The sequence below is a fragment of the Syzygium oleosum genome, unplaced genomic scaffold (assembly GCF_021117445.2).
Source record: "Syzygium oleosum isolate NSW1041296 unplaced genomic scaffold, Sole_v2.1 Sole_v2.11, whole genome shotgun sequence".
In the NCBI taxonomy this organism is placed as follows: domain Eukaryota; kingdom Viridiplantae; phylum Streptophyta; class Magnoliopsida; order Myrtales; family Myrtaceae; genus Syzygium; species Syzygium oleosum.
Genome location: NW_026607495.1, coordinates 10,213,419 through 10,284,920, shown reverse-complemented (window position 1 = coordinate 10,284,920; position 71,502 = coordinate 10,213,419). Strand labels below are relative to the sequence as shown.

Below are 71,502 nucleotides of genomic sequence, written 5' to 3'. Positions count from 1 at the left end.
TAAATTAACCAAAGCAACAAATGATTAAAAGCACAAAGTGAACCACACATCCTTGCAGGCAGAAAGCTCAGCCACGAAAGGAAGCATTCAGCAGATGAGCAGAAAGTCACATCAGAAGTTGCAGGGCCAAAATAAACTAAAGTGAAATAATTCTTCAGCATCCTCTCAATCTCGATCGTAATCCTTAACACATACTCTTGTCACACTTAGACGTTAAGATACGTAAATCTTGAACCTTGGATCACACGAACCTCAGTAAATTCAGCAGACACAAGCATAAGACTAACATATTGTGGAAAAAAATTTACTACGTTTGAAAGAGTGATTGTAGGATAACACTTCAACTTACATGGAGCATATTGTCAACATAAAAGCTTACTGCAGAACAAGTTAAGGAGGAAGCACCTCTGGCAAGCTTGTGCCATCTCCAACATTTAGGTTTTGATCATTTGGCTCTGCCTTGGGTGGAGTTAATGCACTAGTTGCATCATCTTCTTCCTCACAGAGTTGCAGCAATCTACATATATCTGATGAGAAGGAGGCAAGACTACCGCCCTATAGCCATCAAATAAAGGAGAAAACTTCTCAACATAACTTCAAAATGAAGGCAACAACTTGCAGTAAGCAATCAAAATACAATTATTCAGCATAACTTACCAGACGGCCCATCAAGACACAGTTTTAAAACCCACTTCCATTTGCAAAATTAATCGTGCACCAAAGATACAGGTTTGATGACTCTCTGGTTTTATACCAAAAGGAAATAAAAAGGGCCCCTACCAGGACTCAACCCTTGGCAGGATCATGCACAAAACTGTTTTCTCTCTCAATTAGACTGCATGTCCTCAAACGAAAGTTAAAAGCAACTTAACAATAATCCAAATTCTTTTAACTTTGATTTTGAAATCTCTCGACACAAATGCATCAATCAATAGAATTTTCAACATGAAAAGTTAAATGGACAAGTTCAGGAAGGTGACATATGAAGTAAAAAAGGGCGATGCAGATGAGAAGCTAACTTGTTGCAAAGACGATGCAGGAGAGGGCTCGTTGAGCTCGGCCTTCCATTCACGAAGCATTTGATGGACTTGCTCCTCAAGGACCGCGACGTCGACGTTGCGGCTCTCCTTCCTAGCAAATTGCAGATCCATGAACATCCCCTGGAGATCGTCCACTCGGTTCTTCGCCTTGTCCTTGAACAGCCTGTGGGAGGCCGACTTGCAATAGTTCTTCGAGCCCTTCCCCATCATAACAGTCCCCCACCTCAACTCCTGCCGGAACCCAAAAATTTTCAGAACCCTTCAATCAGATTGCCGCCAAAAAGAGGCACAATTCAGCAACCAGAGCAAACAAGATTCTAATCACAAGCTTTTGCGAATGCCACCGCATCGCGCCACACAACTCCGGATACACTAAACCATCAGTCAAGAATCTAACTTCACAAGCACGGCTTAAATCACTGAAGCACCCGACCAAGGTTTCAAGCGAGATTCGCCCAAAATCGAGACAACAAAAGCAGACAGAGCACAACCCAGAAATGCCCACAACAAGCAAGCAAGTACAGCACATAAAACCCAAGTACCCACTAACACCCACGAGCTAAATCACCCACACAGAGGTCCGAACTGGAGTGCCGAGAACCCTAACCCTCGAAGTGATTCTTGGACTTACCAGAGAACCAAGAAAATCTGGGGGCGGAGATGAGGGAGAGAGATGGAGGCGGTGGAGATAGATGGGGGGCGAAGGAAGAAGAAAGTGGGAGGAGAATGCGGGAGGGGGAAAGGAGTAAAAGCGAAATATATTCTGAGAGGACGAGATTGATCGAGTAAAGGGAGATGCCTTCTTACCGCAAAGCGTTTTCCTTTTGATGCCTTGCCGGTCTTCTTTTCTTCTTCTTACCAATAGGAAAACGTCACTCCTTTTGTGACCAAGATTTTCTTCTCCTCCTTTCCATTTTTTTTTTTTTGCCTTTTTTCTTCGGTTTGGGGGCTAAGTAAATGGGGGAGGAACTTCACACAGAAGTTAGGAAGACCGACTCCTCCTGGAAGGCACGCGGCCCTACTGATAGACCTGTTAAATGGATTTTAAAATTCATTTAAAAAATAAATAGATCATAAATGGGTCAATATAATTTTGAAGAGCCCATCTTAAATGGGTCTTAAAGTTTTAAGCCTATCATAAATGGGTCTTAATATGTTAAGGGTGGAACCCATTTCCAATCCACCCATTAAGCCCACCTCCTTTTTATAAATTTTTTTTAAATCGAGATTATTTTTATTTTTATTCATTTCTTTCTTTTTTCTTTATTTTCGGCCGGTGGCCGGCCATTGGCCACAGCGGAGGAACGACCTCATCGGAGGCCGGCAAGGCCTCGAGCGAGCTTGAGCTCGCCGATCTAGTGAGGCCTCGACCTCGCCGGCCTCAAGTGAGGTTGGTGAGCTCGAGTCTCGCCAGATCGGCGAGGCCGGAGCCTTGCCACAGGTCGGCGAGGCCAAGCTCGCTCGATTCCAGCGAGCCCGAGGCCTCACCGACCTGTGGCGAGGCATGGCTTGCCGGAATTGGGCAAGCTCGAGGCTCGCCAGATTGACGAGCTTGTCCTCGCCTATGGCCGGTGGCTGGTCGCCGGCCTTCGCCGTGGCCGGCCACCGGCCAAAAATAAAGGAAACAGAAAAAAATAATTAAAAATTCGATTTTAAAAAAATAAAATAAAAAATTATTAAAATTATTAAAATGCATGCATGAAGTGAAATCAAATCATATTTTGTATACCAAATGTCGGAAAATATTTTCTAAATAGCCAAACATTGAAAAAAAAAATTTCCTCGAAAAATGACTTCAAGAAAAATATTTTATAAAAATGTTGCATTTTTTAAGAAACAAACAGAACCTCAATTTTTTAAAAAATTTATAAAAATTCTTCACTAGCTTTGTATTGTATGAAAATGTTTTAGTAGTATAATTTTTAAAAATAGTCATAAGAAAAAAGTTTTCCTATATTTAGTTAAATATAGAAGTGTTTTACTAATATGGATCGGGTCAGGTATGGATTGGGTACGGATCAGGTCGGATATGGATCGGGATATTTATACTACAAATAAATGGGTCATAAATGAGTTAATGGGTCAATTTGGGTCGGGCCATTTATGACTCGACCCAAACCCGACCTTACCCACCTGTTTAACATGTATACCTGCTGATAAAGGGATTTAGGGGTTGAAGACACTAGTATCACATGTGTGGGGTTCGACTCCCTCGCTCTGCAATAGGCAGAGTAAAAGTCAGAGAGTGAGGAGGGTTAGAGATAAGACAGACAAAACAAAAAAAAAACTCTCCTGGAAAAAACTTTACCAACCCAAAAAGAAAAAAAAAATGAAAACTCCCAAGGGACAAAAACTAAACAATAAAAAGCACAAGTTCTAACGATGCCTACTGGTTCTTAATTCGTATCTTTCGTTTGGATTCGATTGAAAGATTAGTATTGTGGATTTATTAGGTGAACGTAAGAAGTACTGAACCGTACGAGCCAATTCATCGTTGAATTCGAGAATAGAAGCTCCTTTTTATGGCCATATGATTAACATAAATTTAAGTCACTAATTAGTGTCGAGATTAGATTTAGGTACTTCTTTTTGTTGGATATGCATAGACTGATCACCAGATTAGCATGAGCTAGCTTGGGGTGGACCCATTAAGCTCACAAATATGGAGTTGGCCGAGTTGAAGGGGGGAATCGCATCTAGGACGAGTTCGGGTTCAAGAGCCATTAATCATATAGTCAAGAAGCAAAAGACTAGACGGCATGGGACATGGAAAAATCGCCAACCTCTTATGAGCCGATAATCTAAGGGAAGGATTTGATCAGGCAAGTGAAAGACTCCGAATCGATAGCGCCGCGGGCGTCACTCAATGGGTGTGGGAGAACATCATACATCGGAGGTTTTAAAGGCACAATAGGCCTAGGATGTGGCCAAGTTGACTAGGCATGTCTTGAAACTTCTATAAATATGGGGTTTCATGAGTATTCTAGGATGTTGTCAAAGGTATTTTGGGTAATGTACACTTGTATTTTAGTGAATTCTAGTGATTAATAAAGTAGTTGGTAGATAGGGAAATTGAATTTCCATCATTAGATCAAGCGGCGATTTAGGGTGTAATTAGAGGAACACATGTATAAATAAGGTTCATCTCCCTCCTCTGCATCATCCCATTTTCAACGCAATAAAAAGCAATAGTGGATTCTCTCCCATGCACTTCTTTTTCTGCATGGTCGCGATCTCAAGTGTCCACTCGCGACACACGCACGAGAGCTTGCAAACATAAAAAGTTATGTTTTATCTTAATGACGGTTCGATTTGTCGCGCTTTACTTGTTTAGCTTTCGGAAGGATAAGATAGGAGGATAGGCTTTTATATTAAGATGCTCACCACTCTCTTTCTGGGATCTAATTAAGGGTTCGTTTGTACGAAGAAAAACTGTTTCCGAAAAATTATTTATGACTTTCCATAGTTTGATTAACAGAAAACTAATCAATCTACGGAAATGGACTAAAAATAACAAGCTTAGATTAGGGGAAAACAACTTCTCCTTCTAGCAAGAAGGAAATGCATTTTCCTAAACCACCAAACAAATGAAAACTCAACTATTTTCTATGAAAATGATTTACATAGAAAATATTTTTCCTTGTCATGAAATTTTCAGTGAAACAAACGCGCCCTACCTCTCTATTCATTTTCTAGTCCGCATTAATGTCACGGTGCCTTCTATATGGTCTCCCGAAATCAAATTTGAATGTGCCGTAGCTGGTATGGGACTTTTATGGTGACGTCCAAAGGAGGCCGCTCATGCTTATTCCCACCCTATATCTATCGAAAAAAGAAAAACAGAAAAGCAAAACTCCGTTTTTCATTTTGTAAGTGTCATGGACTTCTAAAGAATGTCAATTCCAATCTTTGAATACTCTTGAGTATGGATGAGCAAGGTGTGACTAAAGATTTAATTGGAATAGACAGAGATTTGCGAGAGATGACATGAAAACTAGGTGCAAATAGTCAGGGTGGACAAGTTGTCGAAGGACAAGAGATGATGGGGAGATATGTGGTCGCATTGTGCGGTCTGCCTGGGGCTGGTAAAACCATTTTCGCAAAGGTAGTATACAAAAATATCAGTCACCTCTTTGATGGATGTGAATTTCTTAATCATTCTTTGAATGAGATGAATTAGAAAAGAGTGGTATCTCCACAGAAAAAAAATTAATTTGAGATCTCAAGAGGAAGATTGCCCAAAGGTGGAATCCTCCGATGCAGGAATCAAATTGGTAATATTTCTATTCCAAACAAAATGAGTTTTCATTGTCCGAGAAGTACGATCATCCTAACAATCAGAAGAAAAGATGTCATTGAACATTCAATGTTGAAAAATTCAAGGGAACATGAGGCTATGAACGAAGATCATGCTCTTGAACTATTCAATAAGCTTGCTTTTGTCTATGCATAGTTTTTTGGTGGTTGTGCTGATCGGATCGCACCCCACAATCGATTGCCAATTGTTACTCATGCAATAATTGCAACTACAGATAAACTTGACATTTGTGGGAATTCAGACCTTTATGACATACTTGAACTTCACATATCATACAACAAGTTCAATCTACACAGACGAATTTTTGTGGCAACTATTTCTCCTCCAACTCATCCATAAAAGCATGTATAAAAGATCTTAAACAATTTCTACTCTATTTTTCTGTCCAGCTGTTTCATCCCTCTTTGTTCTCTTCTTCTCGTTTTTCCAGTTTATTAGCAGCACATACTCTATTTTTCCATACAAAAATTAGGTGAACGAAGAAACACCAAATCGTACAAGCCAATTTGTAGTTGAATTGGAGAACATAAGCTCTTTTTATGTCCATATGATTAACATAAATTCAAATCACTAATTTAGTATCTATATTAGATCTAAGTACTTATTTTTGTTTGATAAGCAAAGACCGATTTCCGGGTAGGCATGGGCTAACTTGAGGCGGACCTGATTCTAGGGGCCTTGCTAAGCCCACATGAATTATGATGAGTATATTTCATTTTCAAATTTCCAGCTAAGAATAAGTAAAAACGGGAAATAAGGATGGTGAATATAAGGCTGCTTCAGAAAATTTACAATTGATGAAATGAATGGGAAACAGGAAAAGATGAATTTATGACAAGAAGAAATCTTCACTACGAAGAGTGAAGACTTAGGAAGGAAGAAAAGAAGAGATTCTGCAACTGGCGTAGGGAGATTGAGGAGAGAGAAAAAGTAAATTATTGAGAAATTAAGGGGCATTTTGGTAATAAAAAGAGGTGTATTTAGCAAAAAAAGAGAAGTGTGGTAATAGTCCCACCCAAGTTATTTACTACATAAAAATTAAGATATGTACAAAAGAAATCATAAAACTTGTCGTGAAAATGAAATTTAATTCCAAGAATTTTAAATAGTATATTTTAGCATTAAAATTTGTCAAATTAATGCAATGGAATAATAAATACAAAAGCCCCCTCAAATTGGTGTCTCACCACAAAGTCAATTCAAAGAAAAACTAATGCAAAAAAGCATGAAGTTTGGCACCGCCCTTTTGGAATCTACCAATGAAGTCCAAATGGCCATGAATATTTGGCTGAAGTCCAAATGGCCATGAAAATTTGACTCATTATGCATTCATATCAATATCTGGAACCAAAATTTGTCAAATCCAAGAACCAAATATATTCTCAACCATCACATTACAAGAAAGCGTGATGAGCAGGAGAAGAAAGATTTTATGAGAGACGTGTTTTTATGCTAATTTTATGGGAAATTCAACTTGATTTATGAACATCCAACGCACTTTCCAGATTGATTCCCCACTCCCCGGCATAAAAAGAGCTCAAATACTAGTATTCACAACCAAGGGAGACTCAAATGTCAGTTATGGGTATTATGGGTAATATATGCTTGTATTCTAGAATTCGTGTAACCAATTGGGGTGGTTGGTAGATTGGAGGTCGGATTTTCACCTTTAGATTAAGAGGAGATGCACGGTTATAATTAGAGAGACTTATATATAAATAAGGGTCTTATTTGTATCATACCATTTCCAACACAATATGAAGCAATAGAGCATTTTCATGCTCTCTTGAACGATCGTGGCAAGAAGTCGACGTAAATGGGCATGAGAGGAAAAAGGGTGAGCGATGCCAATCCGAGGGGGTTCTATATTGTTCATGCTAAATTGCTGACGAGAGGGAATTTGTTTTCTCTTTCCAATTAGCTGACTCAGATAGCTTTCAGTTGTTCCTGTAATATTCGAGTATTTGAAAAAAAAAAAAAAGTCAAAAAGTCAGAAAGTCAAAAGTTGTACAGTGACACTCTGTTTTTCTCTTTTAAGCTGAGAGCTTGCTCGGCCGAGACAGAGAGAAAGGAGAAGAAAGAAAAAGAGAGAAAGGGAAAGGAAAGGAAAAAGAAGAAAAAGGAAAGGTTCATATCATCGGAGCCTCGCCAGCTCGGATCAACTTCGTATTGCAACGTCCGGTAAGCATTCGCGCCCCTCGTTTATCCGATCGGAGAAGTTTTCAAAGTTAGGGTTTAAATTCGAAATTTTGCGAAATTCAAGCCGCGAAGTCCAATTTTTGAGTCGTTAAGCTACGAATATTTATAGAATTGGTAGTTTAGGGTGTCGTGGAGCCGTGAGATTTTACGGATCTTGATTTGGACTTGTGGTTTGCCTAATATGAATTTTTGAAGTTGGCCGCGCAAGATAAACAGTGCGTGACCAGCAGCTTTTAGGCTGATTTTTGTCGGTTTTCGGCTCGATTTTGGGACGGCCAAGTTGGGGTTCTTGTAGTGCTTTGAGTGGGCTTTCTATTGACTATAAGCTCGCTTGAAACGGGATTCGGTTGAGAAATTTATGGTGCGATCAAGTTTCGCGTTCAAACTCCGCGTTGCGAACGGTTTGGATAATCGCTTTGGAGAAGCTATTTGTGGGCGCCTTTGAGTTGTCTTGTTAGCGTTTAAACGTTGTTTAGCCTTTTCGTAGTTTTTTTACTTGGTTTTAATGTCGATTCTCGTTTAATTATTAGGATTACGAGATCGTCGGTTCGAGTGAGCGTGATTGTTGGATTTTTGGGGATTCCAGGTGAGTGGTGTTATCTCTTCTTTGGTTTTATAAAAATCATATCTCGAAGGAATTATGATTCGATATAAATATATATGTTGAACTTAAAAGAGCATTTTGTTGCATAAATTGGGATCGAGCATTTACTACTTTTTAGTATTTGAGAATGATTTGAGAATCATTTTTGGAAATGTATTGTGCAAGGATACATATGTATATTGCGTTATGAACCATTTTATGAAATGACTTCGGAAATGATTCAAGAAATGCTAAAATGTATTTCAGGAGGTTGAGCCGTGTTGCGAGAAAGTTATTTGTTTGGTTTGTGAAATATATTCTGGATTGGATTTCTGATATTGGATGATGATTGTTTGATACTCAATAGGACTGTGAACCCATTGAAGGGTTTTGGGGTATGCATACCAGGTTTAGAATATCCTTCTGGGCTGAGCCACCGGCTTTGTAGGTGGAAATCTGGTCAAGGGGGAATCTTGGTAGCCTTGTCACTAGGCTTTGTGTCGGGACCATGGTTAGATATTGAGCAATAGATTGGTCGATGGAATGGACCATCGACGTTTGATATGATATGAGATTCATCAATGGAATAGCACCAATTGATGTGTGATTTGAGATTAATTGATGGATGACCATCGACGCTTGATATGATATGAGATTCATCAATGGAATAGACCATTGATGTGTGATTTAAGATTAGTCAATGGAATGGACCATTGACGTGGTTTTTATAGAGATTGATCAATGGATTTGACCATTGATAGTTTGAATTGTGATTGTAGTTTTAAATGTGTATTTGTGACTTGTACAAAGTTTTGATGAAATGAAATAACTCTTATGTGATTCTATATGTATTTTAAACCTTGGGTTTGGCTTCTAAAGTTCTGGTATTGTTTTGTACACATGCATAGTGATTGCTTGATCTACTTAGAAGAGATGTACTATTCATTGAGCTGTGGTTGCTTATCGCTCTCTTTCCCAATCTTTTCAGGTTCCTCGGCTAGCGGTCGTTAGTACGAGAGCGCTATCGCGGGGACGTTTGGGAGTTAGATTTTTGGGTATGACTTTTGGAGTTGTTTGTAAGGTTGTTGATAGTTCGTCGGGTTGGCTGAGTTCTTGCTGTACATGTTCTGTTGGTGGATTATAGAAACTTTGAAGTTGTAACCAACCCGTTGGTTTATCTGATATATATGTGGTTTGAGATATATATATATATATATATATATATATATATATATATATATATATATATGTTGATAACAGGTTGTTGGTCATCCCTCCCTCTTTTCTAGTTGTTTTTGGGGTGTGACAGTTCCTGATTAATCGCAATAACCTGTTCAATGAAATGCTTATGAAAATTCAGTGCAAATCAGTTTCGTTAATCGATTTTCAAGTTATTTCAATGATCGAATGCGTTTTCTTAGCCATCGTTTTGTCCTTCTTTATTCTGTGCCATGTTCTGGTAATTTTTCATGGCAATGAGCGATGAATATGTGAGCTGGAATTATTGTTCTCAACCTTCATTTCTAGCGGTATTCATGACCGAGGCTTCCATCAAGTTAGTATTCTACACTTAGTTTCCTTTCGAGTCCACGTATAAGTCGCGGTGGATTTTAATGGTTAATGGGGATGGCCCAAGACGATGTGCTTGATGTTTTCCGGATGGTCCTATGTTTAAGGGTGGCTGACGGACGGTGGTCCGGGGACTATAGGTTCGTGGTGCTTCGTTTTGAGATTCGGAAGCATAGATAATGGCTGAAACTTCAATTCATTTCGTGTTCGCAGACGTTCAAAGTTCGTAGCTGGAGAATAAGAAGCCTCAGTTCTAAGCAAAGGATTGTCCGACGGCCAATTCAATCTTAAACCTTTCAACAGGATCCCTTTCTCTAGCAAAACACTGGGTTTCTAAATTCTCATGTGCCAATTTAGTCTTAAATCTTTTGACGATTTGCCAATTTAATCCTAAATCTTTTAACGAATTACTAATGTAATCATTCCAGCTAATTTTGGCAGGAGTGGCGCTGGCCATCCTACGTGTCCAGTGCCAATGTGGATAATTTTTTATATTTTAAAAATATTTTTCGATTTTTTATTTTTTTAAAAAAATTCAATTTTTTTATTGATTTTTTTTATTACTTTCTTCTTCATTAAGTCGGCCACTGGGCGACGGTTGATGACTTTTGCCAGCCCCTAGGCGAGGGCATCGCCAGCCCTTGTCAGCCACAGCGAGGACGGGTCTGGCGAGGCGAGGGCATCGTGGCCCTCTGCCAGTGGCCGATGGCCTTGTCGGCTAAATCAAGAAAAAATAAAAATAAAAAAGTATAAAAATAATAACAATTTTCAGAAATTTTTTTAAAAAATAAAGAAAATATAATCCACATCAGCATCGCCTACACCACGTAGGATGATCGGTGTCGACTTGACTATCATGTCAGGGATTTTTGGCCAAAATTAGCTGGAATGACTACATTGGCAATTCGTTAAAAGGTTTAAAATTAAATTTTGCAAATCGTCAAAAGGTTTAGGACTTAATTGGCATAATTGAAAGGTTTAAAGTTGTCACGACCTAAACCTTCAAGGGCCACCTCGGGGAAGTAGGTTTAGAGATACTTTATTGGACTCTCCCTAAGTCCATATCTCGCGTGACATTAGTTGTTTAAATCTATTTGTTCAATAGGAGTCGCCACTAGCCATGATTAAGGGTTGGCTAAAAATCCTGATCGAGATGTGGGAGTGTCATCTCGAAAACATACGCAACCAGAGATTCTTAGGGATCAGGGACTTGATTACACTAGTTTTTCAACTAATGCCATTTCGGTACCTAAACTTGACTATTTGCTAATTAAAATATCACGGCAGTCTTTTACTAATCGAGAATTTTGAATTTTCATCCTAATCATTCTAAAAGGGGAAAACAACAATCAGTGAATTTAAAGCGCGCAATCAAATGAAATCAAAATGAAAGCGTTCAAACAGCGACCTAGCATCGTCTCTAAAAAAAAACAATAAAAAAATCCCTAAAGTAAAGCCTTAAAGGCTTATTCAATTTTGGAATCAAATTTTATTTAAATCTAAAGTGTTTATTAAAAAAAAAAAAACTAAGCCAAGGGAATTCTACATTTTTTTTGACCTTTTCTCACATTTTTTATTTTTCTAAATTTTCTGAATTTTTTTATTATTTTTTTAATTTTTTTTTTTGGGAAATGAATTTAGGACCGGGTCAGGGGAAACCGGTCTGATTCATTAGTCCGACCCGGACCCTGATGGTCCGGGCTAGGTCAATTCGGGCAAGCTCTTGGGCCCAATAGGAAAAAGGCCCAAGCTATCAAATTTCAGTTTTTATCAATCTAGGCCTAATTCCAATTCAGCCCATTCAATTCTACCCAAAACAGAATGTGAATCGGTCTTCATTATAATCAACTCTTTTTACTTCTTTTTTTATTTCTAATTTTTTATTTTTTTATTCCCTTTTGTTTTGGTCTTCTTCCCCGATGGCCTTTTTTATTCACGCCCTCATCTTCACTGAGAATAGCTACTTGCCACATTCATCGAGAACACTTCTTCCGGCGAACTTCATGGTACCGTCAACCTCAACCTTCAATCGTCGACGTCGACTAACCACGGCCGGCTAATGACCACCGGCCACTAGTTGGCCGACGGTTCTACCACGCCGGACTAATTTCGGCGAGAAATTCTCAAACTTAAAAATCACGTTAACTGAAACTCAGTCTCACATAGGAAACATATATGCAAATCAGATCGCGAGATAGACTAACTGAAGCGGCCTCTAACCGCAGGCATCGTTCCGGCAAAATTGGGATGGATCTCCGTCGAAGGTTTCATCAATGGCCGACTCGGAAAACTAGTTCGTGGACAATGCCTTCACGGTAGTCTACGAACGAGACCGCAACGGAACTTGGAGTCTTCCGGCACGGCGAAGAAACGACGAACAACTTAGAGGTTGCGGATTCCGAGTCCAAGGAAGGGAAGAGATGGATCAAAAGCTAGAGTAGCAGCTGCAGGAGTTCTCCGGCGATGGTGAACAAACGACGGAAGAAGGGGAACAGATTTGCATATTAGGCCCAATCGGTCTTGGTAGAACAAGAGTTTGTTTTTTTTTTTTACTTATTTTTTTTAAAATCGAGGTGTCAACAAAGACTAAATTGATATGTTGTCAAAATGTTTAGAACTGAATTGGCCACTGTACAATAGATTTAGGACTTTTTGTACAATTTTTCTAGGCAAAGGATGAACGAAAGATGAAGAAAATGAATATAATAAAAAAAAAATTAAGTAAGAAATGAAGGAAAATAGATAATAGGCTAGGCTTAGTGTTAGTATAATGGGTTAAAAATGGTCAAAGAAGAGCATGGGCTGAGTTTGGTTCCATTTAAAATTAGGCTTCTTTTTTTTTATTAATCGAAAAGGGGCTTGATTAATAAAGCCCTTTTCAGCTTACCCTTGCGTAGCCCAAATCTGACTCATTTGCATGTAGACTAAACCCAAGAGTTCAGCCCACGTCCTTGGAGTCCAAGTTCGACTCCACACACGGGCTAGGCCCAGGGACCTGGCCCGAGTCCCTAATTTTCGGAAATAAAAATAAAAAATAAAAAAAATCCTAAAAATAGAAAATTGGATATTTGGTTAGAAAATAGGCCTTGTTTAGGTTGTTATATTTTTGTGTTAGATTTAGCTTAGTTTAGTTTGATTAGGATTCATATGGTTAGAAAAGTTATATTTCTTAATCTTTAGTGTAATTCATGACTTCTACTTGATTGATTGGTGATTTGCGTGTTCATTTTCGATTAGATTGTTAATTCTTAGTTTAATTTAGGATCACTTAGGATTAGTTTAGCTGATTAGTAATATATTTAGTTTGAGAAATATAAAGAAGAAAAAAAACAGTATTCTAGATACATCACTTTGAAAAAAAATCATAGAAATAGCTTAGTTGAGTTTAGGGTTCACTCAAATAATTGAATAGGTAATGTGAAGTGCCATAACCTAGGAGCAACTTGAGGGGGACTAAATGAATACCTAATATCCTAAAGTCAAATTGAGACCCTAACTTAGGATGACAAAATACCGGGCTTCACTTTTCTCCGCAAGTTTCGATAACTCACACTACCCATTTTAAGATAGGATAGTTTCTAAAGTCAAGCTCATAGGCATCGCTGGCTTGGAGCTTAATAACAAATCCATGTCATATTCTTTCCTTGACCAATATTAGGTTACTTTATTGTACTTTACTTTTTGTTCGTTCTTTCGTTACTTCCCTAGATCAATTGATTGTGTTTCTTTTATGTTGCCTCTTTGAGTTGTGATTTGCTTGTTTTAGTTGAATGTTTCGGTTACACTTTAGGATCATAATAAACAGAAAAACATTGTATTAGCACTCAGTAGAGAGAACCTTAGGATTCATAATTTTGCAAAAGTACTATATGGACACCCCTTAGTTGACAAAAATCAAGTTTAGGTATCGAAACGGCACTGGTTAGATAATTAATATAATCAAGTCTCCGACTCTAGATCTCTTATTTCGTAGGAAGTGAGATATACTCCCACACCTCACTTGATTTCTAGTTGACCCCAATAGGTTAGTGGCGACTTCTCATAGGGTTAATCGAATAAAAATAAAAATCCTACCGTTGCATGAGATAAGGGTTGGCGAGAACCCATGCCAATTGAGGACCATTGGCTCTCAACTTGACATTACCTCTAAACCCGTCTTTCCTTGACACCCATTGGGAGGGTGTGACATCCCGAATTTCGGCCCATTTTTGGGTTTTATAAAACGCGTAATTTGTCAGTGTGCTTATAGTAAAATCTAGCCCGGGAACTGATCACTCCCGGTTATCATTTTAAATTAGAGATTTCGCTAGAATCGCACTCGATCAAATCTGGCCGTTATTTAGACCCCGAACTTGGCAGTCGATTTTTGGGAGTTTCAGGACGAAATAAATTGGACGGTGTCAATATTATCGTAGCCAACGTTGAGATTGTCAAGAATGATGGAAAAATGGGAGTTTTTTTTTACCAGGTACAAATTTGGACTAGTAGACCTCCTTCGCTATAGTTTGATTTAATTAATTTGGCATTTGTCTCTTTTTATATTCGAGGCTTATTTTAGACTGGCAGATCGTTTTCGATTTTGAGATTGGGCCTTCGGGTCGCGATTAATAATTGAATGAAAATTATTTTTTCTTTTGTTCACTCTTGTGCCGAAGACACCCCCCATTGGCCGCGCGTCCGTCCTACTCTCTCTCTCTTTTTCTTTTTTTCTTTCTTTCTCTCCTCTGCCTGCACACACCCCTCTCTCCCCCATCATCGCGTCTGTCCTTTCCTCCTTCTCTCCCTCTCTCTCTTCTCTCCTCTCTGACCGCACGCAACCCCCCATGCAGAAGTCCACTCACGTCCATTCTTCCCCCCCTCCTCTGACACCCTCTCTCCTCTCTCTCTTCTTCTTCCTTCTTCTTCTCTTTCTTCTTCCTTTCTTTTTCTGCTTCGGTTTTCTTCCTCCCCGACGAGCAGCGTCTGGACTCTGCTCCGCCTGACGCCATCCCGCTCGTCGCCGCGTGCCGTGCCGCCGCGGCCGCCTCGACCGCCGCCAAGGCCGCTCTGTCCGCCCATCGCCCGACCGGCTGTCCTATCCCTCCCCCTGCTCGCACGAGCCGTGAGCTCGCCCCACGACCGCCGCGGCCCAGCTGTCCTGGGCCAGCCGCCGCCGCCGCCGACTCCGCCCGTCCGGCTCGCCGCCGTCTTTGCCTCGTCGCCGCCGGTCCGCCATCTTTCCCCTCGCCTCGATCCCTCTCTCTCCCTCACCTTCACCCTCACCCCCGGCTTCACTCTTTTTCTCCTGTCTACCAGCCGCCGCCGCTGTCTTTGCTGCCGTCGCCGCCGCCGCCGCCGCCACCGCTCGGCGCCCGGCCAGCCAGCCCAGTGCCGTGGCCGGCTCGTCGCCCACGCGACTGCCGCGCGCCCGTCGCCGCGTGCCCGCGCCCGTGCCCGTTGCCCGCGCCCGTGCCCGTCGCCCAGCGCGTTGCTGCTCAGCCGCCTGCCGCCCGGCGCGCTCACCCATCCGCTCGCTCGGCGCCCCGGCACGCCGCACGTCCGCTGCGCTGCCGCGCTGTGCACGCCGATTGGCCATTGTGCCCGCTTGGCCGCCACCGCGCTGTGGCCCGCGCCCGCGCCACCCTCCGAGATCGTTTCACCCGGGCTATTTTGGGGCCCGAGCCAACTTTTCCCTCGGCCAAACTTAGGTAAGTGACTTCCTAAACCCTACCTAGTACTTTGGGTATTTTTAGACTTGTTTAGGATGTGATTAGTATCGGGTTAGGAATTAATTTAGGTGTGGGCTAATTAGATTGAGTGTGCCCGATTTATGAATTATTGTGGTGATAATTGTGTGGCTAATTTAGTGATTGACTGAGGTAAATAGCATGACTGAATTGTCGTGGCGCTTGTGGGTGAATTGGAATCAATTGAATGTGTTGACTTGAATGTCGGGTCGGTGGGCCGATGTGGAGCATGAATTGAGTTGACTCGATGTGGCGTGCTAGATTGACATTGGTAAAAGGGTGGTGATTGAAATTGATTTATATGACTAAGAGCATGGTGAATTTTGTATTGTGGTGCATGTGCATGAGAAAAGCCCTGATCGACGGAGCACCGAGCCCGAGGCGTGTTTACGCTGGCCGTGAAAGGTGAGTTAGACCCGAGGCGTAGGTTACGCGGGTCATTGGAAAGGGAAAAATGTCCCGAGGCGTGGTTACGCGGGACGAAGCCCGGCTTGATCCGGGGGCCGATCTCGAGGGCTCGACCCGAGGCGCAAGAGCGCGGGTCGTGGGAAAGTGTGAAATGTCCAAAGTGAGGGACGGAGCTCGGCTTGATCTGAGGGCTGACCTGAGGCGCAGTAGCGCGGGTCGTGAGAATGGGCCTGGGGCGCAGTGGCGCGGGCAGTGTGAAAGGACCTGGGAGGTTGTGAGAAAGTTGGCTGGACCACGCATATTGCATAGTGTTTGATTATGAGGTGAATACTGCTAGGCATGGTATGGGACGTGCCTAAGTGGTTTTACCTTATAATCGAGACACGCGCGAGTGTTATTGTATGATGCATGGAAAATTTCCTTGTGTGATCTGAATATGAGCTCTGCTGGATGCACTAATGTGATTTGACTAATGTACAATGTGGGCATGTGATTGGATGGCGAGGTAAGTCCATTGATGTGAATTATATATAAGTTATCAGTTAGATTGCATGTTACAACTTGTCTGGGTACGCATTGGCCTATGTGGGGTATAGGGGATTGCTTATTGAGACTGCTCTCACTGTTATTATATAACCATTTTTAGATCTCGCGATCGTGATTGATTGGAGACGCCACCGGGGTATCTCGGGGATGGAGGACGGGTCAAGTTACCCCACATTTTGTGTGCCCCTCTTTGTATAGCAGTAAGAGATACCCCACCACTATTCCCTTTTGATGTTGTGTATTTGGAATTATTGTTTTGTGCTATCCCTTTGTCATATTTTATTGTTTGGGTTGTTTTAAATTCGCTTTCGCTTGCCTTTATCGTTGGGTGTTTCGTTTGGGTCGGCGACGCGTCCTGGGACGTCGCGTTCAATACGACCGTTGAAGGGGTGTCGCGAGCCCGTTGGGGTCCGGGGCGTGACAGAGGGTCGCGACATTTCCTCACCTGATGTTTGAGATTTTTCATTTTGATTTGATTTAGCTTAAGAGAATTCTATGTGATGAGGAGCCGCCGAAAGGGAATCGAGTAGGAGCACTCTTCGAACACTTCGAGCAGGAAACAGAGTAGAACATAGTGGTTTCTGCGCAACTCCGGAACGGTGAATGGTGGCGGCCGGAGGTGGCTACAATGGCCTGAAATCGAAGAAAGAAACCTGCAATTGAGAGAGACCAGTAGAGGACTCTGTTCTCTAGAAAGTGCTCCTCTCGGTTCTGTGCTGGCTAGCGACTGGAGGTCTGAACTCTCGTCAATATCGAAAAATGATTCTAAAGCTGTTGGAAGGAGAAGGAGCTGATAATATTGTTGAAGCTAAGACCGGTAGCTGATGACGTTTCTGGCGGAGGAGAAAAAGGTATCGAGAAATGTAGACTCTGTTAGAGGGATTGAAACAAAAATTGTTAGAAGCTATTGAACGATTCTAATCATGCATTGAAGAAGAGAATTCAAGCATCAATTAGAATCACATGCGGAAAACATGACGTGAAATAAATCTGACTTCCAGCCATTGTTCGAGTTTATCTGTGATGGAAATCTGCAGAGATTCGACGGCAATTCAACAATAATTATGGGGGTATTCTACTAACCCAATTTCCTCGCGTACTGATGGTGTATTTATGAAAGAGAGGGTTTGGTTTAGACTTTGTCATGCCTATACGAAAAAATGATTGATCGTCTTTATAAACTGCCTTTCATCAAGGCGATTTCCAATGGGCGGTTGCCAACGAATAGGTATGAACGTGGAAAACCGTATGGTGGAATAACCGTCGCTCAAGAGAGAAAAAGTGGATCAATGGAAATTGTGGGTTTTATTTAAAAAATCACATCCCTAAAAATGTGGGATCACATTATAGATAACATTCTCCCACTTGATCCCAACATTATCATCATACGAATGATCCAACCAAATCCACGAAAACTTTATGTTGAAAGAAAAGAAACAAAACACATGAATCATAGTGACACATCCTCTAAGAACGAGTAATATCTTGCGCATGTGCCTTTTCCTTGACGTTGTCAACGACAAGGTACGAATGTCGAAAACTGTATGGTGGAATAACCGCCGCTCAAGAGAGAAAATGCGGATCAATAATGATAAGGGTGGGTTTTATTTAAAAAACCACATCCCTAAAAACGTGGGATCACGTTATAGATAATAGGCTCTTGACTGATTCGAAACTCAAAATCAGAGAAGGAAAGGCACTTAGCTCAGTGTTGATGCCATAGTCGAATGGTACAGAACTTGAGGAGAGGAATTTGAGCTCAATCAGATTCCGATCTCGACTATTCTGCCACGTAACATTGGCAGAGAGATAGAAATCAGCACGAGTCCTTCATTTTTCGAATCGGCATGATGAAGTTCGCAAAAATCGAACTCTCTAGAGAAGATCCGAGTTTGATTCTGGGTGTCCATGGAGAATCCGAGAAGAGAGAAATCTGCTTCTACAATCTGTGCGAGAGATTTCAGAGGTAGAAGAAATAGCCGAGAAAGAAAGACCTTTGTAGACCTCCTCTCTTTTCTCTTTCTTCAATTCACCTCCCAGAACGTAAAGACCATTTGGTATGCACTATAATACGCCGGAACGTGCCAAAATCTTTGAGAAATTCCAAGAGTTTTCTTTCATATCGGTCAATATTTCAAAGGGGTGCGTGCTGCTGTGGTTTTGATGGGGACTTAATTGAATTTCTAAACCTGGCGCGGCGTCAAGTCATAAATTATTGAAAGTTTAGGACCTAAAGAAACTAAAGAAATGAAAGAATTCAGGTCGAATTTGACCAAAAAGGACCGGGTTAACCCAATTCGGTGCAATTGAACCCAATTTACGTTTGATGTAAAAGCTGGGTTGAGTCATGATTATTCTTCCGGTTCCGAACCCATCTAGACATTCCCTGATTCCTGTACTTACCTCGGATAGTGGCCATGTTATGAAATTACACCCAATGGGGTTCGCTTTAAATTGAAATGTCTAGTTGACCGTGTCGTAAAAGTCAGGACGTTCAGTCTCCCGATTTTTGGACTCCTGAATCTCCCGTCAACTGAAATTAAACCATGGGATGAGGATCTAACTCGGACAACAAGAAAAAAAGATGTCAATGAACATTACGAGATTGAAATCGAGGTACACGTGATTTTAGCTATGGGTGAAGATCAGTTGAACTTTTCTATAAGCATGCTTGTCAACTGGATCATTCCCTAGAGAGCTACAATTTTTGCACCTAAGGAAAAGATTACTAAATTACATTTATAAAAATCAAACCATTGTCTAGGAATTAACTTGGTTTGGTTCAGGAAGAAGGATCATCCTAACAACCGGGTAAAATGATGTCATTGGACATTAGGAGGTTCAATAAATCAACGAACATTAGGTTTTACCTATGAATGAAAATCACGCCGATAGACATTTTTATGAACACGGGTGACATATCTAAATCCAACCAACTCGTTTTTTGCTCTTACAGAAAGCAAATTAAATTACATTTCTAAAAATCAAACCATTGGCTGAGGAGCTAATTTGATTTGGTTTGAGAAGGAGAATCATCCTAACAACCAGAATAAAAGTTGTCATTGATCATGACGAGGTTTAAGAAATCAAAACATGATGTTTTACTTATGAATGAAAATCATGCTGTTGAACTTTTCTATAATTAGGCTTTTCAATAGGATCATCCCCTAGAGGGCTACGGTTCTAAATCCAACCAACCCGATTATTGAACCTATGGAAAAATTCCTACGTGGACTGTGGTTTCTGGCGACAATTTGCCAAAAGGACTATATTAAAATTTTGCTCAAAGGTTTAAGACTATATTGTAAAATTAAAAAGTTTAGGACCGAATTGATATTTGTACAATAAATTTATGACTAAATTAGTAATTTGGCCTATGTTTTTTTTTTTTATTTTGCTTGATTCGATTCGTTCTGGCCGTATGTAAAATGAAGTCAAAGCGTGAGGTATTACCATAGTAAACCATCGTGCAAATTTGAGAAAAAACTTTCATTCGATCACAAACATGATGGACGGTGGAAGTGGGAGTAAAGATTTTTTGATCGTTCATCAATATTCTTTTCCAAAAGCGCGCGCCCTTCCGGTAACCAACGAAACCGAACCAACAGGTTTCATGTTTGGGCTGCACAGGTCATCAAATCTACAATATAAATAAAGATTGCCAACGTCGCTCTGATGACATGAGGTAGCGACTCGCTTTTACATTTCAATGATGGGATCGAAGAAATTTGAGCATCTTTTCGACGCCTAATGGGATCAAAGTCACACTCTAGAGTAATTTCCCAAACATGGTACTTGGTGTGCAAGAGGACCATCTCGTGGGAACATCTCAATGATCACATGAAGGACTTGCTGTGAAAAGAGGAGCATCTCGTTGGAACATTTCAATGATCTGAGTGTGTGCTGGTTCCTAATCCTGTTAGCGAGAAAGTGGGAATAAGGATGATCGAAGAGGAAGAGGGATATTGGGGCAAGAGAATGTTTATTGATCTTTTGAGTTTGGTCCATTAATATTGTTTTCCCAAAATCACCCTTCCATTGTCCCACCTAAACCTGAACTAAAATCCTGAAGTTTGGGTTGGACGGATCGTCGGAACTTCAATATAAAGAAAGAAATAGTAGGAGGAGAGGAAAAAGAAATATCTACTAGCTGTTAGATTTGCCGAACGACATGTATAGAGACTACAATAATCACTCGAGGTTGATCCAAGCTTAAATTTCAGTGAAAATTTTCATTAGAGCAGACAATTTGGTAGTTTTCGTCAAGAGTTTCTCAACGATACCAAAATCACCTAAATTTGATGACCATTAACGTGACTTTTCCTTCCGAACTGTTTGGTGTCGGGAAATTTATGATTTCTCTTGATCTAGTGGCGCTTTCATAAAATTCAAGCTACAAGCTTTTCGATGCCTTAAGAATGGCGTTGATTGGACTTGAAACGAAGTAATTAAAGGTCAAAATTTGGTCATACTTTAGAAGAATCCAACGGAAATAAAAAAGTACTACAATAATAGAAAAATTGATCAAAACTTCAAGATGATAGAAAAATCCCATAGAAAGCTCGAATGCGCACATAATTAAATGTGGGAGTAGGGCATGTTGAGGTTCTACAAGGTGTCCTTGCTTGCCCTAAACCGATGCTCAATTTGAGTTCCTTTAGTTCAATATTGAAAGACGGACACGCACGCCATTTAACTTCGCTACTATATTTTTTTTGTTATCCGAATTCACTTGTAGATAGTTTGGTTGGTGAGCTTTCGGTTGGTGCAAAAATCGCTTAATTTAGAAACCGGGGTGAAGAAATCATGGGCTTTCGAAGTGTTCGGGTCAAGCAAGAAGTGTAACAACAAAAGAGAGGTAACGAAGGTAAGAGGTAATGGTTGAGAGAAAATTGAATCGGATTTCAGGAAACCAAGGAGAGCCAGCCGTTCTGATGTTTAGGAGAGCGGGATTGTGCTCTTGATCTTGTCAAATCTTACTATTATTGAAAGAGAAATGTTTATGTGACGGTCCTTAATCTACTGTAAGAACAACGGCTTGTTTTGCGCCACAAAAAATAAATAACAAATATTTAAAAATTATTATGGGGGTCCATTCTTTTCAGAAATTGTGACTCATAATATGCTGTTATTCTATTAATAGCCCAAAGATTCTAATGGTAGCATAGCCCTTCTTAAAAATACGACTGGGAAGCATCTTGTGTCCTTAGTGTCATTAAAATACCATGGCCCAGTAACCAAAGGAAGGTCTTGATGGGCTTTTCCACTACCAGATTGCTTCCCATAACCTCGTACTGTTCTCGAGTTGCACCAAACACGCAAAGCCGAAATATATTTCGTGTGACGACGTTTGTGTTGCCAAGGTTCCGGCACGTGTTTTTCGCGGACTTGAGAGCTTGAATTGCTTCGAGGTTTGGAAGTTTGAGTTGAGACGTGCGTTGCCATAGTCTCGAAGATGTGAACAATGACGAAATGATCCTTCACTGTTGTAGATGACAAAAAATTTGATAGGTTGCAAACTATTAGAATAAAAACACCACAAGTGTAATCACTTTCGTATGGCGCTCATTTGAGTGGCGTAACTTTTTTTTTTTTCCGATCACTTGAGTATCTCGACTTTTAAAAAACATCACTTGAGTGCTATAATTTTCAATCGATCACTTGGGTACCATAACTTTTTAAAAACTTCACAAATGTCATATTACATTATGCCGCGTTGGATTTCTGGCACTTTATGGTGAACTTCTTTTAAAAAAGTATAGCACTTAAGTGATCGATTGAAAAGTTATGGCATTCAAATTAGCGTTATATGAAAGTTATGACATTTATGATGTTTTTATCCCCGAAATGTTAATAGATAGTAGGAGGGTCTACATACATGTAGAGTTGAGACCGCCAACTCTTTGCTATGTTTTTCTTTGGAGCATTTTTCCAATTAAAATCATTCTTTGATTCTTTCCTTACATATTGTGCTTACTTTTAAACTTTGGAGTATAGTCGGTCCCATTTAGCACTTCGCCTTGAAGCCTCTCTCCGATCTCATCACCGCTGGTCAAATAGAGGTGCATTTCTCTATTGTCCTCTCGTGGCATGGATGTACATTGAAATGTCCATATCAAGGATCTTGGATTCATCTCGGATTTGTCCGCCATGGAATCATAGAACTTTTCATATAAGGGTGCTGGGAATTGGTAGCCATAGATCACATGCATACGAGAAGAAAAGGCAGCGACCCTCTTCATGCAGCCAAAAAGCCATGGCTATCAGCTCCCATCGACTTCCCTACACAACTAGGAGTTTCTCTCTCTTTTATCACAGTAGAGACTGCAGAAGCCATCAAATTATCTTTAGAACAAAGTCACGGATGTCTTAGATGTTGCGAAAGCAAGCGATCAAACAGTTAAATAGATAGAACAAGAAAATAAAGCGGATACCAGATTTACGTGGTTCGGTCGATGTGACCTACATTCCACAAGGAGAGCAGTAAAGAATTTCACTATAGATCAAGCGATATAACGGAGATTATAACCATAATCGAGTCACTTAAACACTCTAATTGTTTTCCAGCCCCCAATTACACCCAATAACTCACATAGTGTTTGGTTTAGCCCACAAGTTCTTATGAAATAATCTCTCAATTTCACAAAGAAATTATGTAAATCTTACCACAAGATTTTTGGCTTGAACATTAATTCTTCTCGGACGTAATTCACGAGCGAAAAACTTTCACTGGACACAAATTCCTGAAGACCCATTCTGTCACTTTTCATCAACAACGGCGCAAGAAAGCTCCCTCAATCAAAATATATATATTGCCAAAATAAAACTTGCAGAGACCGACTCCAACATGGAAACGTAAATCCCATTCAAGAATCCAAATTTGGTCAATGGTTAGCACTTTCCGTTTTAGATTTTCCTTGGACCGACTTCAATTAGGATATGATTATCTTGAATTTCCTTTTCTTGCTTTTCTGACCAAAATTCTGACTTCTCCGAGTCAACAACAATCCGAGTCCAAATATGGACTTTCCTAATTGAGGCACGTTCGATTATTTGAAACAAACACAAGCTGCACTTCATATGATTTTATATTGTATTGGATTTCGTTCACGAGTTCAAACTTGACACATATTTTAACATCGAACACTATTATGAAGTCAAAAAAGATGTTTCAAGCTCAATCCCATCTCTACAATCACACACTAAACTTTATGTGTTCCCAGTCTCTCAACTTTGCATACCTGATGCCATTCACGACCATAAATGACCTATGACTCTTCTCGAGTTGGCCTCAGAGCTCTGAATCCGCCTGTCCAAAACGATGTGTCTTTGCTATCTCATGCATGGTTTGGTCCACTCACACGTTTTTTCCAAGAGAGGAGGAAAAGAAGAAGAAGAAGAAGAAGAAAAGACTTATGTTTCAACCCGTTTATTCGAGTTTGCTTTAAGCTATAAGGTCACGTGGTTGTCTCCGTTTGTTGCAGCCATGTTTGATTAGACTCTTGTAACAAATCAATGAATCCATTTGAGGTTGCACATGGAGTGGATCTATGGGATTGTTGGAGGAAGAATCCCAAACTCAATGTTACATTCAATAGAGCAATGGCGAGTGATTCTATGTTGGGATTTATCTCATATCAGTTGTGGAAGGGGTTGGTAGTCAGTTTATTAGTGTGAGGAAAGCATCATTTTTTGAGCTAACTTTTGGGGTGAGAGAAGCTCAAAATCACCCAACACTGGTATTAAAGCCTAGGTTACTAACAAGTCTAGGCCCATCAGTAACGTGGGAGATATGGGTTGTTGCCGCTCCGACCCAAGATCCGATTTGTGAGGGAGAGATTGTTGGGGTTTATCTTATGTCGGTTGTGAAAGGGGCTGGTGGTCAGTTTATAAGTGTGAGGGAAAAAATTGTAAATAGGTTTGAAGGGCTGAGTTCTTTGGTGGACGTTGGAGGTGGCATGAGCATGGTGGCAAAGATAATCTCCAATACATGTCCAAGTTTGATGTGCATGTGCACGTTGCTTGATCTTCCGCATGTGGTTGCCTGCTTGCCGGAGAGCGACATGTGAAATTTGTTGGTGGTTATATGTTTGAGTTCATCCCTCCTACATATGCTATTTTACATAAGATATTATGTGCTATATATATATATATGTACATACATTAATTGTTTTCCATGACATAATATATCAATTTGCTCATCAAATTTGAAATTGGTTCTCAATAAGTTATCCAATTGATCCATTTTCTGTTAGTGACAAATAAAATAAAAACCAATTGATCACTTCTTTCTACAAAAATTAAGCCGTCATCTTAGAAGATTGCGATGATGTTCTCAATGTCCTTTGCAGAAGATGAATTCATGCGCCAATGTTGAGAATATGTCTTCAGTTTGAGTAGATTACTTAGTTTGAGTGGGTATCCTAAAAGAGGTTCCCTATGTTGGATAATAATATTATGTATAATATACAATATCTATAATATATATAAGAAACAAAAATTCTACTTTGATATCACAACAGAACAAAGAAGAGGAATATTAAATTTTCTTTCTGCGAGTTTTCCGAGTGAAGTTCTCGGTGAGAGATTGTGAGATGATACTTTCGGATTTGCTTTGGGTATAATCTAGAGCTGGAAAACACTTGAGTGATCAAGCAATTATAAACTCTATATTTTTTGGATTCATAGTGGATTTCTTGAGGCTGGCTCTTCCCATAGAGTAGGCACTGACACCGGACCAAAACATGTAAATCTCTGGTATTTTTTTTTTATCATTCCTCATTGATTTATCTGGTAATTTTGTCCTTCTTGCATCGAGCGTAAATTGTAAGATCCATTAGCTTCTGCGATATTTTTTCACAATAATTGGTATCAAAGCTATAATGTGAATAGTACTAAGCTTCATCTATCACATGCAGTCAGGAGAATGCATACGATCAATTCAGGTGTACGTTGTGATGTTGTGAAGTTGATCCTCTTGTTTTTGTTAGGGATGACAATGTTGAGATATGTTGCGAAGGATTAGGTTTAAGAACCCAGGTCACGCAAGGAAATTGAAGGATGGTTGATTTCTAAGTAGTAGTGCCTTTACTTTTGTTAGTTGTGCTGCGAGTTGGAAGGCATCATTGAGAGATAGAATAGTTTCATTAACAACCGAGATTGGAAACATGGGAGCAACTAAACGAGCTAAAGAGGCGGTGTGGTCTAATGACTTGATTGGTGATATTGACATGGTATATCAGGTTGATGCAGTGTTCATGAAAGTCAAAGATATCATTGAGAATTGAATTTATTTGTGATAAAAATTACTATTTCGAATTCAGCATGTCAAGAAAGGAGAATTCTGTGAACATGTTGACCAAGATCATTCCTCTAGACAAGTTTAAGCTCAGCTTGGACTGTGATGGTTGATTTCCCGTTGGGGCGTTAGAAGAGCCGACATAGGTAAATAATCACCATGACAAATGAAGATTATTGAGAATATGTCTCGAATTTGAGTAGTTTTTTTTTAATTTGAGTAGGTTTCCTAAAAGAGATTTCCTATTTTTGGATAGGAAGAAAAAAAAATTCTACGATGATATCTTATACAACGTAGCAAGGAAGAGGAGTATGAGATTTTTCTGTTTGAGTTTTCTGAGTGAATTCTTCGTGAAAGATTGTGAGATAAAACTTATGGGTTTGCTTTGGGTGTAATTTGAGCTACGAAACACTTGAGTGATTGTGAATTGTGTATTCTCCAGATTCATAGTGAATTTCTTGTAGCTAGCTCTTCCCGTGAAGTAGCTACCGACACTGGAACCGACCCATGTAAATTTCTAGTGTATTTTATTGTTTCTCGTTAATTTCTCTAATAATTTTCCCTTTATCTCATTAAGCGTAAATTGCACGATCAATTAGCTTCCATGTTATTTTTTCACAACAATATTTTATTGGGAGCGCATAGTAGAAGCTCGATACCTTCATTTGGGAAGATGTCCAAGAGGGACCTCAAGTCCAAGCATGTCAATTTATGCAATTAGATTTACCTTTACTCAAAAGTTTAAATAAATGATTTGTGGGTCAATCATGATATATTAACTGCTATATACTGTTGCCAATTCTCCAATGTGGGCTTTTCTTATACAACTCACACGTGCATCTCGATAATCTCCCTATCACGCTTGGGTTCAGTGTTAGGTCTACTCCCTTTAATTCAGGTATTTTTCTGGATCAACATGTCTCAACCTAAATCTTCCAACACCAACTTTCATCCATGGTCTCTTTCTCTAGCCCGAACCATGAGGCTGCCATCAAGACTACATTGGTACACCACAACGCCCACATCCCTAGTCTTTTTTTCCAAACCGAACCATGAGGCTGTCATCATGTTCATATTGCAACACCACAACACCTACATTCATCCTCGATCTCTTTCACTACAGCGCGCAGTAGAAATCCGATACCTTCACTTGGGAAGATCGCTAAGAGAAGGCTTAAGTCCGAGTACATCAACATATTAAGTTGGATCCATCTTTATTCAAAAGTTTAAGGCAATGAGTTATGAGCCAATTATAATATATTAACTACTCTACACCACACCAACTTTTTGATGTGGGACTTTTCTAACATAATTTACACGTGCATTTCAACACCACTCGCTTGCAAATCATAGTTTCCTGGGAAACTGATCTTTCCTTAGATTTTGTTAAAAGGATCAATTCTTCAATGCCAAAATTCCAGATTTTCTTCCTTCACTCTCTAGACCACAACTTTTTAGACTTGTATCAACATCATATCCACTTTAAATATCTTATCTTCATGTTATCACTTCCATGTAATACTAAATTCACTATTCTTTTGTGATATGGACTTAATAGTTAAAAGAACGGACTTGTGTCAAGATATTAGGCACACCAACACAAGTTCGGCCGTTCATATCATCAGTGTGTGAATGATCTCATGTTTGGTCACCTAACCTGTTGAATTGAGTTTGTCCATTCCACGAAGTTAGCAAAAAAAATTATTGTGAACCAGCGAAGAAATTAATGGACCATACCACTTAACATCAAATGGGAGAGGATAAAATTACCAAATAAATCAATAAGGTAAAGACACTAGAGATTTACATGATTTAATCCCAATGTTAGTACCTAAACATGAGAAAGGCCAGCCAAAATGAATCTACTAATCAGCCGGAGAATTCAAAGTTACAATCAATCACTCAATTGGTCGAGTACTTTCCAAGCCTGGGAACACTAACCTTCACAAGCTCTTGTGATTCTCACCAAGTTTTGTTAGAAAATCATAGGACAAGATCCTGGTTAGCTGTGCTCATGTTTCGAGCAAAATAAGTCTGAAAACTGTTTTTAAAAACCCGTTTCTACAGGGATCGAAGCAACACTTGGGCTCCCGCCTAAAATGGGCTAGGTGCATAGAGCATGGTCAATACTAAAATGGCCTTTTCCAGTCGCCGCGCCATGTATGGCCTAGTGTCTGGTTGGAGTCGGTCGATCGCCCTATAGCTAAATGCTACTGGGCTTGTTTGGCGGGGCTTATGGGCCTTTTCTCAAACGCCCGGTCCCCTATACCAGTGCACCTCCAACTCGTTCGAGCATGTTCTCCACTTATCTTGATCTCTGAATTTCAATTCAAATTATGATTTGTCTACAAAAAATTGATTCATGGACACACATATTATTCATCTAAAATATAGTTTAATGTCATAAAAAATTCCATGGAAAAATATTCCTATATATTCTTAATGAACCACAAACCCTTCCCTTTTATTACTTGCGTCTTCAGCTAAAATTTTTTAATTACATGGTTTTTTAATACAAAAATTGACAACTTAAAAACAGTTGAAGGAACCCTACTTTTAAAGAAGGGTAACTTCTGGCCTTTCTTCATTTACCTTTTGACAAATTAAATCTAGAGGTGAGCATGGTCCAACTTGAGTCAGTCTAGCACCTAGCCCAAGGATGAACTTGCACAGTGTTAGTTCCCAATTTTTGGGACTGGAGACCGACCCTATTGAGTTTGGGACCAAGGAATAGACCGACCTTGTGGGTCTGGTCCGGTTCTAGGGTCAACCCACGGGATCAACTCGAGACCAACCAATTCTTTTTTTTTTTTTCATTTTTTGTATTCCTTGAAAGAGCAAACGTGCTCTTTGAAATTACATATATTGAGCAACCAAACTGTGAACATGTGTAAAATCACAAAAAAATAAAAGATATGGCAACAACAAAAATCTCCACTTGCCAAAAGTAACAAACCATAGAAGATGAACACGTGAAATAAAATTAAATAATAAAAATTTCCAAATATATAACATAAATCATGAATTATACAACTTCATTTCTTGTTAATTTTTAAAAGATTGCTTCATATTATGAACACCTAAAAACAAAACAAACAACAAACATAGTTAATACTTAACAATAGTTATCTGGATTCAACAATTTCACATAAATATTTCACTATTTGCATGTAATTAGTAATTGCAAAATCAGTATATCATCATCGTCAAAGTTTGCAAAATATAACCTCATTTTCCAGTGCAAAAATCCAATCAACATTTATCACTTAGGACACCTAAAGACATGTGCAACAACCAAAACCACATTTATCTAGTCAAACGAATAACTAACTTAGCAAAGTTATGACATGATTCAACATATGCAAATAAAGGAAAGAAATTCATTATCTGCTTTAAGTAAAAGCACACAAGCAGCATATCATCAAATGACTATTTGAGGTTCAAAAAACAACAAAAGCAAGATTTCTCAAGAGCATTATCACCAAATGGATCTACAGGAAGCATTATTATCACCAAGAAAGAGATTTTTCTGACAATTTTAAAGCTCTCAGATCAAGCACAAAATGAGAAACGAAAGGGGAAAAATAAATACCCAGGACATACCAGGAAATCACATGAGCTTGAAGCTCTTAGATCAAGCACAAATCGAGAGGCGAAAGTGAAAAAATAAATACTCAGCACAAACCAAGAAGTCACACAATCTTGAAGCTCTCAAATCAAGTACAAACCAAGAACTCACCAGCTGAGCTGCGTTCGTGAGGCAAGCGAGGAGAGGCGAGAAATCTAGCGAAGAGAGGCAACAGGGTTTCAATTTTAAACGACCTAGATATTCTGCTATTTTCATAATTTATTATTTGCATCCATCCCATTGAAGGGCAATCTCGTCCTTAACGAAACCCCCCAGTAAACTCCTTTTGTCATCTTTATTCTTGTCATCACTCTATATCAGCAGCCTAGACGAGGAGGGGTCTAGGGCTTGGACAAAATATATATATAGGATTGGTCCGGTTTAGACCATTCCTAAAGCTCCAGGACCTGGGACCAACCAGCACGGTATCGGTTCCAAGGGTCCCAAGACTAGGGACCGGCCCACTTCCCTTGGAAACCGGACCAGGACTGGCTGGGTTGGGCCGGTCTAGTGTCAGTCTAGGGTTGACCCTGGATCGATGTTCACCCCTAATCAAATCAATTCGAATGTGCATGTAAGATAACAAAGAATATCTTTTTAATAAAACAAAAATCAAATGACCTCCTACGGACAACAATACAAGAAATTAATTACGAATTTTTTCAAGTTAATGTTTTGACAGTGCAACTACGTGCAATTTACATGTACAGATCTACTGTTTGTACTATAATTACTTCTATCCACACCATATATTTAGTCTATCTATACATGTGTCTGTATGATTTATTTTTGCTATTAATTATGTAAATCTCTTCCAGCAAATTATAGTTAACAGTTGTTTAGTCCCAGGTCAGTCTGAGATTGACTTTTCGGATCTTACCGTCACTACATAAACAAAACACATATGGCTTGCCTCCAGTATCAACTACTGTATGCCATTGTTGACGAACGTCGCATTCAAACATAAGATTTTTATTTTGGCTGATTACGTTAACCTCGAGAAATTAAAGCTAGGTGAATTTTAATAATGGAAAAGACTTCTTCTGTTGCGTGTTCTCTCACAAGCATTGGACTTAAGTGTTAGTCATAGTTAATGTTTTATGAACGCGCTGAGAATATGCAAAGAAGCAATCGGTGGCAAAAGCAATGATCATGGGAAGGTGATGACTAAGGGTTAGGTAGATGTGTTGCATGTTGGTTTATTAACCGATAAAACACGAGAACTCACCCATCTGCGCATGGCCGAGTTGGTGAGTGCTTTCCTTCCCTCAGAGCGGTTCTGGGTTCGAATCCCCGCTCGATTCCGTAATTTAAGTGGGGGGCCTTGGCGGTGGGTTGCTGGGCTAGTCTCCCCCGAGGTATAGGCGCCCCGATTACCTATGCGGGCTCGTCCCCGGAGAATGGTGGCGGATCCTCGGTTACCAAAAAAAAAAAAAAACACGCGAACTCGGCTCCTAGTGACTTTCTAGAGCGTTCGGATAGGCAAAAGATCAGTCGGCAAGCTCGGGATTAGAATTCGTGCAATGTGCGATAAAATGACTATGACTCCGATCTAGGAAAATTTATGGCGCCCATAATACAGATTCAGAAAGCTCGGTCCGAGCGCTATACTATGGCCGAATGGGATCGCCCGTTTGCAATGATTATGGATCTTGTAATCCGTTATTTTGTGTTTGAGGGCACTATTCTATTTTTAGGTCTCCTTTTGCCCTTTCCTTGTTTTTCTAAATTTCTTTACTGCTCAGGTTTATTTTCTGATTTTCTCGTAACACCTAGGTTTGCAAAGCATTTATTTGTTCTTTTGGATTTCAGACAGCTTTTGACATAATTTTACAAAATACAGTTCGAAAATGTTTTCTCAGTATGCGCCTCTTTTAAGCGTGCATGTTGCGCCTTCGTGCATGTTGCAAACTGGATTGATCTGTTTTTATCCTTGTTTTCGCTGCACCAAAAGGGAAAAGTGTTAGAAAAGTCATAAATCTATTGCATTGGTACCAATTCATTCCTAAATCTTTTTTTTCCGCCAATTTAGTCATAAACCTTTTGACATAGTGCTAATTAAGTCATTCCAAATAATTTTGGCTGAATATTGATGATGTGGATGCCGGCCAATCTACGTGACACCACCGGCGTTGATGTGGATAATTTTTAATAATATTTGAATATTTTTTCAATTTTTTAATTATTTTTTTCTGATTTTTTTTTTCTTCTTCCTTTGGCCAGTGACCGGCCACCGGCCACAGGTGATGGTCAGGTGGGCTTGCCTCGCTTGGGCGAGGGTGAGCCCCAGTGAGGAATCCCCTTGCCTGATGTGGTAATGCTGACCCTCGCCCAAGCCACGGCGGCCTTGCCAGTGCTCGCCCTCGCCTGGCCGGGCCTCACTTGTGGCGGGCGATGGTGACCCTCGCCCAGGCGAGACCAGCCCATCCGGTCACTAAAAAGAAAGAAGAAAGAAAAAAAGAAAAGAAAGAAAAAAATCAGAAAAAATAATAAAAAATCGAAAAAATAGTAAAATATTATTAAAAATTGTTCACGTCAGCGCTAGCGGTGCCACGTAGGCCAGCCGGCGTCCACATTAGCAATATTCGGCCAAAATTAGCCATAATGACTTAATTGGCACTATGTCAAAAGGTTTATGATTAAATTGGTACATACACAATAGGTTTAGGACTTTTCCGACACTTTTCCCGCACCAAAATTGTGCCACTTTCCGCGTAGATGCATAGCATCTCCCTTTTTTTTTTATCCCCAGAACAAAATCAAAAAGGAAAAGTAAAATTGATTGTATAAGCTGTTATGATCCAAATAACCTTCTACCAGTTTTATTATACATCAAAATTGATAGTGCAAGTTTCCATAATATTGCCGATAGTATATAACTAATATTTCCTAAGGAAAAGTATGAATAATAAATGAATCGTGTCATTAAGGTATAGCTACATAAGTTATGCTATAAATTATATTATCTTCACAAATATGGACTAGACAAATCGACAATTCTACAATGCGATTACGAAACAAATTGCAAACGTGATTACTTTTATATGCTATAATAAACTGTACTGAACTGAGAACTGTTAGTCGGAGTTGTTCCAATCGAAAATAGATGTTCTAGTGGCAAAAAAACAATCAGTTGATTATAATAGAGTCGTGCATGAATCATAAAAAGATTATAGTAGAGTTGTCATTGCATACGTCATCAAATGATTAATATTATATGTACAGTAATTCGCGGTATGCTCATGTCAACTTTTGCTGTATTTAATAATTAAACTAACGACAAAATGAAAATGCAAAGAAGTCAAAAGGTCAATCTTCTTCAACTGCACTGGATTAAACTACCTCGCGCGACTTTATGAATGAGAAAGTTGTTGCAAGTCTTTGTCGGTTATTAGATCTAAGCTTGTCAACATAAATAATTGAAACGTGCGTCTTGTCAGCTGTTCGATCTAAAAACTCGTCAATGTCAACCTTTGGATTGGAGCATGGGAAATATAGCTTGATTTAGCTCACATGAAGGTAGACTCAGCCACGACGCAACTAGGAGATTTTTCTGTCTATTATCACGATGAAGTCATGCATGAGTCATCAAAATATCCATTAATATATATCTTGAGTTTGAGCGAATACGTAACCCGGAACAATGAGCATGTGTGGACGGTGGATCACAATACTGAAGTTGGCCCAGTTGACATGGTTATCGGCCAGCTCCAATTGTTGATGGTATGCAAAAGAAAGAGGAAAAAGAAAGAGTTGTTTATTTCTTTTTTTCCTTTGTTTATTGTGCACGTGGAAAGTTGGCGTGCATGATTTATCATGCTGTCCATTCTTCACATTATATGAAGAAATCATGCGCAGACTTCTTCGGGCGTAAAAGGAGGACTTCCACAAATTGCTCCATAACGATGGAATTGAAGGCACAGAAAAAAAGGTATGTGAGCTTTGTTTGTCTCCATCCATTATTTAATCACGAAGAGGAGTACCTTCAGCATTATATAAAGAGGAGGAGAAAGAGTGGTTTGTAGCGCCTAAGTCCTTGGCGGCCAGGAGGGTGATTTACGTGAATGCGTTGGTTTTCTTGTTGTAATTACACCTTGTAGTGATTTAGCCAGTTAAATTCTTGTGATTAGAATTTGTGAAATTCCTTAAATGAGATTTCACTAGAAATTGTGAGGGATTAAACACTGAGTGAGTTATTTGGTATAGTTAAGGGCTGGGAAATACTGAGAGAGTGTTTGAGTACTCGAGTGATTGTAATCTCCGTTGTATCGCTTATTTCTATAGCAGAATTCTTGCTACTTTCTCTGTGGACGTAAGTACCGACATTCAAACTGAATCATAGAAATCCGGTGTCGGATTTATTTCCTTCCTTCTATCTATTATCGGATCCGCTTGTCCCATATTTTTCAAAACAATTTCCTTCAGAACAAAGCCATGCATCATCTTGGCCACTCTGGCGAAACCAAAGAGATGTTCCAAGCTCAATCGCACCTCTACAGTCTCACCTCCATCTTCGTATCGTCCATGTCTCTCAAATGTGCCGTCCAGCTTCGCATACCGGACGTCATAAACGACCACAAGCAGCCCATCACTCTTCTCGAGCTGGCCTCGGCGCTCCGGATTCACCCGTCAAAAACCACGTGCCTTCACCGTCTCATCCGCGTTTTGGTTCATTTAAACGTATTCGCTGAGACCCTTGTTCCCAAGCATGGAGGAGGAGGAGAAGAAGAAGAAGTTAAAGCCTACGTCTTGACCCCTTCTTCGAGTTTGCTTCTGAGTGATAAAGCCACGGGGCTCTCGCCATTCATCGTGGCCATGCTTGATCCGGCTCTCGTGGCTCCTTGGCATTTTCTTGGAGATTGGCTCCAAGGGAATCGCGAAAACGATTGCAGCAACAAATTGATTAGCCCTTTCGAGGCTGCGCATGGATTGAACCTGTGGGACTATGGGGGGCAGAATCCTGAATTCGGTCGTGCATTCAATGGAGCGATGGCCATCGACTCTCAAATGATGAATTTGGTCATCAAGGACTGTAAGCATATCTTTCAAGGGTTGAACACTCTGGTGGACGTCGGAGGCGGCACGGGCACGGTGGCGAAGACAATCTCCGAGGCATGTCCGGGATTGAAGTGCACGGTGCTCGATCTCCCACATGTGGTTGCTGGCTTGCCGGAGAGTGAGAATGTGAAGTTCGTTGGGGGTGATATGTTCGAGTTCATCCCCCCTTCCGATGCCATTTTGCTGAAGGTATGTGCTTTGAATTTGTTCATGTATATGTTTATGTTTCCATTGGATTGACTTGGTAAAAAAAAAAAAAACTATGTGTGGATGGGATATATGACAAAGTTTGAATCTTCAAGTTGGTGTAGAGTTCCGTTTTTTTGGCAAAAAATAAATAATTTGAAAAATATTTTCCTAAACATAATCGTTCTTATCTTTTATACAAATAGAACAAAAAATATTTTCATCATCCACCAAAATATTTAAAAATAAATTATTGTTGATAATAAAAATATTCTTCATTAACTAGTTATTTCAAACGATACAAGCGGTTATTTTTAAGAAAATATTTTAAAATTTTTATTTTTCACGAAATAAATGTGGCCTAAATAATGTAATGTTTGGATTATTTACCCAAGTTCAAACTAGTGTTTTAACAGGTTCAAGAACATAGTGAGGTATTATTGGGTCAATATTATTCATCTAAGTTGGAGCTTCAGGTCATGTTCCTATTGAAATAAAATATCTAGCTCGCCTCAATCATTAATCCCTCTGTATGCCACTGTTGAAAAAGTTAGAAAATTCTATTGGGGTCGCATTCAAGTACTTAAACACGCAATGAAAGTTAGGTGAGACTTTAGTGTTCGATAAGTCTTCTTCCTTTGAATGGTTGCTACTAATTACTTGGATGTACTTGTTGATGATATAGTTGATGTTACATGCTTGGAGCGACGAGGACTGTGTGAAGGTGCTGCGAAGATGCAGAGAAGCGATCGCTGGCAAGAACAACGAGCGAGGGAAGGTGATAATCATAGACATTGTGATAAGCGAGACCGAGGATGACGATGCCGAAGCAACTGCAACAAAGCTCTTCTTCGATATGTTGATGATGACGGTGGTCACTGGAAGAGAGAGGACCAAGAAAGAGTGGGAAAAACTTTTCTCGGAGGCCGGCTTCAGACAGCACAAGATAACTCCTATGTTTGGATTAAGGTCTCTCATTGAAGTCTTTCCTTAGGGATTCAAATTGTGTATATTTACAAGCACCGCTTGTAAATTCATTTAAAGCCATACTATATATGTACTAAGAAGTTGTACTAATCTTGTTTGATATTTGAAATGACATTTGGTTATGGATTTTTATTATGTCTCAATATATATGTCACATTTATCTGATGATAAATGCGTACAGATAATTTTACATTGATGTGAACTAACACTAATACTAAATATTTTGGTGAATTGAATGAACCCATCCGCCTTATCTTGGGCCCCATCTCTTTAAGTAATTATTGATCAAAAGATACCTATGCTTGAATCCTTCATTTTTTCGTACCTACATGACTAGCTCTACACCCTAATTTTAAATCCCATTTTGGTAAACTTCGGTTCTTGCATGACTTAAAAGCAACACCGTGTGGAGTAGGGATATACTGAAACATGTCTAGAATATTAGTTTATTAAATGATGTGACAGATTAGAGCATGCCATTTAATAAGTGAGTCATACTCAGTACAAAAAACAGTCTAACATTACCTAATAAAGTAATGGTAGAGATACTAAAACTCGTCACCTAAATTAGTTTATTAAGGCCAAAAGTACACTAGAAGTCATAACTTATGTATGGCGATCACTTTGGTGCCACTTTTTTTCGATCACTTTGGTGCCAACTTTTTGAAAACGATCATTTTAATGCCAATGCGACGTGGCTCACGGAACTGATGTGGCGCCACACGGCTCGCGGGAGAAGGTCCAGATCGGCCATTAAAAACCAATAACACGCCGTTTAGCCCTGACATGTAATTTTTTAAAAAATTAAATTAAATTAAATTAAATAATAAAAAAAAAAGCAGCGGCTGCGAGGCCTCGCAGCTGCCGCATAACCCACCACCGCCGGAAGGGCCGGCGGTGGTGGGCGCAGTGTCGGCGAGGGTCACCGGCCCCCGGTCGGGCCCGCGACCCTCGCCGAGCCCAACGAGGGCGGATCCGGCGAGGCGAGACCTCGCCGTCAGCGACCTAGGCGACGCGAGGTCCGCTCGCTTTAGCCGGGCGAGGCGAGACCTCGCCGTCGCCCGGGTTGCGACGGCGAGGTCTCGCCGCCAATGAAGGCGAGGCCGACCTCGCCGTCGCTTGGGTCGCGACGGCGAGGTCTCGCCGCCCGCCGAAGGCGAGGTCGACCTCGTCGTCGCGACCCAGTGCGACGGCGAGGTCTCGCAGTCGCGACGCGAGGCACGCCTCGCCACGGATCCGGCCCTCGCCGACCACGCGCCCCACCACCGCCGGCCCTTCCCAATGGGTGGTGGGCCAGCGTGCAGGCGCGAGGGCTCCTCGCCGCTGCTGCAACTTTTTTTTTTTCTAAAATTAAAAATTCGAAAAAGCCATATAATTTCCACGTGTACATGTCGACCATTTTTTTTAATATAAATGCCGTGTCTTTTTTCACGGAAATCATTAAAGTGATCTATTTTCCTCCGATTTGGCACCAAAGCCGATCCGAAAAAAGTTGTGGTACTGTAAATGATCGCCGTACACAAGTTGTGGCACTTCCATGTACTTTTGCCTTTTATTAAGTGATGTAGCGCTTTTTCGGTGGGAATTTAAGATGGTGGGCAAAATCAAGCTTGCCTAGTATTATTCTACTTATCGTACACTAATTTAGAAAACTAGTTTTAGGATATCCCGCGTTCTTCAATTTAAACGAATTTAGTAGAAGAGTCTTAGTATGTCTAGTATTATTCTACTTATCGTACACTAATTTAGAAAACTAGTATTAGGATATCCGGCATTCTTCAATTTAAACGGTAAGTGATATCCATGTAAATTTGTGGAAATAATGTTATGATACCGTGATTGGATTATTAAACTGGTCTATAACGAATATGGCTAGTTGTATAAGTGGATATTTTAAACAAATGAATTTATAACGCCAAAATACACACTTTGTATATTATTTAGTAAAACCCATCATATCTAAAAGAGGAAAAGCTAGATCTATTTCTCATCTCATGAGATAGCTATTGTTGAAAGGGATAAGGAAGAATGCCTGATTTTTCCCTGCTGAGACTCGTTTATTTGGGTTGAATTAATCAACTACTTATTGTTTACGACTCCTCTTCTTTCAACGTGCCAATTTCTTTTTTGATCGAAATACAACGTGCCAATTGATTGGTAAAACCCAAGAAGCCAAACGTGAACCGGCTTCTCTTGCAAGAAAAAAGCCATCTCTATGAACTTATTCCATCGACTTCTCTACAGAACCAGGAATTTATACCTCTGTTATCTCAACCGAGTGATTCCCGAATCATCTAGTCTAGTTCACAACCAAACCATGCATCCTCTCAGTAACTCTCAAGAAGCCAAAGAGATGTTCCAAGCTCAATTCCACCTCTACAATCACACCTTCAACTTCATCTCTTCCATGTCTCTCAAATGCGCGGTGCAACTCCGCATCCCCGATGTCATACATGACCACAAGCGACCCATGACCCTCCTTGAGCTAGCCTCAGAACTCCGAATCCACCCGTCCAAAATGACGTGTCTTTACCGCCTCATGCACGTTTTGGTTCACTCGGGCATTTTTGCAGAGACGCTTGTTCCCAAGAATGGAGAACAAGAAAAAGAAATTAAGGCTTATGTCTTGACGCCTTCTTCGTGTCTACTTTTGAGCGATACGGTCACGGGGCTCTTGCCGTTCGTCACGACCATGCTCGGTCCGGCTCTTGTGAGTCCTTGGCATTTTCTTGGAGATTGGCTCCAAGGAAATAACCATGACGATTGTAGAGACAAATTAAACAATCCTTTTGAGGCTGCGCATGGAGTCAATCTATGGGACTATGGGAGGAAGAATCCTGAATTTGGGAATACATTCAATAGAGCAATGGCCGGTGATTCTCAGTTGATGAATTTGGTAATTAAGGATTGTAAAGAGATCTTTGAAGGGTTGAATTCTTTGGTGGATGTCGGAGGCGGCACGGGAACCATGGCAAGGATAATCTCCGAGGTGTGTCCAGGGTTGAAGTGCACGGTGCTTGATCTCCCACACGTGGTTGCCGGCTTGCCGGAGAGTGAGAATGTGAAGTTTGTTGGTGGTGATATGTTTGAGTCCATCCCTTCTGCAGATGCTATTTTACTCAAGGTATGTACTATAGCATTTCACTGTTATAAATTGGTGGGAAATTCCAAATAAGGGCCTAAAGTGCTCTTATTTTCTCAAATAAGAACCGGAAGTGAACCTTATCTCAAATTAGGGTATTAAGTGAACTTTATTTCAAATAAGGGCCTGAAGTTGTCATATTAGTCTCAAAGAAGGGCATGACCTCACTGACCGAAGGGCGTTTTCATCATTTACTTTTTTGAATTCTTTTTCCTTTTTTTCTCTCATTTTTCCTTATTCTGTTATTTTCTTTTTATTTTTTATTTTTTCCTCTTCCCTTCGTCGGCCATCGCCGGGCCTTGTCGATGTCGGACGGTTGCCCTGGGTTGGGTCGATGAGGGCGGCTCTTGCCCGCCTAGGCAAGGGCAGCCCTCGCTCGACGTCGGCGAGGGCGGCCATCGCCGGATCTAGTGAGGAATGCCGTTGCCCAACGCTAGTGAGGACAACCCTTGCCCTTGTCGGATCTGGCAAGGAACGCCCTTGGTAGATAGGGCGAGGATGACCTGTCACGCCTCGAACCCCGCTATGGTCGTTATGATGCGACGACCCAGGACTCGTCGCCGACCCTTTTCTTTTTATCTTTTAATTACGCATGCGAAACGATCACAAAGAATCCCTGACAACAACAATAAACAGGATAGTTAGGAAAACAATTCACAAATCAAACCACACTATTTTGATTTTCACTTGATTAACCCCTGGGAACATTCTTACAAGCCCACATCGGGCGCTACCACAAAAGCCAGCAAAAAGAGTAAAGGCTAGGGTTAATCTACTCCATCGACAAGTCGATCCCAAAAAGCCAGCTTCTAGACGCCCTGAACCAAACTGGGTGCAACAACATGCTAGGGGCCTGAAAAAGGTTAACAACAACAAATGAGACGAAAGTCTCAATAAGTTAATGCCTAAGCCCCGCTTAGGAGGCTAACTCGCACGGGGTCCCTAACCGTGCAATACAAAGATCAACACATCATCATTAAACAATGACGTTATCCTTACCTCGCCTGGGACACTCGGATGAAATGCATATGTCGCAAACTCGAAGCATCTAGATCAATTACTCATGCATCAATGCATCACAAGCGGGCGTGTCCCGATTATAAGATAGAATCCACTTGAGCACGTCCCATACCATGCCTAGCAGCTTCTACCACATAATCGACTATGCATCACACGTATTCCAGCTTATTACGCCTCGGCCACCACACATCAAGCGATACGCAGCAAGATGGCGGTCTACCGGTAAAACCGGGCTCCGTCCCGCCCGTCGGGCACGGCTACGTCAAACGATCTACAAGAAGACGGCATTCCAATACGGCAACATCAAACGATCTACGAAGATGGTATCCCGTAAGAAGCATCGAGTCCGCCTCGGCCGCGACAAGGCATCCGGTATCGGCACTCCGCATAATCCCCAGGCATCCGATAAATCGGGCATCGTCAAGCGATACACAAGAAGACGGTTCCAACGTGTGACCACACGAGCACACAAGCATTTGGCCAATTATTATCTTCTCAATTAGCCCACGCATACATGAATCGTGCTTCCTCGACGTCATACAATAATACCAAGTGGCCACACATGCAAACAATGAAACAATTCTTGCAATCTTCGATATCAAACACGAATATCAACCACAAAGTATCACTAACATTACTTGGCATAACAGAATAAAATAATTTAATTCCAAAAGTCTCATAAATTTTTCCACGTAAACTTTCGATCAAACAATTTGCCATAAAATCAATTTAATACGACAATTCAGCGGCAAAATCGCCAACATTCAAGCTAGAAATCATAATTTGAAATTATAAATTTTCCGAAATAACAATAAATTAAATTCGGAATTAATTAATTAATAATATCCGAAAATAATTTAATTTTCCAAAATGTCAAAATATTTCTTCGAATTGAAATCATTCAAATCATTTCCTAAATACGCCAACTTATACGGCGAAAACCAACATTGGCATCACAATTTGACGCTAGAAATTTTCCGAAAATAATAACATTTAATTTTCGGAAATTAATTATTTAATAATAAAAATATTAATATTTAATTCGAAATTAATTTATTAACTAATAAAATAATATTTAAATTCCGAAAATAATAACATTTCATATAATAATCAATAACAATAAACTAATCAATAACAATAACCTAATCAATAACTTATACCCTAAACACCATTAACTAACCACTAACCCACAATTAACACAAACTAAACATAAATTAAACTACTCTATGCAAGTTTAACGCCCTAAACACGGGATTAGGGGTTAACTTACTCGGCTAACGCCGGCGATGACGCGAGGACAACGGCAGCGACGAGGGCGGTCCGTGGTGGTTCCGGTTCGGACTCGGCGGCCGGCGAACGACGGTGAACGGCGAAGGAATAGCCGCCGTGGGGGCTGATCCAGCGCGGCCTGGGCTGTTCCGGGGGGAATTGGCGGCTGGCGGCGGTGTCCCGGTAGCTGGGACAGCGGCGGCGACGTCCGGGACGGTGGCGGCGAGCGGCGGAGATGGACAACGGGGCCGGCTCCGGCAGCGAGTGGGCTGGGCAGGGGCGAGCTCGGCCAGAGGGGAGTCGGGATGGCGGTCGGAGGCGGCACGGTGGCGGTTAGGACGGGCTGGGGTGGCGCGACGGCGGAGCGGCGAGCGGTGGCTGAGCTGGTCCCGGCGAGGCGCGGTCGCGAGTGGAACAGAAGCGGAGCGGAACCAGAAACAATCAACGTCGGGGGAGGAAGAAAGGGAAGGAAGAGAAGGAAGAAAAGAAGAAAAGGAGAAAAAGAAAAAGAAAAATGAGAAAAGGAAGAGAGAGAGAGAGAGAGAGAGAGAGAGTTGGTGGGGTAGGTGGGGGAGAGGTCAGACACGCAAGGGGAGGGGATCGGCGGAAAAGAGGGGATGAGAGAGAGAGAGTAGTCAAATCGCAATAATCGGGATCCAACGGCCACGGTTTAAATCCGGAAACGATCTAACGGTCCCCGAAAAATCCTAATTAATATTTTTAGGATTTGGCCAAAAGGGTGTTGAATAAAAACACACTGCGAAGGTGGCCTACCAATCCAAATTCGCACCCGGCCAAAAATTCACTTTTCACGTATCCCGGTAATATCGAGATTGGCCACACTAATATCGACACCGTCCAATTAAATTGTTCCGACTCCGAGAAATTCGACACCAAAGTTTGGGCTCTAAATAACGGCCAAATTCGATCGAACAAGATTCTAAAAATCTCAATTTTAAAAGCAATAACTGGGAGTGATCAGTTTCCGGGCGAGATTTTACTATAAGCACACTGACGAATTACACGTTTTATAAATCCCAAAAGTGGGTCGAAATTCGGAATGTCATATGACCCTTGCTCAGGCCCGGCGACCTCTGCCAGCCATCGACGAGGCACGGCGATGGCCGAGGGAGGGAAAACGAAAAAAGAAAAAAGAAAAGAAAAGAAAAAGAAAAGGAAAAGAAAAGAAAAGTAAAAATAAATAAAAATATATATACTTAGGCCCCGTTCGTTTGGCGGAAAATATTCTCCTTTTGGAAAATATTTTTCCGGTGTTCGGCGATCAATATGAAAAGTTTCGGAAAATATTTTTCGCTGCGATCGCCGGCCGGCGGCGGCGGCGGCGTCGGGCGATCGGCGGCGGGCGGGCGGGCGGGCGGCGGCGACCGCGGCTCGCGGGCTGCGGGCTGGCGTCCGCGGCCGGCGGGTGGGCGGCGGGCGGGGCGTGGCGTCCGGCGGCGGCGGGCGGACAGCGGCGGACGCCGGCACGCGCGGCGCGGCGGGGCGGCGGCGGGCGACCAACGAGGGCGGCGGGCGGGCGGCGGGCGACCAACGGCGGGCGGCGGGCGGGCGGCGGCCAACGGCGGTGACCGCGATCAACTTCCTCTCCCGCGGAAAACATTTTCCCTCCCATAGGCAATTTTACCTTCAATTTGGAGGAAAATGATTTCCTCTTTGTGAAAAGAGGAAATTATTTTCCTCAAAATAATGAAGGATTTGGGGGTGGGGAAGGAAAATGTTTTCCCACGGAAAACATTTTCCGCCCCCGAACACCGGAAAACGCGGAAAATGTTTTCCAGAAAAATATTTTTCCGCAAACGAACACAGCCTTAGAATTTTTTGACTAAAATATCCCTTGTTGGAATAGTCACATGTTGGCCAGCTGGCTAAAAGTCTTTATTTGAGACGATTTGATTATTTCGGGCCCTTATTTGAGAAAATGAAGGCATTTCGGGCCCTTATTTGGAATTTTCCCTAAATTGGATGTGGATCTTAATTTGCATAATAAGTTGATAGCATCTGATTATTTAGAAAGAAACTAATTCGGCATCTGCAATACGTAATTTTCATTTTCACAAAGATTACCTGATATAGGACATTGAATTATAAAAATTTTTGCGTGCTAGATTGAATTCATTGTCGAGTGTGTGAATCTCAATTATTAATTATGTTGAGAATATGTCTCGAATTTGAGCTCGTAAAGGAAACCAATCCAAGTTGCTTTCTTAGTTTGAGGAGGTTTTTTAATTTTAGTGGTTTCCTAGTTTGAATTGGTTTTTTAAATTCAATGGTTTCCTAGTTTGAGTAGATTTTCTAAAAATGTTTCCTATTTTGGATACAAATGTTATACATATAAGAGATGAAATTCTGTTTAGTATTGCACACTCGAGCAAATAAGCGGACTCTTAGAGTTTTCTTTTTGTGAGTTTTTTGAGTCAATTCTCTTTGAGAAATTATTAGATAATACTTGTAGTTATTACTTTTGGTGTAATCTAGGATTGAAAATACTTGAGCGATTGCAACTATATATTCTTCTTATTAATAGTAGATTTCATGGCGATTAGCTCTGCCAGTGAAGTAGGTATCAACCCTTAGATCGAACCATGTAATCTCTAGTGTTTTTTTGATTGTTTCTCATTTATTTCTCTAGTGATTTCTTCTTCTTGCGTCAGACTTGAATTGTAAAATTCTTTAGCTTCCGTATTATTTTACAACATTTGGTATCGGAGCTTTGGTTAGGATTTCTAAAGTTAATTTGGGGCTTTTGCTTATCCGGCCCTTCCCGGCGATGGTGGGGCAGCAGTGGCATGGGCCTGCAGCCCTCCCTGCTTAGTTTCTCCTTTCTTTATTTAGTAAATTTAGCTTATTTTTTAAATTTTAATTTAAATAAAATTTGTATTAAAAATTAGTTTTGGGCCAAAATGGCATTGTTTTAGTCACGTTATTTCCATGTAGTATAGAGAAATAATAAAAATAAGTCACGTCAACATTTTTCACTTTTTGCACGTTTTAGTATTTAATTGCACTTTTATGATAAGTTTTAGAATTTCTAGTGCATTTATCCATTATTATTTTGCAGAGCTTTTCTCTCTCATCTATCATATCTCATCTAATCAAGATTTCTCTGCATATTTCTTTTTAAGTTAATACCTTGAGGGTTGCTTTGTTTTTCAATTTTTTTTCAAATTGAACTCCTCTTTTAGCAAATTAGGAGTGCTTTATGATTTTAGAAACCTCAAAATTTACACTCTTCCCTTTCAGACCAGAAATCCATCTGGACGTCTCTTACTTTCTCGCTTTACAGCGGAATCCTTGTAGCCATGATCATTTGTCTCGTACTCTCTGCCTCTTTCTTCTCAAATTCTTTCTTCGAAACGTTCAAATCCAAATTTCACTCACGGCTCCAAAGAAAAGAATCCTCGAAACTTACCAAGGAGCACGGAAATCAAACAGAATCGCCTCCTTGCCCTAACATGAATCTGAAGAACCCAACAAAAGCGACCTCACTACGAAGCATGACAATTTCGGAGACCATAACTCTTCTTCTGTTGGTTAGTTTCTACTAAGTAATGTTAGGAACGCGAATCTTTTGATGAGAAAAAGTAGAACAAAAAACATGCAATTTTTATGTGGAAAACCCTTTCAAAATAATAAGGGAAAAATCATGATATCGCGCTTGGCAATCTCTCCACTATTAGCAGCATTATAAGCTTCAAAGTTACAATTTCTCTATCAGACTCCACAACTCCATCAAGTAATTGGGTGTATCTGCTGATAACTTAGTTGCTATTACACGGTTGGAGCGACGAGGACTGTGTCAAGGTGCTGAGAAAATGCAAAGAAGCGATCGCTGGCAAGAACAAGGAGCGGGGGAAGGTGATAATCATGGACATTGTGATAGGCGAGACTGAGGATGATGATGCCCAAGCAACAGCGACAAAGCTCTTCTGCGATATGCTGATGATGACGGTGGGCCCCGGAAGAGAGAGGACCGAGAAAGAGTGGGAAAAACTTTTCTCGGAGGCCGGTTTCAGACGGCACAAGATAACTCCTATGTTTGAATTAAGGTCTCTCATTGAAGTCTTTCCTTAGAGATTGAACTTGTGTCCATTTGCAAGCACTCTTGTGATTTCGTTAAGAATCCTACCATGTATGTACTAAGAACTTATATTAAATCTTGCCTGATATTTTATTATATGCTTATGGATTATTATTATGTCTAGATTTAGATGTCACTACCTGACCATCAATGTGTAATTTTTTTTACATTCAACGCGACCTAATAATAATATTAAATTTTTCGGTGAATTATGAACCTATCCCCTTATTTGGGACCCCATATCTTGAAGTAATAATTGGTCAAAAGATACCTATGCGTGAATCTTTCATTTTCCACACCTACGTGACTAGCTCTACACCTCTCATTTTTGTAAACTTGGGTTTTTACATGACTGAAAAGCAACATTGTGTAGAAATCTTATATATTGTTTCGATTAAATGATGTGACAAATTAAAGTAGTTCTTTTAACAAGATATTCAATATTACGGATATTATATGATATTACCTAATAAAGCAACGGTAAAATTGCTAAGACTCATCAGCTGGGTAAGTGATGCGGCACTTTTGTTAATGGTAACTTATATTGGCCCATTTAAGAACATGAAGATGACAATGCCAGATCACCGATAAACAAATTTAGTAGTAGTGTCTTTGTATGTCTAGCACTATTTTACTTATGATTAACTAAGTTTGTAAACTAAAATTAGGATGTCGTTCACTCTTCAATTTAAAAAATAATATAAATTTGCTGAAGTATGGTTAGGAAGATGTGATAGGGCAAACGAAAGAAAAAAGGACACGAACTTTGAAAGGACATATAACTAAAAGTCACAGCAAGTGGTCCTTTTCTGACCAAAAAAAAAAAAACAACACGAGGTCCTTTGATGTTGTATGATCTTGAAAACTTACAACATGTGGCGAGCTTTCGCTTTCTACCTCAGAGGAACTGGCTGGGATTTCATTGTGGCATCCTTTTCAACTCCGTCTCAAAGTCACAAGCTACTGTTCCTATTTGTCTGCTAGAAACTCCCTACGATCATATCACTTCTGGTCTGATAATCAGGTAAATTTTTAGTGCATGTACTTGGAATTGGCCATACCAATGTTCCAAATAATAGCTTCACTCTAGAGAATATATAGCCTTCTGCTTGAATCAGTATAGTATCAGTCAACCCGCCTCTCAGGCAAGCAAAAAGCCATGTCTATGAACTTATACCATCGGCTTCTCTTCAGAACCAGGAATTTCTCACTCTACTGTCACAGCCGATTCATGCCCGATTCATCAAGTCTTGTTCACAACAAAACCGTGCATCATCTCAGCCACTCTCCTGAAGCTGAAGCCAAAGAGATGTTCCAAGCTCAATCCCACCTCTACAACCACACCTTCAACTTCATCTCTTCCATGTCTCTCAAATGCGCGGTCCAACTCTGCATCCCTGACGTCATTCACGACCACGAGCGACCCATGACCCTCCTCGAGCTGGCCTCGGTGCTCCGAATCCACCCGTCCAAATCAACATGCCTTTACCGCCTCATGCGCGTTTTGGTTCACTCGGGCATTTTCGCAGAGACCCTCATTCCGAAGAATGGAGAAGAAGAAGAAGAAGTTAAGGCTTATGTCTCGACGCCTTCTTCGCGTTTGCTTTTGAGTGATAAGGTCGTGGGGCTCTCGCCGTTCGTCGCGGCCATGCTCGATCCAGCTCTTGTGGCTCCTTGGCATTTTCTTGGAGATTGGCTCCAAGGAAATAACGACATCGGTTGCAGAGACAAATTAATCAATCCTTTTGTGGCTGCACATGGAGGCGATCTATGGGACTATGGGAGGAAGAATCCTGAATTTGGGAATACATTCAATAGAGCAATGGCCAGTGATTCTCAGATGATGAATTTGGTTATTCAGGATTGTAAAGAGATCTTCGAAGGGTTAAATTCTTTGGTGGACGTCGGAGGCGGCACAGGAATCGTGGCGAGGATAATCTCCAAGGCGTGTCCGGGGTTGAAGTGCACGGTGCTCGATCTCCCGCAGGTGGTTGCTGGCTTGCCGGATAGTGAGACTCTGAAGTTTGTTGGTGGTGATATGTTTGAGTCCATTCCTTCTACAGATGCGATTTTACTCAAGGTATGCAGTATAGCATTTCCCAGTTGGCAATTGGCTGTGGTTCTTACTTTGCATATCAAGTTAATCGCTTTTAATTTCCCAACATGAGATGGTGGATTTTAGAAACTTTTGCCTGCGAGTGTGAATTCATTATTGACTGAGTGAGTCTAAATCACTAACGATGTGAGAAGTCTCACATGTATTCATATTTAATCCAATGGCTTGGACATTCGTAAGTGGAACTCTCTGATGTTAGTCAACAAATTTAATGTCGCGTTCATGAGCTTTTGACTGTGGACTTAAACATTTGAATAGTCTGTTGCATATTTCTATCCATTGTTGGATGCGTCCATTATTGACCATAGATAATGCCATGTACACGCTTGGAGCAAAGAGGATTGTGTGAATGTGGGGATAATTACGAAAAAAGTCCTAAACCAATTGTATAATGCCAACTCAATCGTAAACTTTTCGATTTGGCAAATTCAGTTATAACCTTTTGACGCTTTGCTAATGTAATCCTTTTGGTATGAAACCGTTGACGTGGATGATGGCGCCAATGTGGATGCTTTACCAATGTAGTCATTTTATTTTTTCCATTTTTTCTTTCTTATTTTTTAAATTAAAATATTGTCAACGTTAGCTCTCGCCGCTACACGTAAGATGGCTGACATACACGCCAGCTAATTTCGGCAAAAATTGGCCGGAATGACCAAATTGGCAAGCCATCAAAATTTTAGGATTAAATTGGCCAAATTTAAAAAATTTATAATTGAATTGACATATGTACAATGGATTTATCATTTTTTTGGTAATTTTCTCATGAAACCTGTGAGCTAAAAGCTTAAGCTTTAGATTAAGGTGCGGTTCCAACACTTCCCCCCACAAGAAAGCCAACTCAAAGCGTGGATATATGTAATTAGGGAGGCAAATAGGGGCCTGAAAGATTTGAACTTAGGTCATCCTATTTTGATAGCATATGAGATGTTGTGGAATAATTGTCAATTTTTTTAAAAGTTTAAGCTGTTTAATGAAGATATTATTTAATATTTAAATATTTTAGCAAAATGGAGTATCGAGATTTAAGTTTGTGACATGCGCTCTAATACCATGTCAAATAAATCATTTTCCTCAAAAGTCTAAGGCCAGCAGATGTACTTATCGCTACTTTAAATAGAGATATAAATATTGTAGAGCTTCACTCTCCACTGGGACATTAATGTACTTTCAACATTTTACTGTGAAATTTTTCCATTGTCCAGTCAACAGATTTGATGTCACATTGACGAATTTCCCACTTCATACGCATTAGTTGGATTCCATAATCTCCAACACAAGTGGGTCAACATTTGAAAAGTTTTCTTGTGTTGCATATGTTCTTCTAACTGGATGCACCATTCGCTGATCACAGTTGACTTTACACGCTTGGAGCGACGAGGACTGTGTGAAGGTGCTGAGAAAATGCAAAGAAGCAATTGGCGACAAAAACAACGAGCAAGGGAAGGTAATAATCATGGACATTGTGATAAGTGAGACTGAGGACGATGCTCCAGAAGAAACTGCAACGAAGCTCTTCTTCGATGTGTTGATGATGACGGTGGCCACAGGAAGAGAGAGGACCGAGAAAGAGTGGGAAAAGCTTTTCTTGGAGGCCGGTTTCAGACGGTACAAGATAACTCCTATGTTTGGTTTGAGGTCTCTCATTGAAGTTTTTCCCTAAACAGTGCGTGTTTGTTCGAGACGAGGGATGCCGCTCACTTGGTTCTTATCGTGAACCCACATGCTGTCTATATCCTGGGATCGCATCAACTGTCCATCCAATTATATTTATCACCTCACCTGATCCAAATGCCACAAACCCTAGCACACGAAAAAAATCCTCCTTTCTCTACCTCCCTCATGCGCCTCTTGCCCGATTGTCGCACTTACCCTGCCATCGCCACAGTTGAAGCCGCGGCCGCCTAGTTTGGGCCCAACCATCATTACCTATCAGGCCGAGCTGTTGAGTCATAATCTTGTGCTTGGAAACAACTTATGGGACTAGAGCGGGATAGGTGGATTTGCATCCAAACATGAGATTGTATCGTGCACTGATTGTAATTTAATTAAGACGAATACATATGTACCAATTAGTTTTATGAGACCTGATTTAACATTTAATGTGGCATATGATTATTGGAGAATTAAATGAATTCATCCGCCTTACCTTGGGTATTACCTTTCAAAAAATTGACCAAGAAAACACCATGTGCATGAAGATTTTCCATCTTTCCATATCTAATTGGCTAGGTGGACACTCTACTTTTAAACTCTCTTTTAGTAAAATCGGATTATTGCATGACCTAAAAAGGAATATGGCGAAGAATATGAAGTTCTCTAAAATTAGTTTATTAAATAATGTCATAAAGCCAAAGCAGGCTTTTTTAACAAGTAGATTATATTCAGCGTCAAGAAAGAATCTATCACATCATTTAACAATACATTGATCAAATGATAGTCCTGGAATAATCTGCATTGAATTGACTTGGGTGAATACAAAAAGAATTTAATATATGTACATCTTTGCACCTTGAGTTTTTTCCCCAAGTACCACTTTGCACCCTGCCATCAGTCACTATCATGTCTTCAATTGCCCTAATACCCTAAAAACCTTTTTAACTTTAGCTTTTATCTCAATTTTACTTTTTTTTTAAAAAAAACTTCAAACTTTAGATCATATCCAAATTATAATAAACCTTTTTTTATCCCGTAAAAAAATCCCAACATTAGATCCAATCTTAATTATACCCTGAACTTTTTTTTTATCTCATAAAAAACTCTCAACTTTAGGTCCAGTATGAATTCTACGCTAAAATATTTTTGTCTCATAAAAAAATCCCAGCTTTAAGTCTAGTTTCAATTTCATTTTAATTTTTTTTCTTATAAAGATTACCAACTTTTACTTGAGTCTCAAATTTGTTTTCCATTAACCTTCTATCAAAATCGCCCTTATTGATTTTGCGCTCGATCTTCAATTTCTCGTGCTCGGAAATGTTCCATCTCTCAAGGTCGGAGAGCTCACGCTCGGGACGCTCGAACAGCTCGTGCTTGGAAGTTTTCTATCTCTCGGTTGTGAACGAGAAATTTTGGATGGAGGTTAATGAGGGCAGATTTGTGACTCAAGTAAAAGTTTGTGATTTTTTTTTGAGACTGTAAAAATTTTAGGGTAAAATTGGGACAAGACCTAAAGTTGGCAGTTTTTTATAGAACAAAAAAAAATTTAAGGTAAAATTGGGACATGACCTAAAGTTAAGAATTTTTTATGGGACAAAAAAAATTTATGGTAGATTTGGGACTATACCTAAAGTTGGAAGTTTTTTATGAGACAAAAGATAAAATTGTGATAAAAGTTAAATTTAGAGGTTTTTTAGGGTATTAGCCCCATTTACAAAAGCATCATTTTCCTTCCAAAAATGACCCTACCCACATTCTAAGTTCACCACCACACTCAATAACCCCAACCAAACTTTTCTCAACGTACGGTTGTCCTAAGCACATATGCCAACAATAAATACACAATAAGTACGAACATACAATGCCAAAAAACAATATATGCGGCAACAAATGTCTTCAGCAGCTCTTCTTGAAGAAATGTGAGCACCCTTCATTCTTGAATTTGGTAGAGAACATGCAGCGCACCCTAATTCACGGCTTTCTTGATTTCTTTTTGTCCTCTAGCATTAATCGGTTAAAGGTATTATCACCAAAAATCAATTTGGCCGTTACTATATATAACAGCGACGAGGGCATAAGAAAGAGTGGTTGAGCGTGATAGAGGCAGAGAAAGGGTGAGCGAGAGAGAGAGAGAGAGAGAGAGAGGCTGGACGGAGGGATCGTCGCGTTGGCCCCATTGGTGGTGGTGGATCGCACGGCTTGACGGGACAGTGACGGGTGGTGTGGCAACGAACCGAAGAGCGAGGGAGATGGTGGCTGCCTCTGTCGTACGGGTGCTAGGGTGCGAACTTTTGTATGTCCTACGGGCACACGACAGACAAAACTACATCTGTTCTTTGCAATCTTACTTGTGGTGTAGTATTATGTTCTCAAGAAGGGTAAATTTATATTCTGAATTAAAATTTTAATATTTTTCTTATCTCAATCGTTTTTGTTGAAGATCAATAAAAGTTCCGAAGAACAAAAAAAAGACAATGATGCTGCTCTAAGTTTTTGGGGCGTTAAAGGAATAAGGACTTCTGACATAAAAAAAGGAAATAAAGACAAGTTATTGACATGCTCACGGCTCTACCCGGCCTAGAGATTTTTTCAATTGGAAAAATACTTAATAATTGGTTGGATCCGGAATGTATCTAGCAAAGTAAGTCATGGGGGGCCAACTATAAACCGATGGAGAAACTCAATATACTTATTCTTATAAATTGAGTTTAATTGAAAAAGATAAGATGGATAATTTTCAAGATTAAATGGAAGGTAGGGGTATAGCCCTAGTGACGATGAGGCAAAGGTCTGATATAAGTACCATTAAGCTTTATCACGTAGGTAACTAGCTGGGAGATCTGTTGTAATCGGATGGTGATGCGATATGTATGTAATTACAAAAGTTGTATTTTTCTCCATTTCTAGTTAGATGTCAAAGTGATCAGTCGGCAGGTTGGGATCTGATCGGACTTCAAAGTTAGGCCTAAATTTATACACATGACCGCCCATCATCATAAATTTTGTATATACAAATTTTTTGGTAGGGTTGGGTTTTATCGCTCTATGTCGTTGCCCAAACCCGTTCAAAATGTCTTTAAACATTGTGCCTTAGCCCCGCCTGGGCTAGCCAATGGGCCGCTGGGCCGATGATCACGAAATTTGCTCGAACCATTTTTTGTTTTTCACTGGTGGATTACAAAATTTGACATTAACCATATGTGATGTAAATTGAACATAAATGTGCAAGATGTCTTTGTTTGTATCTTACTAATCAGAATACCGGTTAGAGAAGGAAGAACATTTTGTCCTTTACAGAAAGTGTAAAAATAACGAAAGAACATGCATCTGACAAATCCTAAGAAGATTAGAATATCTATTAGCAAAATGAGCAGCAAAACATTGGAACCCGCTTAAAGAACGTAAGTTTAAGCTCCAATCCTTTTGGGCTTCCTTTCAGAACTTCAGTGGGCTAGGAGGGCCCTGGATCTCTTGGCCCAGCCATGAGGTTATATGATAATTTCCATAGGTACAGTGCTAATTATTATTTTATTATGTATTAACACCATGAAAAACCCTAAATTGGTACACCTATGACAAATTTATCATAAACTAATTTTTTGACAATCAAAAACCCTAAATTGGTACAGTTGTGACAAATTGACCAAAAACTAATTTTTTGACCTCAAAAAATCCCAAACTGATACATTTGTAACAAATTCACCATCCATTAAATTGGATTAATATCACGAAAAATCATAAACCGGTACACTCGTGACAAACGGAGGGTAAAACCCCAAACTGGTACACCCATCATCAACCATATGTCATCAAACTCAGAAATTTGACGGTAAAATTTAACGGAAACTAACAGAGGATAAAATTGTCATAGAGGTATATCAGTTTGGGTTTTTCGAAGATCATAAAATTAGTTTAGATTAAATTTGTCACAGCTGTACCGATTTTGGGTTTTTCTTGGAATTAACCATATTATAATACTATGCTTTTAACTATGCTATTCTATACCAATAACTATTACCATCATACTATGAAGGCCTGAAATAGAAATTAGTAGTAAGCGATTATAGATAGATGCAAAAGGATTTCAGAATCATCCCTGGGGTGAACATTGCATCTGACATATTCTTTAGCATATACTCTTCCTTTCTTTTTGTTGGGAGTAAATCTTAACAGCTTCAAAAGTTACTGTTTCTTAACAAGAATGAAATCAAAGTCACATCCGTACCAAACAAGCTAATGAATACGAAACGTGTCTCCAATGTCAAGAACACCATTAGAATTTCAGACCTAAATGATATAAAAGCTTATCATCCTGGAAAATGATCGATGACGCCGGAGATCTTTTGCTTGCCCCACACGTTATAGGGGAACGAAACCTTTTTGTCCTGACTGAAGAAAGTCTATGGCGAAGAAAGAAAAAGAGAATTGAACAAAAGTTAGGAATTGGGAACTTAGATTGAGATTCTCCGTCTTTGGCTGCTGTCTGATCTTCTCCATCTCATATTCCAATTCGTAATCAGCTGGATTTATATATCACTTCATGTCAAAATGATAAATGGTAAACACGTGCTCTGCTGAACTCTCTTTTGTAGAATATTGAGCTAGATTGGCTGCTCTGTATGCGGCAGAAGCTACTTTTCTTGAATCTTATCTCCTTTCTTAAGGTTTAGTCGCTTTTCTTTTAGCAGACGGAACAAGGGTTTCTTAGCATAAAACCATCAAGACTTCCAAACTAGTATTGTACGATATATTTATCCCATAATAATTTTCGTCTCTAAAATAATTTCAAACTACCTGACGACACATTTATCCAAAATTAATTTTCGTCTCATGTAAAACCCTGCACTAATATCTCCTACATCTGATGCCAAACTGTTGACGGATGGTAGATTTGGGTCAGGGGTATCAGTTTCAGAATTTTCGTGAGAAAATTAAATTGCATAAATGTGTCGTAGAATACTAGTTTAAGATTTTTGTAAAAGGAGAATTAGTTTAGAGTAAATGTCTCAAAACCAGTCCAATTTATCACTTTTAGTTGTATTAATCCTTAATAATTTGATGTAGTGTGAATTCCCATATAGCAAAAAGGAAAGAAAAGTGAATCTGACAAGAAATGATACTAAAATCGGGTGAATTCCCTAAAAAAATTCCAAACTTTAGGTCGAGTCTCGAATCTGTTCCGAACTTTTTTTTGTTTTAGAAAAAATCCTAAACTTTAGGTCAAGTTCCAAATCTGCCATGAACTTTTTCTTGTCTCGGTAAAAACCTCAAACTTTAAGTTCAGTTCTAAATCTGTCCCGAATTTTGTTTTATGTAAAAAAAATCAGCAAATTTCAATTTATTTTCACAAATATACCAGCGTGATCTAGTCCCAACTTGATGTGGCACTTCCACGTCGATAACAAATCCACATTAGCAAAGTAATTGGGCGATAGGTACAGACCGACGTTGCATTAACACTTCAATAACAAATCAAACCAAATAAAAATTGTTGGAATTCTCCAAAATAAAACCATTCAAGGATATGAAAGTTAGGGACGATAACAAATCCACCCAAAAAAACTTTTTTTAATTTAAAAAAAAACCTAATTTTTAGGTTCAGTCCAAATTTGCTCAGAACTTTTCTTTGTCTAAAAAAAGGCCCCATTACTTTATTGATGTAGATTTGTTATTGACGTTGATGTAGATTTGTTATTGACGTAGAAGTGCCACATCAAGTTTGGACTAGATCATGGGGTGATTTTTTTTACACAACAAAATTTGGGACAGATTTGGGACTGAACTTAAAGTTTGGGGTTTTTTCTTAGAGAAAAAAAAGTTCGGGGCAGATTTGAGATTTGACCTAAAGTTGGGGGTTTTTCTGAGACAAAAAAAAGTTCGGGGCAGATTTGGGACTTGACCTAAAGTTGAGGGTTTTTTAGGGAATTAGGCCTACTAAAATCTCTTGTTTTTTATTAGCAGATTATGTTTTGATAATTAGGATTATATTTGCAAAGGATTGCAAACAAGTTAATCTTCAACCAAAGCTAAGATGACAAATAATGTAATGTTGTTTGATTTGAATCTAGGGAAAATGACACAAATGATTCTTGAATTTTGGCATAATATGCAATGTGATCCCTAAACTTTTAATTTGTTTAATGTGGTTCCTGGACTTTTGGTACATGTTTAATTTATTTCTTGCACTTTATGAAAATGTCCCTAAACTTAAATTAATGGAAAGGGCAATATTGATCATTTTTATATAGTTTAGGAACCAAATTGAATATGCACTAAAAGTCCAAGGACCATATTAAACAAATTAAAGGTTTAAGGACCACATTGCATATTGGGGTAAAGTTTCGGAACCATATTGAATAAATTGAAAGTTTATGGACCACTTTGCACATTAAGACAAAGTTTAAAGACCATTTGTGTCATTATCCCTTGAATCTAAGCCATTGTTGATGGAGTAATTGTTTTTGTATGTGTTTCCAAGTTTGTATGCATTGTATGTTGCAAATTAAGTGGTCCAATCATGTCTAAGAAAGTAAAACCAACAAATCACTTTTTAAAAAGTTAAAAATCACAAGTGATCACTTTCAATAAAAAGTGGCACTCAAGTAATCACATTTCACTAAACTTTATCGCATCAGATTTCTGACAAGTCATGTCGGTTGGAAAAATTGTTAAAATATTGTCGCATCGGATTTCTGGCATCCCAAATCGAAATTGATACTTAAGTAATCGTTCTTTTACCAAAGTGGCATTGACGTGATCCATTGAAAAGTTTTGCTATTAAAATGAGCGTCAATTGAGAGTTATGACACTGTTAGTGTTATTTTCCCTTTCCTGATCTTATCTCCTTTTCAGAAGGTTTAGTAGTAATACGAATTGAAAACTAGCTAAAGCATATCATTATACAGTAGAATAACTACAATCCTAGGACCATCTTTTTTCGGAAATGCAAGAAACATTAATTTTGGTGGTTATGATTGGATTGCGATGTAGGAACCAGAAAAAGGACTGGGATGTTCATTCGGGGTTTCACATGTTCCTATCTACTCGAATTGGAAGTCCAACATGGATTACACATAAATTGAAAAAAAACGTTAACAATTTGCATAAGCAAGCAGCCAAGGAATCGAATACACCTAATCATCCACTCTCTCTTCCTCTGATAGAGTCAAGTAACTGAGCAACACTTAAGAGAGAACCAAAAGAATGGGGTTTGAGAAGAAAGATCTCGATGTGGTGCTGGTTCCGAGTGGCTTGCTCATTATGTTCGGGTACCATCTGTTCCTCCTCTACAGATACCTCCATCAGCCTCACACCACTGTCATGGGTTTTGAGAACTACAACAAGCGCCTCTGGGTTCAGGCCATCATGCAGGTCATATCTCTCTCCATCCAGTTCTATTTTAGTCCCACTATACATTCTTCGATCAATTAAAGATTGCCCGAGAGCGCAGCCGAATTCGAACTCCCCTGATTCCCACGCATTGGACCGTCAAAAACTATAAACTGTGACCCGTGCCTTTCTCTTATTGGTTGCCCTTATCGAATTAATGGTCGCTAGCTCGGCTTGTACGAAATTCACGAGAAGGGTCATTGTGAAAAGAGCCGAAACTTGATCAACTCGGGTGCTTGTGCTGTTTCTGTGCCATTTCTGATCAATCAAAGCACAAATTATTAACACAATGGGATCTTGCAGGGTGAGAGGAGGGACATTGGCCCGTGCATCTCTGTCATCTCTGCCAACATAACCGCGGCTACGTTCCTGTCCTCTGTCTCGCTCACCCTCTGCTCCCTGATCGGCGCTTGGATCAGCAACACCACCAACAACTTCTTTGAGAGCGACCTCATCTATGGCGACACCCAGCTCACCACCCTCTCCATCAAGTACGTCAGCCTCCTAATCTTCTTCCTCGTCGCCTTCTCATGCTTTGTCCAGTCAGCCCGGCACTTCGTCCATGCCAACTACCTGATCAGCACGCCGAGTCTGAACGTCCCTCTGAAGAGGGTCGAGGTTGCTGTTATCCGAGGTGGCGATTTCTGGTCTCTTGGGCTCAGGGCACTGTACTTTGCTCTGAACTTGCTTCTCTGGTTCTTCGGACCAATACCCATGTTTGTTTGCTCCATTTCCATGGTCCTGTTCTTGCACTATCTCGACTCGAACACCACACCGTTGATTGAGGAGTTTGATGGGAGGCAAGTGGTGAAGAATGTGGAGCACAGACTGTCTGAGATGGCAATGGCCATCCACATGCCTTCACATCAGAATTAGGCCAGGCCTGATTTGTTTGTGTACATCTAGGAAGAAAAATACACGGGGTCAGATTTTTCTTGAGGTATATAGGCAATCTTTTGCTATAAGCTGCATAATTGTACTAAAATACAGGAAAAGTACTTTACAGTTTATACTATCAGCTGTCATATTCTCAATCAATTGGCCCTCTTTTCCAAAAGTTTAGGATGGAATGACCTCAATATCAGTAAAATTCCTAAAAACTCTCGACGTAAACACTGGTGCTCTTACAATCTCTAAAAAAATATTCCTTTGCTACAGCTATTGATCACTAATTAAAAGATCTCATCCTTTTATCAACTTTTATAGGGCATGAGGCTTTATATGAAGACTATGAGAAGATGCACGTACTATCAGCAGGATACGATCAAAACTCGAAGGAGCATAGAAGCATAAGAATCCCTGCACTTTTGTACCCGCTGAAATTGCTTGTTACCCCACGCGTAATGAAAAGCTTGTCATGTAAATTACAACACAAATCAAAGTCAAATGCGCACCAAATAAGCTCGTGAATATGAAACGTTTCTCAACCTCAAGAACACCATTTAGAATTAGGCCTTAAAGTGGTTAATGTAAAAGCTTATCATCCTGGACGAAAAAGAGAGGAAAAAATTGATGGTCTGATCGATGACGCCAGAAGCTTCAGCTTGCCCCAATATGTTACAGTAAAATGAGAAGTTTTTGTCCTAATTGAAGAAAGTCTATGGCGAAGAAAAAGAGGACAAAAATGAAGAAAAGTCAGGAATTGGAAACTTACATGAGATTCTCCTTCTTTGGCTGCCGCCTGATCTTCTCCGACTCATATTCTAACTCGTGGTCAGCTATATACATAGTTCGCTTGAGGACCAAGCCTTTTGGAAGGTTTAGTCGCTTTTATTTTAGCATAAGCGACGAGGGTTTCTTTTTTCTAGACTTATAAACTTTCTTATTAATTAGATGTTCTTTGAACTCTAGGAAATAAAAGGGGAAAATTGTCAAAAAAATCCTAAATCTATAGTACTTTTGACAATTCAGTTCTAAACCTTTTAGTTTTGCCAATTGAGTCCATACGGCTAATTTTCGTCAGAAATCGTTGACGTGGTCGTTGGTCATGTCACGTAGGATGTCCGACTCTGACGTGGAAATTTTTTAATAATATTTTAATATTTTTTGAATTTATTTGTTATTTTCTTTTTCCTTTTTTTCTTTCTTTCTTTTTTCTTCCCTTCTTCCTCCTCTAGCTAATCGCCAAGCATTGGTGATGGCCGACGACTGGCTAGAGGCGAGGGCTGGTGAGGTCCTTGGGCAAGCCTCGCTCGCCCTTGGCGAGGCTTGCTCTTGCTGGTGGCCGGCGGGGGCAAGCTTTGCTAGAGGAAGACGATTGGCTAGAGGAGGAAGAAGGAAAGAAAAAAGAAAAGAAAAAGAAAGAGAATGAAAAGAAAAAAATAAAAAAAATTGATAAAAATTTATTAAAAATTGTCCAAGTCAGTGTTAGTCGCGCCACATAGGACGGTTGGCGTCCACGTTAATGATCTTAAGCTAAAATTGGCCTGATGAGCTCGATTGGCAAATCAAGAAAATATTTAGGATTCAATTGGCAAATTGAAAGGTTTAAGACTGAATTGGCAAAAGTGCAATAGGTTAAGAACTTTTTGAACAATTTTTAAAAAGTGGCCCCTTAAATTGTTTGAGCTCTCGCATGACCTTATTAGCCTCACTAGTGAGATTTCATATCCAACCCAAGGTTAGTTGTGGCTTGGATTAATAGGTCTTTCACAAACCCAACCCCGGCCCGCCCCGAACCCGTTGTTATGAACTGCCTTATAAGTGGTTCTCGGAGGAAGCTGTGCGCAGAGCTATATGTTTTGGAAGTTAGAGTTGATGTTAAAGGTCTGGCAACCCATACAATTGGCAGAGCCAAAATTGAGATCAATCTGGAGACACCTTTGAAGTCTGGATCTCTGACTAGTCTGGAAGGAAGGAAACTTTAGCCGGACTTTAAATACGAAAGACTACCCCATGACTGTTATTTGTGGGTAGGATGGGTGATTCAGCAATTTGTTTTGGCCAATGGTTGAGGGTTGAAGATCATGAGCCAAGCCCTTTCTAGAAAGCTTTCTACCGAAAATATAATGTTACAGCTGAAGATGATGAAACAATTTATCGGATTGTGCACTTTGATGTAAGAACTACCAGCCTGTCTAGAATGACTCTGGGGGAAATTGAGGAAGAATTAGCAGAAGTAGTAAATGGGGTTGACAGCAACCTGCAACAGGGGATCAAGGATTCAGGGACATGGACTCAAGTAGTAATGCTCCTTGGGCCATCTCTAAGACAGGAAATGGTAGCCTCAAATCCCAATTCAATGAAGGAGAAAAAGATGAAGACACCTTGCTAGGGATCCAAACTTATGGTCCTCAAAAGAGTAAAGAGGTACTGGCCTTACGGAACTCTACTTAGTATTCAAGCTGTGATTGATGAAACTTGCATTTTAGATACCTCAATTCATATGCCAAAGGATTAGCAAAATGGACTTTGGTAGCTAGTCCTAATAAGCCACCATATGACAAAATGAGGTTTTTATGTTAGAGGGCATGCCTCCGAAAATCCATGCAGTTATGAGCCATTATGGCTCGGAAAGGCCCGGTCCGGTGCTCTTGAAGGAGACATAAAATCAAAAAGTTGTCCACTAGAGAATGAGAAGGAGATTAAATTTTAGAGTTGCTATACTGTTATACTATGCTTTTGTACCCTGCTAATTTATACCAATAAATATTACCATCATACCAAATAAAGGCCTACAATAAAAGCCAGTAGTCTCTGCTTGTGGCTGTTGCTTTTAAAAGATTTCAGAATCATCTCTGGTGTGAATATTGCATGTGACATGTTCTTTTGCATTTGCTCTTCCTTTCTTTTATGGGAGTAAATCTAAACAACTTCGAAACTTAATGTGTTCGGATATGAATAAAATCAACAACAGACATGTAAATTCAAATTCAATTTAAAGTCACATCCGTGACAAATAAGCTCATGTAATGCAAACCATGTCTCAACCTCAAAAACACCTTTTAGAATTGGGAAAATGACATAAATAATCTCCATATTTTAGTTTAATGTGCAAATTATCCATGGACTTGCGAGTCCCTAAACTATTGTGAAAAGTGCAATCTAGTCCCCAAAGACATGTAAAATTGTGTAATATAGTTCCTAAACTTTTAATTTATTCAATTTTTTCCTTCAACTTTTCATAATCAAGTCAAATCAGTCTGTCCATACTGTTTACAAGTTTTCATAACTACACTATTTTCCATATTTTGGACTTTAAAGTGGATAATATAAAAGCTTATCATCCTGGAAAAGGAAAAGGAAGAAAAGTAATAGTCTGATCAATGATGTCGGAAGTCTTCAGCTTGCCCAATGCGTTATAGTGGAACGAAACATTCTTGTCCCATGTGCATAAAGTCTACGGCGGAAAATTAGAAAAAAGAGAATTGAAGAAAAGTCAGGAATTGGCACTTTGTGCGAGATTTTTCTCCGTCTTTGGCTGCTGTCTGATCTTCTCCGTCCCATATTCAACTTGTGGTCCCTAGACTTGTAAATTTCCTTATACATCGGTTGAAAACCCTACATGTGCTAGTTTTCGTTGACAAACGGTGTAGTAGGTCTATCGAGGTTGAGATCTCCATATCTTAAACGGCAGTGCAATTGTCTTCTATATCGTACGACATTTTGCCCGAAAAACTATTGATTTTCCTTTTCGTAATCAATGTTAGAGTCAGATTGTGTTTGGTCTAGTTCGCATGGACCTCGATTACTAGGGGGTGGTTTCCGGGTGGATCGGTTCCCGGCCTATACTCAGAGACCGACCCTGTGACTCCCAATTCCAAAAAATTGGAACCGGTCTTAGTTGTCCAAATTTTCATTTGTCCTAAAAATTTAAATTTTTATAATGAAATATCAAGGTTACATTATTTCACTACAAATATATATGTGTTAAGATATGAAATCTTTTTGATATCTTTTTTGTTGAATTTCAAATTAGCTTACCAACTATTTATGAGTTGGCATTTCCTGATTTTTGCTCTGCCAAAGATTGTATTTTTTCTTTTCTTCATAAACGTGTGTAATCTGTAATTGTATAGTAATGAAAATCATTCACAAACGTTGAGAACCAACGTGACTAATACGCAAACCTGTGCCATCACCAATGACGATCTCGTCGAGGCCTTTGTACTCTAAGTGAGTGGTGAGATTGTTGAGGTTGCTTGGGACGTGGTGTGATGCTCCCGAGTCTAGTAACCAGCTCTTTTCTTGACGTGGAGCTATTGCAACATGAGCAATAGGCTCGCGGAGACTGTTTCGGATTCGAAAACAAGATTTGGCCCAGTGTCCGTATTGGTCGCAAAACTGACATGTCGGACAAGGCTCTCTGCTGTCCCGATCAGAATACCTTCTGTGAGAGGATCCACGATGTTGGTTAGATTGGGAATAATTTTGATGACGGTTTCTGCGATTGTTGGGCCAACGGGAGTTGCTTCCTGCACCACGGGTTTTGTTGCTGTAGTGAGTCCTGACTGGTGCTGCTTCAAGTCTGATTTCTTCTAGTTTTAGTTGGGTTTCATAGGCCACTAACTTGTCATGCATTTCCTTAAAGCTAATTGTGTTTTCACGAGCCCTAATCGCTGCTGCGATTTCTTTGTATTTGGTTCCAAGTCCCCGAAGTGCATGAATGACTAAATCATCATTAGAGAGAGAGGAGTGTCAATGATTGCTAATTCATCCGCAAGGACTTTAAGTTCTTGCAAAAAATCTGAAACAGAACGTGAGTTTCGGTGAGTGGTAGAGAGTTGATCCTTGAGATGCATAACTCTTGAGTGGGATTTATTTGCATATAAATTCATGAGTTTTGTCGAGGCAGTGTGTGACGAATTGCAAGAGCCAATGAGAGGAATCACGGCTTCGGATACGGATGCGAAAATTGCATGAAGCAAGAGCTAATCCTAGCGAATCCAAGTTGTTGCGGCTGGATTTGGCACTATTTGATTTCCAGCTGAAACGGTGAGAGGCGGACAGACGGAAGTCCCGTCAACGAATCCCATTAAATCATAACCAATGAGTAATGCCTGAAATTGAGCGCGCCAAGAGGGATAATTGGCAGCGGAGAGCTTGAATGGCAATTGAACAGTCGTCGAGATTGAAATCAGACCATTAGATGCGGCTATCCCGATGGAATTGGAACGAGAATTTGAGGTGCTGTGAGCTGATTCTGAGGTGACTTCCATGGCTGGAGGATGCAAAAGGTTGCTAAAAAAATGCAAAATGGCCCGATCAAAAGGTTCTTAGGAGCAGAAAGCTCTGATACCATATAAAGGCTCAATGTTTGTGAATGACTTTCATTACTATACATTTACAGATTGTACACGTTTATAAATAGAAGAAAAAATACAATCTTTAGTAGAGCAAAAATCAAGGAATGCCAACTCATCTATAGTTGGTAATCTAATTTTAAATTCAAAAGAAAAGATATCAAAAAGATTTCATATCTTAACAATATGCTGGTAAAAGTGGTTATATTTTTGTTTCTTCATCATGAAGACCATGGTTTGATTCCCATGTTTGCATAAGTGCTCTTTTTTTCAAAGACCGGATCAACTCGGGAATTAAACCGGTTCCCAGGTGGAACTGAACAGTCTTGGGACTAGGAACCGACCAGTTTTAGATTCTTGAGATCGGGAACCAGACCGGTTCTTCCTAGATTCGGCCGAGTCGGTCATGTTCCCGGAATTATCCGGATCCAGTGCTCACCCGTATCAATTACTCCATCTCTTTAGATGAGTAAAAAATAGACAAAAGAACACTACAAGTGCCATAACTTATGTACGGCGCTCACTTTGGTATCATAAGTTTTTTTTGGATCACTTTAGTGCTAAAATTTTTGAAAAACGATCACTTAAGTGCCAACTCCGGTGCCGTACACAATTTTTCGCCGGAAATCCAACGTGGCATTTTTTTTATTAATTTCTGAAGCTGACGTGGCTCGCCGGAGATTGGCACTTAAGTGATCGTTTTTCAAAAAATTTAGCACTTAAATGATCATTTTTAAAAATTTTTAGTACTTAAGTGATCGTTTTTCAAAAATTTTAGCACTGAAGTGATCCAAAAAAAACTTATGACACTTAAGTGATCGTTTTTCCTCCGACTTGGCACCAAAGTGATCCGAAAAAAAGTTATGGCATCAAAGTGATCTCCGTACACAAATTATGGCACTTATAGTGTCCTTTTGCCGTAAAAAATAGGACAGTCCTTGCTCTATCAAAGGGATTTCACGAAAAGGGAAAGCCCCATCCTTGTTGCATGTCCCAAGTGTGACTTACCTATAACTTATATCGTTACCATCCTAAATAATTCTTGCATTATTTGCTTTACCATATAAGCAGTGTAGTGATGATGTGTATATTTGACTTATATTTTGATTATATTTGGTGGTATTTTGGGCAAATATTCGAATAAATAGAGTGTAATTTATTTGTTTTTATGTATTGTGGTTAGGTGATGGTGAATGATGCAATCGCGAAGATTTTGGACGCTTTTGATGTGTTTTTGAGCTGTTGGTTGGGATTCTGCATGTAAAAGATCCATTTTCCAGAGATCCGTGCTCGCGGCTTAAGATCGCACGGATGTAAAGCTGGTGCAGAATTTGGGGACGTGATTTGGCCATTAATTTCCATATTTTCCAGATCTGATCGTGGAGGATTTTTGTACTTAAATAGAACTCTTAATTAGGGACATTAGGGAGAAGTTTTTGCCTTTTTTTTCTCTTTCCATGTTGGATAGAATTTCTTTTTCTAGACTTTCTCTTTTTTTCTATTTAAGAGGTTGAACGCAAGAGGGGAGGAGAGACTTGACTCCAGAAAATTCAGAAACATACTATTTTCTCTTTTGGCATTTTGTAGCCATGTGTGGCTAACTCCTTTTTAATCTAGCAAAGGATTATCAAAGTTCAAGTTCATTCAAGTTGTGAGATCTGAACTTAATCCTCCTTCTTAATTTCTGCAGTATTTATATATTCTCTGTTTTATTGTTTACCATTGCTTTGTTGGTTGTTACAATAAGAGCTCGTTGTGCAATTGACAGGGTGATAGTTTGCCAATTGAAATACCCAAACTCGTAATTGTTTAGGTGTTTTAATAATAATGGCAAATACTATGACTTGATTAAAACCAGATTTTCAAGTTGTATTATGAGAATATATGATCTAGCTTGAATAAGTTACGCGTGTGATTTATTGGCTAGGGTTGGGTTTTTCTCGTTTTTCATGCTATTAGCGAATTGAATCCTTGGCGCGTGTCGGGGTTATTCGTTAATAAGGGATTAACCACAGGCGTGTGTCCGGTTAATCTAATATTAAGGAAAGATTAGGTTATTAGAAGCGTTTCAACAACCATAACCAGTCTATTGCAGTGTTTGAGATTATTCGTTTGACTCAATGATCAACTTCCGAACTTGAATGAGATTACCTTTGCTAGATGTTGCATAATATGATTTTCTTTAATTTTTGTTTGCTTATTTTATTTAAGTATATTCTACATAAACCTCCGTTTTTAATTTTGCTTTTATTGTTTACTTGGTTTTCAAAGGATTAACAATTTGTCAGTCTCTGTGGATTCAACTCTGCTCACCCTAAGTATAATTTATTTGTGATTTAGAGAGTAGGAATTATTTTTGGTGAATTCGACCACCACCATGTAGCAAATACACAGATATTGGAATTGCCTGTGTTTAAAACGACTCGACGAATTCTAACTCAACTTGAAACACATTTAGTCCTTTTTGTCAAGTTCGCTCCCACACTAGAGAAAATGGCACCTTAAGTTGATTAAGCTCTCGGATGCCTCACTAGTAAGATCTCGTATCCAGCCCTAGGTTAGTTGTGGCATGGATTAAATCACTCCAAAAAAAGGAATACATCACATTTCTTGTCTTAAACTTTGCAACAATAAGAAGGCTTCTTCAGAACAGTACATATAATGAAGATAAGATTGGTTATCTGGTCGTATTTTGGACGCCATCCATCCTGATATGAATCAAAATGCAAGAAACCAGGCCTACATATAAGAAGGCTTCTTCTGAACTAAACACGTAATGGAGATAAGATGTTAGACTAGGATGAAATGTATCGTCGGATTTGAACAAGTCTCTAATTGGAGGCAGAAGTAAGAATACTCTTCGTCTTTGGCTTCTGTCTGATCCTCTCCCACCTCACATTCCAAGTCATGGTCAACTGAATATGTGAGTTCACATTCATAATTTACTTGATGACAAAAATATTAATTGCAGAAAGGACTTCTGCTTAATTTTATATAATAATTAAGCTGAGGTTTGCGCAGATGAGGACATGTCTCTAGATGGGCTGCTTTGTATGCTTCTGAGACTACTTTTCTTCATGTCCTCACCTTCCGGAAGGTTTAGTAATGATAGGAATTAAAAACCAGCTAAAGCATTTCATTACAAGAAAAATGACGCAAACAGTTCTTGAACTTCAATCTAATGTATAATGTGATCCCTGAATTTTTAATTTATTCAATGTTGTCCCTGAACTTTTGGTACATGCTTAATTTAGTCCATGAACTGTATGAAAATGTTCAATGTAGTCATTCCATTAATTCAAGTTCAAGGACTATATTGAATATTTTCATAAATTAAAAGTTCAGGGGCCACGTTGAACATTAGGTTAAAGTTTAGAGACTATATTGAACAAATTAAAAGTTCATGGACTACATTGCACATTGATCCAAAGTTTAATGACTATTTGTGTCATTATCCCTTTTATTTTAAAGTAAAACATCTACAATCCTAGGGCTATCTTAAGTGAAGAAAAAAAATTACATTTATGTTTAGAACGCAAGCAACATTAATTTTGATGTTATGATTGAAATAGTGATGTATTGAACTATAAATCACCATATTTTAGGTCCAATCTGCAACCGGAACATGGGTATAAGCAAAGACTTTCATGATGTAAGTTCAACCTCGTCCTCCATTATTATCGTTAACCATAACAACGTTTCCCAGAACACGTTGCCAAACCCCTTCTCTCCAAGGCAAGCGACAAACGAGGATGTGCATCTTGGAAAGAATCTTGAATCTTGATGTTCATATGGAGTTTCACACGTGCCTGTCATAGTCGAATTGGAAGTCCAACATGAATTTCATATTTAAGAACTTTCAAAAAAATTGCAATTTGCATAAGCCAGCCGCCTAGGAATAGAAGCCAATGGTGCCATAAACACCTATTTAAACAACCCCCAAATCTCTCATTTATTCCCCAAGAATTCAGCTAATCAACAAGATTTTCTAAGCAAACACCTTATCATCCACACGCACATACTCTCTCTCTCTCTCTCTCTCTCTCTCTTAGAGAAGTCAAGTCACTGAGCAACATTCACAGAGACGCAAAACAATGGGTTTTGAGAAGAAAGATCTGGATGTGGTGCTGGTTCCGAGTGGCATGCTCATCATGTTCCTGTACCATCTCCAACTCCTCTACAGGTACCTCCATCGGCCTCACACCACTTGCATGGGGTTTGAGAACTTCAACAAGCGCTTCTGGGTTCAGGCCATCATGCAGGTCAAAATCTCTCCTTTCAGTTTAATTTTAGCCCACTGTACTTTCCTTGATCAATTAATGGTTGCCCAAGAGCGCAATCGAATTCGAACTCCCCTGATTCCCACACATTGGACTGTCAAAAACTATAGACTGTGATCTGCGCCGTCCTCTAATTGTTCGACCTTATTGAGTAAATGGTCGTGCACTCAGCTTTGTACGAAATTCACGAAAAGGGTCATTGCCAAAAGAGCTGAAACTTGATCAATTCGGGTGCTCCTGCTTGTGCTGTTCCCGTGCTATTTCTGATCAATCGAATCACAAATTATTGACACAAAATGATCTTGCAGGGTGATAGGAGTAATATTGGCACGTCCCTCGGGGTGATCTCATCCAACATTTCAGCGGCGACGTTCCTGGCCTCCGTCTCACTCACCCTCTGCTCCCTGATCGGTGCCTGGATCAGCAACACCAACAACAACTTCTTCGCGAGCGACCTAGTCTACGGTGACACCCGGCCCACTACCCTCTCCATCAAGTACATCAGCCTCCTCATCTGCTTCCTCCTTGCCTTCTCATGCTTCATCCAGTCGGCCCGGCACTTCGTCCACGCCAATTACCTGATCAGCACGCCGAGCCCGAGCATTCCTCCAAAGAGCGTCGAGTTGGCCGTTATCCGAGGCGGCGATTTCTGGTCCGTTGGGCTCAGGGCACTGTACTTTGCTCTGAACTTGCTTCTCTGGTTCTTCGGGCCAATACCAATGTTTATTTGCTCCATTCTCATGGTCTTGTTCTTGTACTACCTCGACTCGAACACGATGCCATTGATTGAGCACGATTTCGATGGGAGTCAAGTGGTGAGGAAGGTGGAGGAAAGAGTGTCTGAGATAGCAATGGCCATTCACATGCCTTCACATCAGAATTGACCAGGCCTGATTTGTTTGTGTAAACATCTAGGAAGAAAAAACACAGGGTTTGATTTTTCTTGTCTTAGATTGGCAATATAATTGTAATAGAATACATGAAAAGTAAACGCGGAAAGGGACTTGATAGTTTATATTATCAGCTGCTATTTTTTTCAATCGGCCCTTGTGTCGAGATGTTTATGGTGGAATGACCTCAATAATGGTAGAATTACTAAAAACTCCCCATATAACACGGGTGCTCGTACTCCCCAAAAGATCTCAGCCGTTAATTGATTTTATACGGTGTAAGACCTTGTAGAAAGACTCCCACAAAATGCATGTAATTTCAGCTCAAAAGAGCATAGAAACATCCATATAAACAACCTTGGACTCTTTTGTCTATGTCCAGACCAAAAAGAAAAAAAACAACCTTGGACTCTTTTGTCTATGTCGAAATTGCTTATTATTCAATATCGTCCTATTTGACCAAAAAAAAAAAAAATATCGTCGTATTGAAGTTGAGCTTGTGGGACACGATGAGAGAAAAATGAACAAATGAGAAAATATCAAAACTAACATCATCTTTTAACGTGACCATTTACATATATCTTTTTTATTTTCATAATACCATATATATATATATATATATCTAGGCTCTACCTTTGGAAACCATTTTGTACCATCGACTTACGAAAATATCTCTTTTCCAAAATTGATCATTGTTAAATTTTTAATTTTTACATTCATTCAAAATACTCAAAACCTACTGCAAGCCAAACAATCCAAACCCTAAACAAGATGCTAAAATGAATTTACAAGGAGGGACAATTTAATTATTTCGATGTTGAGTTTTGCTTAGAAATATATGAATGGTACTTCCAAAAATAAAGATATGTGAGTGGTTATTGCATGGGCCTAAAGTCAGAGGTATATTTTCTATATTTTCCCATAACAAATCTAATTTTTCACCACCGTTGGCCGCAGTCGGGGTTGGGAGTGGGTAGGGGATTACTGCCACATTTGGTATAGTTTCTGTCATTTGGAATAAGCATAATGACAATCCATGTAACGATAATTAAAATTATCCATACATTATAGAAAACTAATCTTTTGTTTTTCTTTTCTAAATTTGTTTAATTAGTTTGTGGGGAAGTCTAGTTAAGAAGCCTCTAGCATAAATATATAATATGGTCAACGTACTCTTTCTGTGGTAGTCTCATGCGAATTAAATACATGAGCTAATCTGTCAAAGTCTGACTCTTCTCCAATGTTAGTGAGGCAAAGAAGTCTTTGCAGGAGTCTCCCCAATAGCCAGTCCTTTGTTTAAAACCTATCTTTCCAACTTTCCAAATTCAACAAGAGCAATTATATATTACACGCATCTCTGTCTATCACATCTTGACTCTTCTTTTGCTATGAGCAAGAAATAGTGAACTCCATGTTGGATGTTTGTACGTAAAACAAACAAAATAATGCTCTTTCCTTTATCCCACATAGGAAAGTTTTGAGAAAGTGGGCCACTTTATAACTGTGAATATCTTCTTGCTCCTTAGAGTGAAGACGATGGGGTGTGTGCTAGTCTACACAATACCCGTGTGCGGGTGCGTGATTTTGGCGCGATTGTTAGGCGCACTTAGCACTAATCCCTTTATTTTTTATTTTATTTCGTAAGGTTATCTCATTAATCTTTATTAGTTGAAAGGTTGTTTTTTATTTATTAAATAATTTTCGAAATTATGAAAATTCGGAATTTTATTTATATATATTTTATTTTATTTTATTCCGAATTTTACATGTGTCTTTTCAAGACAACTTTTGGAGATTATACTTGTTCAGTTTTCAATCTTTCCCGAAGGGTTGCATTTGTTCAGTTTGCAACTTTTTCCGAAGGAATATCTTTGTTAGCTTTGCAACCTTTCGTGAAGAGTTGCCTATGTTCTTTAAGACCGATTTCTATATATGTCAGTTTTTGGCAAGAAGGAGAATAGAAATCAATTTTTCAAGTCTTCTTTCGAAAACTACAGCCATCATTTTTCAATTGTTTCCCAGAGAGACCCTGGAGAAATACTAGAATTGCTATCTAGTATTCTCATTTTGAGATTTTGTTGTATCCTGAAGGATTTTTGCCGGTGACCATTAGCAACATTGTGGGGCAAATAAATCCTTAAGGAAAGTGATATCACGCCTCAAAATCCGACTTGATTGCTCTTTTGATTCGAAGCCATTTATTTTTACAACACTCCACACTTTTGACCAAGTTAGGTGCTTGTGTATGTTGAAGAAAGTGATGCCATAGTGTTGTTTCATTTTGCAAATTAATCCTTGCTTTCCCCCAACCTAATAAAAACTATTTTTTCAATGCGATAAAAACTATTTTTCAATGCTGCAAATGTTGATTTAGCTAGGACATTTCACCGCTAATGGGATATTTATTTCAACAGGCCAGGTCTGAACAGCTATTGAAGAAACCGTTTTCTCACAAAAGTTTAAATTGTTAGAAACGTGCCAACCATATATGCTAAAAATATTATTTAACAAATATATGTGCATTTTTCGTTTCTAGTGATTTCGTTCATCCAAAGGATAGATGAATTTTTTTTCTTTACAAGATTGGATATGTGTAAGAACTCTATTAGATCGACAGTGATGTAACAATAATTCATTCTGATAACTCTATTTGGTGGTCAGGTTTGTGGAGCAATTTGCAAGATTGAATTCGGGTCAGACCAACCGGACCAATGGGGCCAAGGAATTTTTCTAAATTCCAGTGTGATTTGCCCCTTCGACACTTTTATACAAGCTTTATAGGCGAAAAATAGATATGGTGACGTTTAAGAATAATTTAATAATTAAATAGTGAATTTCCTTATTATGAAATTACAGGAAAAATTTGTTCCATAGCATTCTTCGTTTAACATCCCATCTCTTGATGTTGTCTTGATGTTGACAACTTACTGTTACGAAATCAATTTTACTCTCAATTGGTTGATTGTTTAATTGATTGGGAATTCATGACATAAGTCTCCCTATGCATTGTTTCTGAATATAATTTAATGATCAATGAGTATCATCAATAGATTAAATTAAACCAAAATAAATAAATAAACCACAAGACTGTATTTGGTTGTTTGGACTTTTAGTTAGAATATGACTATATAGTATAAGATATTAAATCCATGGACTTTGTTATATTTTATTCACTATTTGGTAAATCACAGTAATATAGTCGGATATTTTCATATCCTATATTGTCCATTTTTTTTTGGTAAGACTGCATATCAATGCCCAAACGGATATGGTAAAAATCCCTTGCGATTCACTACTAAAGAAGTAAAAAATGCATAAATAGAGACAACCTCCAACAAGCAATTTTATGATTATTGAATGATCTAAACCTTTAACAATGAAAGAGCTCATTGTGGCATTCTAGAGCCACATAATCTACTATGACAAGAAATGTAAATGGGCTAGCTTCTAGAGCCACATAATCGACTATGACAAGAAATGTAAATGGACTACAGCAACATCAATTAAATAGATCAGTTGGAGAATGCTAGATCTAGAGAGAATGCATGATCATTCAACTTTGTGATTCCAAAAATTATAGTGCTTCAACTCTCTCGTTGTTTTTGTTAAGTTTCAACGTGAACGGAAGAGTTACAGAGGAGAAGACGCTTTGGTTCTTTTATTGCTTTCATGAAGCTTCGACTTGGACTAAAGAGTTATGGAGGAGAATGAGTTTCGATCCTCTCGCTACTTTCGTGAAGCTTCGACATGAACAAGAGATCTACAGAGGAGTCGTGAAGTGTCAACATGAACCAGAGCTATAGAGGAGAAAAAGAGAGAGAGGGTAGGGTTTTCTAGAAAAATAAATTTTATA

At 39.5% G+C, this 71,502-nt stretch overlaps 6 protein-coding genes and 1 pseudogene across 7 annotated transcripts in view; 6 read left to right on the top strand and 1 right to left on the bottom strand.

The window, feature by feature from the left end:
- Positions 1–1,870, bottom strand: part of LOC115680528 (transcription factor VOZ1) — a 4,513-nt gene extending 2,643 nt beyond the window's left edge. The window contains exons 1-3 of one of the 2 annotated variants that reach the window (XM_030604338.2): positions 1,848–1,870; positions 1,020–1,271; positions 406–555 (exon numbers count right to left, since the gene is read on the bottom strand). In XM_030604338.2, the coding sequence (XP_030460198.1) occupies positions 406–555; positions 1,020–1,250 (381 nt within the window). In that variant the 5' untranslated portion in view covers positions 1,251–1,271; positions 1,848–1,870. The other variant, XM_030604340.2, reaches the window with a different exon arrangement.
- Positions 1,871–23,540: 21,670 nt separating this feature from the next.
- Positions 23,541–25,676, top strand: LOC115680524 (trans-resveratrol di-O-methyltransferase-like; annotated as a pseudogene).
- Positions 25,677–33,176: 7,500 nt separating this feature from the next.
- Positions 33,177–35,676, top strand: LOC115680578 (trans-resveratrol di-O-methyltransferase-like). The gene is made up of 2 exons (XM_030604398.2): positions 33,177–34,562; positions 35,245–35,676. Exons 1-2 carry the CDS (start codon positions 33,750–33,752, stop codon positions 35,551–35,553), a joined length of 1,122 nt encoding a protein of 373 aa, XP_030460258.2. The 5' UTR covers positions 33,177–33,749; the 3' UTR covers positions 35,554–35,676.
- A 2,101-nt stretch (positions 35,677–37,777) lies between these two features.
- On the top strand, positions 37,778–45,172 carry LOC115680579 (trans-resveratrol di-O-methyltransferase-like). Its single transcript, XM_056316092.1, has 2 exons — positions 37,778–38,670; positions 44,761–45,172. Exons 1-2 carry the CDS (start codon positions 37,864–37,866, stop codon positions 45,067–45,069), a joined length of 1,116 nt encoding a protein of 371 aa, XP_056172067.1. The 5' UTR covers positions 37,778–37,863; the 3' UTR covers positions 45,070–45,172.
- Positions 45,173–46,163: 991 nt separating this feature from the next.
- Positions 46,164–49,018, top strand: LOC115680577 (trans-resveratrol di-O-methyltransferase-like). The gene is made up of 2 exons (XM_030604397.2): positions 46,164–47,156; positions 48,547–49,018. The coding sequence occupies exons 1-2, from the start codon at positions 46,236–46,238 to the stop codon at positions 48,853–48,855; spliced, it is 1,230 nt and encodes a 409-aa protein (XP_030460257.2). The 5' UTR covers positions 46,164–46,235; the 3' UTR covers positions 48,856–49,018.
- Positions 49,019–55,976: 6,958 nt separating this feature from the next.
- Positions 55,977–57,217, top strand: LOC115680552 (uncharacterized). Its single transcript, XM_030604373.2, has 2 exons — positions 55,977–56,219; positions 56,541–57,217. Exons 1-2 carry the CDS (start codon positions 56,052–56,054, stop codon positions 57,111–57,113), a joined length of 741 nt encoding a protein of 246 aa, XP_030460233.1. The 5' UTR covers positions 55,977–56,051; the 3' UTR covers positions 57,114–57,217.
- A 9,277-nt stretch (positions 57,218–66,494) lies between these two features.
- Positions 66,495–67,774, top strand: LOC115680447 (uncharacterized). Its single transcript, XM_030604250.2, has 2 exons — positions 66,495–66,741; positions 67,068–67,774. The coding sequence occupies exons 1-2, from the start codon at positions 66,574–66,576 to the stop codon at positions 67,641–67,643; spliced, it is 744 nt and encodes a 247-aa protein (XP_030460110.1). The 5' UTR covers positions 66,495–66,573; the 3' UTR covers positions 67,644–67,774.
- The last annotated feature ends 3,728 nt before the right edge of the window (positions 67,775–71,502 follow it).

Coding starts and splice junctions, on each gene's coding strand:
- LOC115680552 (XM_030604373.2), top strand. CDS start 56,052: ATGGGGTTTGAGAAGAAAGATCTCGATGTGGTGCTGGTTCCGAGTGGC. Junction 56,220..56,540: donor GGGTTCAGGCCATCATGCAG/GTCATATCTCTC, acceptor GGGATCTTGCAG/GGTGAGAGGAGGGACATTGG.
- LOC115680577 (XM_030604397.2), top strand. CDS start 46,236: ATGTCTATGAACTTATACCATCGGCTTCTCTTCAGAACCAGGAATTTC. Junction 47,157..48,546: donor CAGATGCGATTTTACTCAAG/GTATGCAGTATA, acceptor CGCTGATCACAG/TTGACTTTACACGCTTGGAG.
- LOC115680578 (XM_030604398.2), top strand. CDS start 33,750: ATGCATCATCTTGGCCACTCTGGCGAAACCAAAGAGATGTTCCAAGCT. Junction 34,563..35,244: donor CCGATGCCATTTTGCTGAAG/GTATGTGCTTTG, acceptor TTGATGATATAG/TTGATGTTACATGCTTGGAG.
- LOC115680579 (XM_056316092.1), top strand. CDS start 37,864: ATGCATCCTCTCAGTAACTCTCAAGAAGCCAAAGAGATGTTCCAAGCT. Junction 38,671..44,760: donor CAGATGCTATTTTACTCAAG/GTATGTACTATA, acceptor CTGATAACTTAG/TTGCTATTACACGGTTGGAG.
- LOC115680447 (XM_030604250.2), top strand. CDS start 66,574: ATGGGTTTTGAGAAGAAAGATCTGGATGTGGTGCTGGTTCCGAGTGGC. Junction 66,742..67,067: donor GGGTTCAGGCCATCATGCAG/GTCAAAATCTCT, acceptor ATGATCTTGCAG/GGTGATAGGAGTAATATTGG.